Source organism: Eriocheir sinensis, chromosome 57 (assembly GCF_024679095.1).
Source record: "Eriocheir sinensis breed Jianghai 21 chromosome 57, ASM2467909v1, whole genome shotgun sequence".
Classification (NCBI taxonomy): Eukaryota; Metazoa; Arthropoda; class Malacostraca; order Decapoda; family Varunidae; genus Eriocheir; species Eriocheir sinensis.
Window position 1 is genome coordinate 10,935,661 of NC_066565.1, and position 72,089 is coordinate 11,007,749.

At 43.0% G+C, this 72,089-nt stretch overlaps 2 protein-coding genes and 1 long non-coding RNA gene across 4 annotated transcripts; all 3 read right to left on the reverse strand.

The window, feature by feature from the left end:
* Positions 1 to 10,119: 10,119 nt before the first annotated feature.
* Positions 10,120 to 27,594, reverse strand: LOC126984887 (uncharacterized). 2 transcript variants are annotated; one of them, XR_007738176.1, is made up of 6 exons: positions 27,179 to 27,594; positions 20,300 to 20,401; positions 13,359 to 13,457; positions 12,893 to 13,091; positions 12,598 to 12,774; positions 10,120 to 11,921 (listed from the first exon to the last, which is right to left on the reverse strand). It is a non-coding gene; the product is annotated as an uncharacterized LOC126984887 (long non-coding RNA). The 2 variants fall into 2 exon arrangements; XR_007738175.1 differs by having other exon boundaries at positions 12,598 to 13,091.
* An 878-nt stretch (positions 27,595 to 28,472) lies between these two features.
* On the reverse strand, positions 28,473 to 33,682 carry LOC126984888 (uncharacterized). Its single transcript, XM_050839188.1, has 3 exons — positions 33,578 to 33,682; positions 32,460 to 32,597; positions 28,473 to 29,269 (listed from the first exon to the last, which is right to left on the reverse strand). Exons 1-3 carry the CDS (start codon positions 33,638 to 33,640, stop codon positions 29,156 to 29,158), a joined length of 315 nt encoding a protein of 104 aa, XP_050695145.1. The 5' UTR covers positions 33,641 to 33,682; the 3' UTR covers positions 28,473 to 29,155.
* A 1,104-nt stretch (positions 33,683 to 34,786) lies between these two features.
* On the reverse strand, positions 34,787 to 42,682 carry LOC126984889 (uncharacterized). Its single transcript, XM_050839189.1, has 5 exons — positions 42,665 to 42,682; positions 39,642 to 39,762; positions 39,097 to 39,280; positions 38,651 to 38,753; positions 34,787 to 35,664 (listed from the first exon to the last, which is right to left on the reverse strand). Exons 3-5 carry the CDS (start codon positions 39,112 to 39,114, stop codon positions 35,390 to 35,392), a joined length of 396 nt encoding a protein of 131 aa, XP_050695146.1. The 5' UTR covers positions 39,115 to 39,280; positions 39,642 to 39,762; positions 42,665 to 42,682; the 3' UTR covers positions 34,787 to 35,389.
* Positions 42,683 to 72,089: the final 29,407 nt, after the last annotated feature.

Here is a 72,089-nt window from a genome sequence, read left to right on the forward strand (position 1 = left end):
AGCAAATTTTGATGCAAGTCATCCAGGTGAATGGTGAGGTTCCGCTGGGGATGACCAGGGAGTGGGGAAGGAGTGGTCGCTAAGAACATTAAAATATTACACTTTGACCTTATTTCCACACCACCCAAGGGGTAAAGAGTCTTGGTGCATTTTTTAAAAGAGGTTTATTATTATTATTATTATGCATTGTCGTGCACCATACTCCCCGAATGAGAGTACACCCCCACTTTTCTCGCACACACACACACACACACACACACACACACACACACACACACACACACACACACACACAGAGAGAGAGAGAGAGAGAGAGAGAGAGAGAGAGAGAGAGAGAGAGAGAGAGAGAGAGAGAGAGAGAGAGAGAGAGAGAGAGAGAGAGAGAGAGAGAGAGAGAGAGAGAGAGAGAGAGAGAGAGAGAGAGAGAGAGAGAGAGAGAGAGAGAGAGAGAGAGAGAGAGAGAGAGAGAGAGAGAGAGAGAGAGAGAGAGAAGGGTGTGAGAGGCATGGTGTGCGAGGTCAGTTGGAGACGTGGCAACAGGGTCTAGCGGGCTGTCTACGTCAGAGCCGCCACTTAAGATGTGCCGGACTACTGTAGTGCGGCGACTATGCCTGTTGAACGAGGCTCCCAAAACCCACTTAGCCAGCGGGGTACCTCTTTGGCCGACTCGGTAAGGAGTGGCTCTCCCGTCACGCTGGTCGCGGGTTCAATCCCAGGCAGCCGGCGAATACCCTCTCCTTGTTGTGATTAATTTCTAGTGTGTTTCCATACACGCAGAGGACGTGTGGGACTGAGAGAGTAATAGAAAAAAGAGAATAGAAAATCTCGTCATTAAAGTAGTAGTAGTAGTATTTGTAATAGTAGTAGTATTTGTAGCAGTAGTATTTGTAGCAGTAGTAGTAGTAGTAGTGGTGTGCATGATTCCAAACTCCACCTTTCTGCTCTTCCTCCTAATTTATAGTTTGTTCTGTCCATGTTTTTCCTCCTCTTATATCTCCTCTTTGTTATATTTTCCCTCTCCCTTTTATACCATTTTTCCTTATTTTTCTTCTTCGTAATATTTATCTTATTCTCTCCTCCTCTTCCTCCCATAACCCTCTCTTTACCTTCTTACTGTTCATTTCCCATTTCCTTCTGGTCCTCCTCCTCTTTCTCCTGTTTCTCTCTCTTTACTCTCCTTTTTGTTCATTTTGTTTTTCTACTTGCTGTTCTAATTTTCCTCTTCCTGTGTTCCCTGTCCTGCCAAATATTCTTCCATCATTCCCCTGCGTCTGGCTTCCCTGCACCTCCTGTTCTGCTCTGCTTCCTTCCTACTCTACATCTCCATTCCTCCTCCTCCTCTTCCTATTCCTTCGTTTCCATGTTTCCCATCTGTTTCCTTCCATTCTCCTCCTCCTTTATGATTTTGAAGGAGACTTCTCTCTCTCTCTCTCTCTGGGGGGGGAAGACTTACACATAGTTATTTTCTTATTTCATTTATTAACATATTTCTTGATACATTTTATTGTTCTCCTGATCAAAGCCTGGGTGGGAAGGGAGAGGGAGATGCTTTCTCTGTCTCACACAGACACACAGACCATGAATTCAAAGCAAAATTGGACAAAAACAGATATGAAGACATGACAATACAAGTTTAGCTCAAATCATGTATACTACAACCAGGTAATCACACACACACACACACACACACACACACTTCTAATAGGAATGGTGTCACTTCAGAGAGTAAGGGGGAGGAGGTCTTATCTATCTGGGGGGGCATGTGTCTGTGGGTTTGTAAACATTATGTGGGGGACATCCTGTGCGTCCTGTGAACTGGAGAGAGAGAGAGAGAGAGAGAGAGAGAGAGAGAGAGAGAGAGAGAGAGAGAGAGAGAGAGAGAGAGAGAGAGAGAGAGAGAGAGAGAGAGAGAGAGAGAGAGAGAGAGAGAGAGAGAGAGAGAGAGAGAGAGAGAGAGAGAGAGAGAGAGAGAGAGAGAGAGAGAGAGAGAGAGAGAGAGAGAGAGAGAGAGAGAGAGAGAGATATACAGATTTCATAGAAAATCAGACCACATTAGACCCATTGTCCAGACTTGGTGGTCTGTCCTTAAACCTAAGTGATTTTACATTAATCAGAAGACTCCAAAACGTTGCATTTCTACTCTAGTTGATATTAAGTTGAAGGAAGTGACGGTCGAGCTTATTTTTGAAGGAGTCAATCGTGTTACACTGGACCACTGACGGTGGGAGCTTATTCCATTCTCGCACTACAACGTTGGTGAAGAAAAATTTGGTGCAGTCTGAATTTACTTGTCTACATCTGAGTTTTACGCCATTGTTCCTCGTGCGCAAAGTGTCATCGATCATAAACAATGTTGATCTGTCTACATTCGTGAAACCATTAAGTATTTTAAAACATTCGATCAGTTTTCCTCGGAGGCGACGTTTCTCAAGAGAACATGGTAAGGGTAGAAAGCCTTTCTTCGTAGGATTTGTTGCGCAAGGAAGGGATAATTTTCGTTGCCCGACGCTGAACACCTTCTAATTTAGCAATATCCTTTGCATGGTGGGGAGACCAAAACTGTACCGCATATTCCAAGTGGGGTCTGACTAAACTGTTGTAGAGCGAGTATTACATCTTTATTCTTAAATAAAAGTTTCTTTTAATGAAGCCCAACATTCTGTTCGCTTTATTTGCTGCATCGATGCATTGCTGTGAGAATTTGAGGTTTGACGCGATTTTGACCCCAAGTCCTTGACGCATTGAACGCTTTTGAGTTTAACGCCGCGCATTTCGTAATCAAACTTTTATTCCTCGTTCCAACTTGAAGGACCTGGCACTTGTCTACGTTAAAGGGCATCTCCCATCTATCCGACCTAGATGTAATTTTGTGCAAATCCTCTTGGAGGCTTTGCCTGTCTTCGTCAGTGAGAACCGAGTTGCCAATCTTTGTGTCGTCTGCAAATTTACTAATGCGGTTATTGAGTCCAACATCCACGTCGTTGATGTAAATAATGAAGAGCACTGGGCCAAGAACCGAGCCCTGAGGGACGCCACTAGTGACAGGCGCCCACTCTGAGTTAAATCCGTCAATCACTACTCTTTGTTGTCTGTTGCTCAACCAATTCGCGATCCATTGGTTTACCTGACCGTCAATACCTATTTGTTTTAATTTGTAAAGTAATTTATGATGCGGGACTTTATCAAACGCTTTCTGAAATCAAGATAGACTACGTCCAGTGATTTGGTTACGTCATAAACAGTGAAGACGTCCTTATAAAAGGTTAAAATATTTGATAGGCAGGATCTTATGTTTCGGAAGCCAAGTTGTGAGTCCCCAATTAATGAGTGGCTTTCAAGGTAACTCACAATTTTGTCTCTAATTATGCCCTCAAGTAGCTTACCTACAAACTAAGTTAGACTAATGGGCCTTTAATTACCTGGTACTTTTATGTCTCCTTTCTTAAAAATCGGTGTCACGTTAGCCTTTTTCCAATCTGAAGGGACAATGCCTTGTCGCAAGGACATATTGAATACGGTTGTGAGGGAGGAGAGTATTTCGCTCTTTGTTTCTTTCAGCAGAGTTGGATATACTTTATCAGGTCCAGGACTTTTATTTGTTTTAAGTGATTTGAGGGCTTTAAGGACTTCATCGGGTTTTATTTCAAAGTTAGACAATGCATGCTCGGGATTTACATTAGTACTGGTGTTGGTGGTGGTGGTGGGAGGACTGTTATTATTAAACACCGAGGAAAAGTATTTATTTAATAGGTTTGCAACGTGTTGGCTGTCAGTCACTAGTGCACCGTCGCTGTTTATTAAAGGTCCAATTCCACTTCTGATCGCTTCAATTCCACTTCTGATCGCCAGAGAGAGAGAGAGAGAGAGAGAGAGAGAGAGAGAGAGAGAGAGAGAGAGAGAGAGAGAGAGAGAGAGAAGAGAAAAGAGAAAGAGAAAAGAGAAAAGAGAAAAGAGAAAAGAAAAAAGAAAAAAGAAAGAAGAAAGAAGAAAGAAGAAAGAAGAGAAGAAGAGAAAAGAGAAAAGAGAAAAGAGAAGAAGAGAAAAGAGAAAAGAGAAGAAGAGAAGAGAAAAGAGAAGAAGAGAAGAAGAGAAGAGAAAAGAGAAGAAGAAGAGAAGAGAAAAGAGAAAAGAGAAGAAGAGAAGAAGAGAAGAGAAAAGAGAAGAAGAAGAGAAGAGAAAAGAGAAAAGAGAAGAAGAGAAGAAGAGAAGAGAAAAGAGAAAAGAGAAAAGAGAAAAGAGAAGAAGAGAAGAAGAGAAGAGAAGAGAAAAGAGACGAAGAGAAGAGAAAAGAGAAGAAGAGAAGAAGAGAAGAGAAAAGAGAAGAAGAGAAGAAGAGAAGAGAAAAGAGAAGAAGAGAAGAGAAAAGAGAAGAAGAGAAGAAGAGAAGAGAAAAGAGAAGAAGAGAAGAAGAGAAGAGAAAAGAGAAGAAGAGAAGAAGAGAAGAGAAAAGAGAAAAGAGAAGAAGAGAAGAAGAGAAAAGAGAAAAGAGAAAAGAGAAGAAGAGAAGAGAAAAGAGAAGAAGAGAAGAGAAAAGAGAAGAAGAGAAGAGAAAAGAGAAAAGAGAAGAGAAAAGAGAAAAGAGAAAAGAGAAAAGAGAAAAGAGAAGAAGAGAAAAGAGAAAAGAGAAAAGAGAAAAGAGAAGAAGAGAAGAGAAAAGAGAAGAAGAGAAGAAGAGAAGAGAAAAGAGAAGAAGAAGAGAAGAGAAAAGAGAAAAGAGAAGAAGAGAAGAAGAGAAGAGAAAAGAGAAGAAGAGAAGAGAAAAGAGAAAAGAGAAAAGAGAAGAAGAGAAGAAGAGAGGAGAAGAGAAAAGAGACGAAGAGAAGAGAAAAGAGAAGAAGAGAAGAAGAGAAGAGAAAAGAGAAGAAGAGAAGAAGAGAAGAGAAAAGAGAAGAAGAGAAGAGAAAAGAGAAGAAGAGAAGAAGAGAAGAGAAAAGAGAAGAAGAGAAGAAGAGAAGAGAAAAGAGAAGAAGAGAAGAAGAGAAGAGAAAAGAGAAAAGAGAAGAAGAGAAGAAGAGAAGAGAAAAGAGAAGAAGAGAAGAGAAAAGAGAAAAGAGAAGAAGAGAAGAGAAAAGAGAAAAGAGAAGAAGAGAAGAGAAAAGAGAAGAAGAGAAGAAGATAAGAGAAAAGAGAAGAAGAGAAGAAGAGAAGAGAAAAGAGAAGAAGAGAAGAAGAGAAGAGAAAAGAGAAGAAGAGAAGAAGAGAAGAGAAAAGAGAAAAGAGAAAAGAGAAGAAGAGAAGAGAAAAGAGAAGAGAAGAAGAGAAGAAGAGAAAAGAGAAAAGAGAAAAGAGAAAAGAGAAAAGAGAAAAGAGAAAAGAGAAAAGAGAAAAGAGAAGAAGAGAAGAGAAAAGAGAAGAAGAGAAGAGAAGAAGAGAAAAGAGAAAAGAGAAAAGAGAAAAGAGAAAAGAGAAAAGAGAAAAGAGAAGAAGAGAAGAGAAAAGAGAAAAGAGAAGAAGAGAAGAGGAGAAGAGAAAAGAGAAGAAGAGAAGAAGAGAAGAGAAAAGAGAAGAAGAGAAGAAGAGAAGAGAAAAGAGAAAAGAGAAAAGAGAAGAAGAGAAGAAGAGAAGAGAAAAGAGAAGAAGAGAAGAAGAGAAGAGAAAAGAGAAGAAGAGAAGAGAAAAGAGAAAAGAGAAGAAGAGAAGAGAAAAGAGAAGAAGAGAAGAAGAGAAGAGAAAAGAGAAAAGAGAAAAGAGAAGAAGAGAAGAAGAGAAGAGAAAAGAGACGAAGAGAAGAAGAGAAGAGAAAAGAGAAGAATAGAAGAAGAGAAGAGAAAAGAGAATAAGTGAAGAAGAGAAGATAAAAGAGAAGAAGAGAAGAAGAGAAGAGAAAAGAGAAGAAGAGAAGAAGAGAAGAGAAAAGAGAAGAAGAGAAGAAGAGAAGAGAAAAGAGAAGAAGAGAAGAAGAGAAGAGAAAAGAGAAGAAGAGAAGAGAAAAGAGAAGAAGAGAAGAAGAGAAGAGAAGAAGAGAAGAAGAGAAGAGAAAAGAGAAGAAGAGAAGAAGAGAAGAGAAAAGAGAAGAAGAGAAGAAGAGAAGAGAAAAGAGAAGAAGAGAAGAAGAGAAGAGAAAAGAGAAGAAGAGAAAAGAGAAGAAGAGAAGAGAAAAGAGAAAAGAGAAAAGAGAAAAGAGAAGAAGAGAAGAGAAGAAGAGAAGAGAAGAAGAGAAGAAGAGAAGAGAAGAAGAGAAGAGAAAAGAGAAGAAGAGAAGAGAAAAGAGAAGAAGAGAAAAGAGAAAAGAGAAAAGAGAGAAGAGAAAAGAGAGAAGAGAAGAAGAGAAGAGAGAAGAGAAGAAGAAAAGAGAAGAAGAGAAGAGAAGAGAAGAAGAGAAGAGAGAAGAGAAGAAGAGAAGAAGAGAATTTAATAAGAGAAGAATATAAGAGATAATAGAAGAGAGAATAGAAGAAGAGAAGAGAGAAGAGAAGAGAGAAGAGAAGAAGAGAAGAGAAGAAGAGAAGAGAAGAAGAGAAGAGAAGAGAAGAAGAGAAGAGAGAAGAGAAGAGAGAAGAGAAGAAGAGAAGAGAGAAGAGAAGAGAGAAGAGAAGAAGAGAAGAGAGAAGAGAAGAGAAGAGAAGAAGAGAAGAGAAGAGAGAAGAGAAGAGAGAAGAGAAGAGAGAAGAGAAGAGAGAAGAGAGAAGAGAAGAGAGAAGAGAAGAGAGAAGAGAAGAGAGAAGAGAAGAAGAGAAGAGAAGAAGAGAAGAGAGAAGAGAAGAAGAGAAGAGAAGAAGAGAAGAGAAGAGAGAAGAGAAGAAGAGAAGAGAAGAGAAGAAGAGAAGAAGAGAAGAGAAGAGAGAAGAGAAGAGAGAAGAGAAGAGAGAAGAGAAGAAGAGAAGAGAGAAGAGAAGAGAAGAGAGAAGAGAGAAGAGAAGAAGAGAAGAAGAGAAGAGAGAAGAGAAGAAGAGAAGAAGAGAAGAGAAGAGAAGAAGAGAGAAGAGAAGAAGAGAAGAGAGAAGAGAAGAAGAGAAGAAGAGAAGAGAAGAAGAGAAGAAGAGAAGAGAAGAAGAGAAGAAGAGAAGAGAAGAAGAGAAGAGAAAAGAGAAGAAGAGAAGAGAAAAGAGAAGAAGAGAAGAGAGAAGAGAAGAAGAAAAGAGAAGAAGAGAAGAGAGAAGAGAAGAGAGAAGAGAAGAAAGAAGAGAAGAAGAGAAGAGAAGAAGAGAAGAGAAGAGAAGAAGAGAAGAGAAGAGAGAAGAGAAGAAGAGAAGAGAGAAGAGAAGAGAGAAGAGAAGAAGAAACGAGAAGAAGAGAAGAGAAGAAGAGAAGAGAGAAGAGAAGAAGAGAAGAGAGAAGAGAAGAGAGAAGAGAAGAAGAGAAGAGAGAAGAGAAGAGAGAAGAGAAGAGAGAAGAGAAGAGAGAATAGAAGAGAGAAGAGAACAGAAGAGGGAAGAGACGAGCGAAGAGAGAAGAAGAGAAGAAGAGAAGAGAGAAAAGAGAAATGGAGAAGAGAGAAGAGAAGAAAGAAGAGAGAAGAAAAGGGAGACGAAAAGAAAAGAGAAGAGATAAGAAAAGAGAAGAGAGAAGAGAAGAGAAGAGAAGAGAAGAGAGAAGAAAAGAGAAGAAGAGAAGAGAAGAGAGAAGAGAAGAAGAGAAGAGAAGAAGAGAAGAAGAGAAGAGAGAAGAGAAGAAGAGAAGAAGAGAAGAAGAGAAGAGAAGAGAGAAGAGAAGAAGAGAAGAGAAGAAGAGAAGAGAGAAGAGAAGAAGAGAAGAGAGAAGAGAAGAGAAGAGAAGAAGAGAAGAGAAGAAGAGAAGAAGAGAAGAGAGAAGAGAAGAAGAAAAGAAGAGAAGAAAAGAAGAGAAGAAAAGAAGAGAAGAGAAGAAGAGAAGAGAAGAAGAAAAGAGAAGAAGAAAAGAGAAGAAGAAAAGAGAAGAAGAAAAGAGAAGAAGAAAAGAGAAGAGAAGAAGAAAAGAGAAGAAGAAAAGAGAAGAAGGAGAAGAGTAGAGAAGAGAAGATACGAGAAGGGAGATAAGAGAAAGGAGAGAATAGAATAGAGAAGAGAAGAAGAGAAGAATAGAAGAGAGAAGAGAAGAGAGAAGAGAAGAAGAGAAGAGAGAAGAGAAGAGAGAAGAGAAGAAGAGAAGAGAAGAAGAGAAGAGAAGAGAAGAGATAAGAGTGATGAGAGAAGAGAGAAGAGAGAAGATAGAAGAGGAGAGAAGATAAGAGAGAAGAGAGAAGAGAGAAGAGGAGAGAAGAGAGAAGAGAGAAGAGAGAAGAGAGAAGAGAAAAGAGAGAAGAGAGAAGAGAAAAGAGAAGAGAGAAGAGAAGAGAGAAGAGAAGAGAGAAGAGAAGAGAAGAGAAGAGAAGAGAAGAGAGAAGAGAAGAGAGAAGAGAAGAAGAGAAGAAGAGAAGAGAAGAGAAGAGAGAAGAGAAGAAGAGAAGAGAAGAAGAGGAGAAGAAGAGAAGAGAGTAAAGAGGAGAAGAGAGAAGAGGAGAGAAGAACGGAGAAGAGAAGAGAAAGGAAGAGAGAAGAGAAGAAGAGAAGAGAATAAGAAGAAGAGAAGAGAAGAGAAGAAGAGAGAGAAGAGAAGAAGAGAAGAGAAGAAGAGAAGAAGAGAAGAGAAGAAGAGAAGAAGAGAAGAAGAGAAGAGAAGAAGAGAAGAAGAGAAGAGAAGAAGAGAAGAAGAGAAGAAGAGAAGAAGAGAAGAGAAGAAGAGAAGAGAGAAGAAGAGAAGAGAAGAGAAGAGAGGAGAAGAAGAGAAGAGAGAAGAAGAGAGAGAAGAGAGTAAAGAGGAGAAGAGAGAAGAACAGAGAAGAGAAGGAGAAGAGAGAAGAGAAGAGAGAAGAGAGAAGAGAAGAAGAAAAGAGAATAAGAGAAGAGAGAAGAGAAGAATAGAACAGAAGAAGAGAACAGAAGAGAGAAGAGAAGAGAGAAGAGAAGAAGAGAAGAAGAGAAGAAGATAAGAGAAGAGAGAAGAGAAGAATATAAGAGAAGAAGAGAAGAGAGAAGAGAAGAAGAGAAGAGAGAGGAGAGAGAAGAGAAGAAGAGAAGAAGAGAAGAGAGAAGAGAAGAAGAGAAGAGATTAGAGAAGAGAATAGAGAAGAGAAGAAGAGAGAGAAGAAGAGAAGAAGAGAAGAGAGAAGAGAAGAAGAAAAGAGAAGAAGAGAAGAGAAGAAGAGAAGAAGAGAAGAGAAGAAGAGAAGAGAGAAGAGAAGAAGAGAAGAAGAGAAGAGAAGAAGAGAAGAATAAAAGATAAGAAGAGAAGAGAGAAGAGAAGAAGAGAAGAGAAGAAGAGAAGAGAAGAAGAGAAGAGAAGAGAAGAAGAGAAGAGAAGAATAGAAGATAGAAGAGAAGAAGAGAAGAGAAGAGAAGAAGAGAAGAAGAGAAGAGAAGATAAGAAGAGAAGAGAATAGAAGAAGAGAAGAGAAGAGACAAGAGAATAGAGAATAGAAGAAGAGAAGAGAGAAGAAGAGAAGAGAGAAGAAGAGGAGAAGAAGAGAAGAGAGAAGAAGAGGAGAAGAAGAGAAGAGAGAAGAAGAGGAGAGAAGAGAAGAAAGAGAAGAGAAGAAGGAGAAGAGAAGAGAAGAAGGAGAAGAGAAGAGAAGAAGGAGAAGAGAAGAGAAGAGAAGATAAGAGAAGGGAGAGAAGAGAAAGGAGAGAAGAGAAGAGAGAAGAGAAGAAAGAGAAGAGAAGAAAGAGAAGAGAAGGGAGAGAAGAGAGAGAAGAAAGAAGAGAGAAAGAAGAGAAGAAAGAAGAGAGAAAGAAGAGAAGAAAGAAGAGAGAAAGAAGAGAAGAAAGAAGAGAAGAAAGATGAGAAGAAAGAAGAGAAAGAAGAGAAGAAAGAGAGAGAAGAAGAGAAGAGAAGAAGAGAAGAAGAGAAGAGAAGAAGAGAAGAAGAGAAGAAGAGAAGAGAAGAAGAGAAGAAGAGAAGAGAAGAAGAGAAGAGAAGAAGAGAAGAGGAGAAGAGAAGAAGAGAAGAGAAGAAGAGAAGAGAAGAAGAGAAGAGAAGAAGAGAAGAAGAGAAGAAGAGAAGAGAAGAAGAGAAGAGAAGAAGAGAAGAGAAGAAGAGAAGAAGAGAAGAAGAGAAGAGAAGAGAAGAGAAGAGAAAGAGAGAGAGAGAGAGAGAGAGAGAGAGAGAGAGAGAGAGAGAGAGAGAGAGAGAGAGAGAGAGAGAGAGAGAGAGAGTTTTCAGACCACATGCATGCAATATCAACTTGGCTTACTACTAAAGTGAATCCATTTTAGCGAGTCCATTGGGGCGTTGGTTCATAAAAGGTTCTTTCCTCCCCTCTGCTCTGCCACACAGTCCCAACACCTATTTTTTCCTCTCATGTGTTGCCTGTTGCTAGCACGTGAGAGGAAGGGACAGGTGTTGGGATTGTGTGGCAAGGTGGAGGGGAGGACAGGACCCAAGGAAGCTAAAATGGTTTCACTGTACCAATACTTAAATCATTACTGCTATTTCTGCTGCTACTGCTACTACTACTACTACAATTATTACTACTACTATATTACTGCTATTTCTGCTGTTGTTGCTACTACTACTACTACTACTACTACTACTACTACTACTACTACTACTACTACCACTTCAACTGCTATGGCCACATATAAATAAATTGCCTTTCTTTCCGTCTTCTATCGATATTTTCACGCTGACTGCTCTTCTGAACTTGCTAACTGCATGCCTCCCCCCCTCCCGGGGCCTTGCCTCACACGACTTTCTAATCAAGCTCATCCCTATACTGTCCCTTATACAAGAGTTAACCAGCATCTTCACTCTTTCATCCCTCACGCTGGTAAACTCTGGAACAATCTTCCTTCATCTGTATTTCCTCCTGCCTACGACTTGAACTCTTTCAAGAGGAGGGTATCAGGACACCTCTCCTCCCGAAATTGACCTCTCTTTATGGTCACTCCTCTGTACTCCATTCAGGAGCAGCAAGTAGCGGGCTTTTTTTTCATTATTATTTTTTATGCCCTTGAACTGTCTCCTTTGTTGTAAAAAATATATTAATAATTCATCTCAGGTACATAAAGACATCTGGCTCTGTAAGTAAAAATAAAAGTTATTTCTAATAATATACTGTGATTTTTAGTAACTTTGCTTCTTGTGAAGACTTTCTTTTGGGAAACGTTGAAGGCCAAGAGGAGGAAAGAGAAGAATCAGGCAGAATGTGCAAGTGTGATGGAAGGGAGATCATGTGTCCTTCCCTGAAAGATGTAAAGCATTGTACTCGGTCACCAGCCAGACACACACACACACACACACACACACACACACACACACACACACACACACACATACACACACACACACACACACACACAAGACACTTGGTCTGCTGCTTGATCCAGAGTACCCATTGCAAAGAGGCTTGGAGGACAACAGTGAAGTCTTCTCCCCTGTACAAGCAGCATGACTGGTGAAGCTTTCCTCACCAGACAAACTACTAATGGTGTCTCTTCTCCAAGGAGTCGTGGTAACTACATTTTCACCTTTCAGCTCACCACTGCAGGAAGGTTTGCATAGAAATTACACTTTCTCTTGAGCGTTCCCCTTGGCTGCTGCAGTGTTTTTAAAATCACACAAAGAAGTAAAGAGAGGACCTTGCTGGGATCCTGCTTAAGCCTGACCTCCATTCTGGCCAGCAGCAGTATTCTGTTGCCAGTTTTATGCAAAATGTCTCCTGGTGACTAGTGCTGCTTCCTGCCTGTGTGCATGACTCACTGTTAAACATACCTTTTGGGAGCTGGTCCAGGCTGCTCTCCTCACCCACACTGTGAGGCACGAGTGAACGCTCTTGTGGTCTCCAGCGAGCAAAACTTGCATCATCGATCGAGGTCTTTTCTGGTGACTCTCCCGAGTTTGTCCGCCAAGAAACACCTCCTTCGTCCAGGGGTGAAGAGCTGAGGCTTAAGGGTTCTGCCTCACCTGCTGTCTTGGTCCCGGCAGCCACTTCCCTCCTGGCTTGTGGTGGCTTGACATCCTCACACCTGCAACAATCATCATCATCACCCCAAGCTTCACCCCCTCCCCAAGTGTTGCCTCTCACCAGCTGTCACTAACAAGGACTGGAACTTACAACAGAGTGTGTTGGAGAAAATCTTGAGCTGACTTTGCTTTTTTGAGAATGCAAGAGGATTTTCAATAACATTTTTGATTAAAAATATACATCTTTAACCCCTTGACTGCAGATTTCGTATCAGAAGACCTCATCAAGCTACAGGAGTGGAACAAAACAATTCAATGAAGAAAAATGTAAAATCCTGCACACCAATACCACATGGGAAACACTTCACTATCCACCACAGGGGCAGAGAAAGACCTGGGAGTACATGTTTTCATGGTACCAGTGAGGCCAAATCCGTGCCCATCATAGTGGACAGGTTAAATATGCTTTATATCCCCCTTTCCCAACGCTGAGGGTCGCCAAGTGCTTTTCCTGGGGTCGCCAAGACCTCAAAATATTAAACATGGTGTTATTATGTTATGATAACACAATAACATATTATGTTATGATAACACAAACACAAACAACTAAACTGGTAGGGTCGCAGTCATGTTTTAGAGGTGCATGATTGGGGTCGCCTGAAAAAAAGGTTGGGAACCACAGCTTTAGATCATAAGATTTCCCAAGGATAATTTCCCAAAAAGCTCAAGGCTTCTCACCTGGACATTGAAGTGTTCCTCGGGATACTCTCGGTGCTCCCAATGACAAGGGCGACGGTGGCCTGCTGCTGTGCCTTGAGGGACAGCCTTCATGGAGAGACTCCTCATCAATGCTGAGGGCGCTGTCCTGCTGCCCTGCGCTGGCCTCTATGAGTCTGCTCCCAGGCAGGTGGCAACCTTGGAAACATTAAAAATAAGAGGAGGCAACACTGTCCACTCTTATATCTTTCATGTCTGTTTTGTTTATATTCCCTGCCTGTTCCCTTATTAGTAATCTGTCAGCAGCAACACTCACCAGTATCAGAGCCTTGGTCCACTTGGGCGCTCTGAACCTGTGTCCGCACCACTGCACAGCCTTCAGCCACCAGTACCAGCACAAGATCTTGTGTCAGCCAGTCTTTTGGTGTCTCAGGGTGGCCGCTTGCCTTCAGCCGGGGCACCAGGCCGCCCAGCACTCCTTGGAAGGCTCACGGCCAGCCTGCCGCTCACACAGCCTGAGAGTGAGGAAATAATCAGAATAAAAAATGATAACATGGAAACCAATACCTCACATACACAGTTTCTTATTAACTAAGTGGATTTTCATATTCTTGTCAAAACATTCAATCAGTACACTTCAAGAACACTTTGGGAATATCCAGATCATGCACAGTGATGAAAAATGACAACTAAATATTTACTGCAATATCACAGTGAGACATCAACCAACATGAATCAATCAAGAGGTTATCAACGGAACATGACAATGACTCCATACGCACCCTCATGGTTGAGGCTGACCGCCTCAAACTCCACCTTGGCGACTTCCCACACACTGACCCAACAAGGCTTGCAGCGGCCGGGCCCAGCGCTGGAAGTCTCTGCAGAAGAAAGTTGAAAACAGTGTTTGTGGAAACAAGAAAAAGACGCTGCAACAACCACAAGCTTCACCTCTTTATGTGTCCATGAATACACTGGAGACAAGAATGGAAACTAATTCAGTCCTGCTAAATACCTGTTGAGCAAGCCCTTCAGTTCAGCAAAGACTTGTAAAAAAAGAAAAAGATACACTCCAGCACCCCAGTGCTTCGTCTGCTGGAGGATCCTGATCACTGTACTGCTGAACAACAACCAAACATGAGAACTTTTCATTCCTCTCACACATGACAAATTTCACATCAGGGTTATACAGTACTAATGCACATCCCATGCAAAAAAATGGCATTATATTACAATGTTTAACCCTTGACTGTGAATTTCCTACCAGAAGACCTCACCAAGATACAGGAGTGGAACAGTGTCTGCTATAATTCAATGAAGAAAAATGTAAAGTGCTGCACCTTGGGGGGGGGATATCAAGCACACCAATACCACATGGGAAACACTCCACTATCCACCACAGAGCCAGAGAAAGACATGGGAGTATATGTTACTAGGCTACCAGTGAAGGGATATCCAGCACACCAATACCACATGGGAAACACTCCACTATCCACCACAGAGCCAGAGAAAGACATGGGAGTATATGTTACCAGGCTACCAGTGAAGCGATATCCAGCACACCAATACCACATGGGAAACACTCCACTATCCACCACAGAGCCAGAGAAAGACATGGGAGTATATGTTACCAGGTTACCAGTGAAGGGATATCCAGCACACCAATACCACATGGGAAACACTCCACTATCCACCACAGAGCCAGAGAAAGACCTGGGAGTATATGTTACCAGGCTACCAGTGAAGGGATATCCAGCACACCAATACCACATGAGAAACACTCCACTATCCACCACAGAGCCAGAGGAAGACCTGGGAGTATATGTTACCAGGCTACCAGTGAAGGGATATCCAGCACACCAATACCACATGGGAAACACTCCACTATCCACCACAGAGCCAGAGAAAGACCTGGGAGTATATGTTACCAGGCTACCAGTGAAGGGATATCCAGCACACCAATACCACATGGGAAACACTCCACTATCCAACACAGAGCCAGAGAAAGACCTGGGAGTATATGTTACCAGGCTACCAGTGAAGGGATATCCAGCACACCAATACCACATGGGAAACACTCCACTATCCACCACAGAGCCAGAGAAAGACCTGGGAGTATATGTTACCAGGCTACCAGTGAAGGGATATCCAGCACACCAATACCACATGGGAAACACTCCACTATCCAACACAGAGCCAGAGAAAGACCTTGGAGTGTATGTTACCAGGCTACCAGTGAAGGGATATCCAGCACACCAATACCACATGGGAAACACTCCACATTCCAACACAGAGCCAGAGAAAGACCTGGGAGTATATGTTACCAGGCTACCAGTGAAGGGATATCCAGCACACCAATACCACATGGGAAACACTCCACTATCCAACACAGAGCCAGAGAAAGACCTTGGAGTGTATGTTACCAGGCTACCAGTGAAGGGATATCCAGCACACCAATACCACATGGGAAACACTCCACTATCCAACACAGAGCCAGAGAAAGACCTGGGAGTATATGTTACCAGGCTACCAGTGAAGGGATATCCAGCACACCAATACCACATGGGAAACACTCCACTATCCACCACAGAGGCAGAGAAAGACCTGGGAGTATATGTTACCAGGCTACCAGTGAAGGGATATCCAGCACACCAATACCACATGGGAAACACTCCACTATCCACCACAGAGCCAGAGAAAGACCTGGGAGTATATGTTACCAGGCTACCAGAGAAGGACGAATCCTGGTCAATCGAAGCGGACAGGTTAACCATCAAGAGCCCACTACAGTATTATGGCCTTTCCTAGGATGCTCTAACTCTCCTGTAATGTTAGTATACTCCTCCCTGTTCAGGCTAATGCTCTAATTCCACCTCTCCACCTGGTTCTCTGTCTGGTGTTAGTGTGCTCCATCCTGCCCCAACAAAGGTTCTAATGTCACCACTCCACCTGGTTCTCTGTCTGGTGTTAGTGTGCTCCATCCGGCCCTGGTAAAGGCTAAAATTCCACCTCTCCAACTGGTTAGCGGTCTCGTGTAGTGTGCTCCATCCTGCCCCAGCAGAAGTTATAATTCCACCTCTCCACCTGGTTTTCTGTCAGGTGTTAGTGTGCTCCATCCTGCCCCAGCAAAGGCTCTAATTCCACCTCTCCACCTGCTGGTGAAGAGGTGGATTAAATCCTTTGACGGGGCAGGATGGAGCACACTAACACCAGACAGAGAACCAGGTGGAGAAGTGGAATTAGAACCTTTGTTGGGGCAGGATGGAGCACACTAACACCAGACAGAGAACCAGGTGGAGAAGTGGAATTAGAACCTTTGTTGGGGCAGGATGGAGCACACTAACACCAGACAGAACCAGGTGGAGAGGTGGAATTATAACCTATGTTGGCGCAGGATGGAGCACACTAGCACCAGACAGAGATCCAGGTGGAGAGGTGGAATTACAACCTTTGCTGGGGCAGAATGGAGCACACTAACGCCAGACAGTGAACCAGGTGGAGAGGTGGAATTAGAACCTTTCTTGGGGCAGGATGGAGCACACTAACACCAGACAGTGAACCAGGTGGAGAGGTGGAATTATAACCTTTGTTGGGGCAAGATGGAGCACACTAACACCAGACAGAGAACCAGGTGGAGAGGTGGAATTATAACCTTTGCCGGGGCAGGATGGGGCACACTAACACCAGACAGAGAACCAGGTGGAGAGGTGGAATTATAACCTTTTCTGGGGCAGGATGGAGCACACTAACTCTAGGCAGAGAACCAGGTGGAGAGATGGAATTATAACCTTTGTTGGGGCAGGATGGAGCACACTAACACCAGACAGAGAACCAGGTGGAGAGGTGGAATTATAACCTTTGTTGGGGCAGGATGGAGCACACTAACACCAGACAGAGAACCAGGTGGAGAGATGGAATTATAACCTTTGTTGGGGCAGGATGGAGCACACTAACACCAGACAGAGAACCAGGTGGAGAGGTGGAATTATAACCTTTGCCGGGGCAGGATGGAGCACACTAACACCAGACAGAGAACCAGGTGGAGAGATGGAATTATAACCTTTGTTGGGGCAGGATGGAGCACACTAACACCAGCCAGAGAACCAGGTGGAGAGGTGGAATTATAACCTTTGCCGGGGCAGGATGGAGCACACTAACACCAGACAGAGAACCAGGTGGAGAGGTGGAATTATAACCTTTGTTGGGGCAGGATGGAGCACACTAACTCTAGGCAGAGAACCAGGTGGAGAGATGGAATTATAACCTTTGCTGGGGCAGGAAGGAGGACACTAACACCAGACAGAGAACCAGGTGGAGAGGTGGAATTTAAACCTTTACCGGGGCAGGATGGAGCACACTAACACTTGACAGAGAACCAGGTGGAGAGGTGGAATTATAACCTTTGTTGGGGCAAGATGGAGCACACTAACACCAGACAGAGAACCAGGTGGAGAGGTGGAATTGGAACCTTTGTAGGGGCAGGATGGAGCACACTAACACCTGACAGAGAACCAGGTGGAGAGGTGGAATTATAACCTTTGTTGGGGCAAGATGGAGCACACTAACACCAGACAGAGAACCAGGTGGAGAGGTGGAATTATAACATTTGCTGGGGCAGGATGGAGCACACTAACACCAGACAGAGAACCAGGTGGATAGGTGGAATTAGAACCTTTGCCGGGGCAGGATGGAACACACTAACACCAGACGGAGAACCAGGTGGAGAGGTGGAATTAGAACCTTTGCCGGGGCAGGATGGAACACACTAACACCAGACGGAGAACCAGGTGGAGAGGTGGAATTAGAACCTTTGCCGGGGCAGGATGGAGCACACTAACACCAGACAGAGAACCAGGTGGAGAGGTGGAGTGCGGTCGAGATTGAGGAGGCGGGGTATAAGGACACCACTGCCTACATTAACTTTCGGTAATGTACAATCAATTTGAAATAAAATAGATGAATTAACAGCAAATTGTAAATATATAAGGAACTACCGAGAGAGTAGCTTCATAGCATTAACCGAAACCTGGCTTCAAGACAAGGATATAGCCGGAACAGTAAATATTGATGGTTTCTCGATAGACAAGGGAGATAGGAAGGATGTGGTGAAACAGAGAGGAGGAGGGGTGGCGGTGTACATTAATAAGAGATGGAGTACTCAGGTTAACATAAAGGATTGTTTTTGTTGTGGCGACCTGGAATATTTAGTAATATCATGTAGACCTTTTTACCTACCACGTGAGTTTAATAATGTGACTAATCATAACTGTATACATCCCGACTGATGCCACTGAGCCAATAGCAAGTGAGTTATCACTAAATTGTGTTAAAATGAAAATGCAAATCCTGAAGGAATCATGGTAGCGTTGGGTGATTTTAACCACTGTAATTTCTTACCAAATGTACCTTTGTATCAGCAAACTGTAACTTGGCTCACTAGAGATAATGATATCTTAGATAAAATGTTTTGTAATGTAAGGAACGGTTATCGTTCTTATCAAAAGCTTAAACTAGGTAAATCTGACAACAAAATGGTGTTTTTGGCTCCCACATATAAGCAAGCTCTGAAATGTAAACCATGTGAGAAAATTAAGGTGCAGGATTGGAAGAATGAGCACATGGCGAGTCTTGAAGGCTGTTTGATTGTACGGACTGGGATGTGTTGTATAATGAGTCCGACGATGCTGAAGTAAATGTAGATGTTTAAAATTCATATACTAACTTTTGTACCAACATGATTGTTTCAACTAAGGAAATGAGTATTTATCCAAATAACAAACCCTGGATAAATTCTGATATCAAATCATTATTGATTGAAAAAAAAGAGAACTTTTGTAAATGGTGACTGCATGCAAAGGAAAGTGATACAAAGCCAATTAAATAGGAAAATACTAGATGCTAAACAGTCATATAAAGTTAAAATTGAAAACTTATTTAAGTCAAATAAATCAAAAGATGCTTGGACAGGGGCAAAACTACTGAGTGGCTCTAAAAAGAAAATGCCATTAATAGACCCACCAAACACTCAACAGTATGGAAATGATTTGAACTCCTTTCATGCTAGGTTTGATGTACACGATTTTAATGCTGAATGTGAAAATATTTTGTCAATGGTTAGGGGCATCAATGTAGAACGAATAATTATAACTCGCGATAATACGATGAGCTCTATGAAACGTATACGATGTGGCAAAGCAAGTGGACCCAATAAAATTGGTTATAAACTACTAAAATCCTGTGCCGAGCAGCAGCTTGCTGATCCACTGTGTAAACTTTTCCAGGCTCCACTTGATCAGAGTAAAGTACTGGATGTGTGGAAAATGTCAGAGATTATTCCAGTACCCAAAAACAACCACCCGAGGGAATTTAATGATCTTTGACCCTTAGCCTTAACATCAATTATAGTGAAATGTTTGGAGCACATTGTGAAGAGGTACATTTGTTCAAGCATAGATCCCTTGAAAGATATTTTTACAATTTGCTTATTGTCAAGGTATGAGTGTTCAGGATGCTGGGTTATCCTTAATTCACCAAACTTACGAACATTTAGAAACCCGAAATTCATAGGTTAGAATTCTATTTATAGATTTTATCAGCGCTTTCAATACAATTCAGCCACATACTTTACTTAACAAATTACTAGAGATGAATGTCAACAGTAATCTAGTACTGTGGATCTATAGTTATCTTTCGCAAAGACCTCAATACACCAAAATAAAACATATTAAATCTGACACTGTACACACAAATACGGGGCTCCACAAGGGTGCGTCCTTTCTCCGCTACTTTTTACCCTTTATACAAACAACTGTAAAAGCAACTTCCTCTGCAGCTGTTCGATTGTAAAGTATGCGGACGATACTGCAATTATAGGTAAAATCAGAAATCATAATTCAGGGGAATTTTTGAGTCAAATAGATAACTTTTTGATTGGTGTAACAATAATTTATTAACCCTTAACGTAAAGAAAGCAGAAGAAATGATAATAGATTTTAGAGTAAATAATTATGTACCTAACCCAATTGTTATAGCTAATGAACATGTTGAAAGAGTTCATGAATATAAGTACTTGGGCATAATGATTGATGACAAACTAGCAGGGTCCTCAAATACACAGCAAGTCTACAAGAAATGTTACCAGCGTATTCATTTCTTACGAGTACTGGAAAACATTCACATTGACCAAACAATATTATCACTATTCAACAAATCCACAGTAGAATCGATCCTGTGCTTCACGATTACATTATGGTATGGAAAAATAATATGTAAATATAAGAACAAACTGAGGAAGATTGTAAAGACCACCAGTAGACTCCCAACAAAAACTGTATCACTAGATGAACTGTACAATAATAATGTAATGAAACAGGTAGATAAGGTTATGAACAAAATAAATCACCCACTGAACTGTCACTATACCTTTCTTAGATCAGGCAGCAGATTAGCACTTGCTATGCAACACACAAGTAGGTTTAAAAATTCTTTTGTTCCAAAGAGTATAAAAATGTACACCCATCTTAGGACTTAACTGTGTAAATAAATACAACCTAGTAAAGTGTATAAAGGTAGTAACTGGTATGATATTGTGAATAATGTTCTGTTTTCAGTGTCTTTAATGCAAAATATGTATTTTTAGCGAATGGATGAGTTCAATGCCAAAAAAAATTCATGTTGTATTTCATATTCAATGTGACAATAAAGTTATCTTAACTTATCTTACCTTTCCTGGGGCAGGATGGAGCACACTGACACCTGACAGAGAACCAGGTGGAGAGGTGGAATTAGAACCTTTGCTGGGACACAGGATGGAGCACACTGACACCTGACAGAGAACCAGATGGAGAGGTGGAATTAGAACCTTTGCTGGGACACAGGATGGAACACACTGACACCTGACAGAGAACCAGGTGGAGAGGTGGAATTAGAACCTTTGTTGGGGCAGGATGGAGCACACTAACACCAGACAGAGAACCAGGTGGAGAGGTGGAATTATAACCTTTGCTGAGGCAGGATGGAGCACACTAACACCGGACAGAGAACCAGGTGGAGAGGTGGAATTATAACCTTTGCTGAGGCAGGATGGAGCACACTAACATCGGACAGAGAACCAGGTGGAGAGGTGGAATTATAACCTTTGCTGAGGCAGGATGGAGCACACTAACACCGGACAGAGAACCAGGTGGAGAGGTGGAATTATAACCTTTGTTGAGGCAGGATGGAGCACACTAACACCGGACAGAGAACCAGGTGGAAGATGCTAGGAAAGACCTTTATTTTGCAGTGGACTATTCATATCAGAAGACAATTTTTCTTTATACTCCTATCATCACAGGCATGGGTGGTGCGGTGCCAGGATGGTGTGGATGACAGGGAAGATAGGGGCAGTAAGGTGTGCATGTGTGTGTGTGTGTGTGTGTGTGTGTGTGTGTGTGTGCCAGTGAAGGGTAAGGGAAGGAAAGGCAGGAGTGTGTGGAGGACTTAGGACAGTGTTTAAAAACTTTGGAAGTGAAAGAAGAATTCTTGTGTTAGGAGATATGAATGCAAAAGTTGGAAACAGGGAGATTGGTGGTGTGGCTGGGAAGTGGGGTGTGGAGGGAGTGAACGGAAGACAACGCCTTGTGGATGTTTGTGCTGAGAGGGATCTGTTCCTGGCAAAAACCTTCTTCCAGCACAAACTAATTCACAGGTATACATGGGCAAGTTGTGACATGAGGAGTGTAATAGATTATGTAGCTGTGGATACGAGGCTGAGGCGGGATGTAGTGGATGCAAAGGTTGTGGTGGTAGCCAAAATTAGGATGAAGGAGAAATGGGGACTCAGAGGAAATGGGAAGAGGGAAAAGGGTAGGAAGGAACTCGCAAGTGACAGTGGCCACAGGGAAATGTATATGAGAAGAGTGGAGGAAATACTTGGAAGAGCAAGAGTACAGAAAGAACACAGTGAAGGAGTGAAGGAGGCTTATGAGGTGTTTAAGAGTTCAGTGGTCAGGGCAGCTGAGGAAGTACTAGTCGGGTATGGGTCATGTGGAAGAGGAAAGAAAGGGAGTGTGTGGTGGACAGATGAGGTAAAGGAAGCAGGTGAGGAGAAAAGGAGGAACCACTGATGGTACACCAATCTTTTTGCTCCTTATGTATTGGTGTAATAGTTTGGGTGATTCCTTCAATAGTTTGGGTGATTCCTTTATCTTGTAAATGAGGGATCTTTCATAAGCTATTTGTTGGGCAACATAATAATTACGGAAGCTCTGGTTTATCCCATTAAATTGCTCCAGGGCAAGAACAGCCTGATGGGAGTGTCTGCCATAGGTTGATCTATTAAGCTTATAAGCCAACCAGGCATTTTTCCTGGTAGTCTTTAGGGAGTTGGGAGGGTGTTGACTGGCGGGGGCGATCTTGAGAGACAGGAACATAATTAGCAATAAGGTTTGAAAGAATAAACTTTAGTCTTGAAAGCATATCATCTACAGATATATCATAAAATTCAAAATCCCAATCAGTATCTTGTAGAGACTCATTTATCTTGTTATATTTACCTCTATGCCAGGAGTACTTAACATGATGGACAAGATTGACCTCAACACTATTTTCAAAGTAATACTGTAGAATTAAGGGACAATGGCCACAGCTGGGAAAGTTAGGCAAAGCCTCCACATCACCCACCCTATCATTCTCGCTGGTTAAGACCAAGTCTAGGGTGTTGCCGGAGACCACAAATGTCGGGCCCTTTACCCACTGGTGAAGACCCAGAGTGATAAAGCACTCCATAAAGAGTTTGTCTAGGGGAGGATAATTCATGCAGAGGATACTGCTTGAGTTTGACAGGGTGTTTACCGTTTACCGTTGATTAGGTTTCAGGCCCCGGTCCGCCGCCGTGGCAGCGCTCCACAGGGCCGCTAACATTGTAACAGTAATATTAGCACCTAAAGTTGTCCTCAATCCTCATTTTTGTCAAGTCGTAGGATGTAGTGAATAAGTGAGTCTTGGGCGCTTTCTTGAAGATTGCCAGACTATCACTGTTCTTAACGTTCCGGGTAACTCATTATAGAGCCGCGGGGCACTCTTCTCAAATGCTCTGAAACCCAGTTCCAGGTTGACCCTGGGCTCATAGAGTCTGTACTGTTCTGTACTGTGTCTCACTGACATGGTGTCCAAATGAAAATCCTGTAGAATATTTCTCAAATATCCAGGTTGTAGTCTCTTTGTGCCTTAATGGGTAGCCAATGCAAGTCTATAAGTGCAGGTGTTATTCTCTCACGGGGGGGCAGACCCTTTATTAGCCTTGCAGCTCTGTTCATAACAAGTTGTAGTTTCTTCAGCAGATATTTAGGAAGGCCATAATAAAGTGAGTTACAATAATCCAGCTTACTAGTTACATGATTATATATAAGCATCTTCATGGTCTTATCATCCAGGTATTTCTTGACAAATGCAATATTTCTCAGATGGTATCCTGCCGTTCTCACCAACTGATTGATCTGTTCTTTGAATGATAGAGTGCAGTCAAGTATCACACCTAAATCTTTGACTGACTGACCTCCTGAGATCCTTGTTCTTCCCCACAATCGTGCCAAATCTATTCTCCGACTAACCAAAAATTCTTTCATTAATAGAAAATGTCAAAACCTTGCTTTCTCTAACTCTTCCCGTGACTTCTGGCATCTAGCCAAAAACATCTCCTCCAACTTCACTTCTTCATCTTTCCCTCCACTCCTCAGTCCTGACGGCAACACTGCCGTCTCATCTATCTCTAAGGCTGAACTCTTCTCTCAAACTTTTTCTAAAAACTCCACTCTGGACGATTCTGGGCATATTCCTCCTACTCATCCCCCCTCTGACTCCTTTATGCCTGTTATAAAGATTCTTCAAAATGATGTTTTCTATGCCCTCTCTGGCCTCAATCCTCAGAAGGCTTATGGACCTGATGGAGTGCCTCCTATTGTCCTTAAAAACTGTGCCTCCGTGCTGTCACCCTGCCTGGTCAAACTCTTTCGCCTCTGCCTGTCAACATCTACCTTTCCTTCTTGCTGGAAGTATGCCTTCACACAGCCTGTACCTAAGAAGGTGACCGCTCCAATCCCTCAAACTACCGTCCTATTGCTTTACTTTCTTGTTCATCTAAAGCTTTTGAATCAATCCTTAACCGTAAGATTCAAAAGCACCTTTCCACTTCTGACCTTCTATCTGATCGCCAATATGGGTTCCGCAAGGGGCGTTCTACTGGTGATCTCCTAGCCTTCTTAACTGACTCTTGGTCATCCTCTCTTAGCCGTTTCGGTGAAACTTTTGCTATTGCGCTGGACATATCAAAAGCTTTTGATAGGTCTGGCACAAATCTTGCTTTCTAAACTACCTCCTACGGTTTCTATCCTTCTCTCTGTACCTTTATCTCCAGTTTCCTTTCTGACCGTTCTATTTCTGCCGTGGTAGACGGTCACTGTTCTTCCCTAAATCTATTAACAGTGGTGTCCCACAGGGTTCAGTCCTATCTCCCACTCGTTTTCTGTTGTTCATTGATGATCTTCTTTCCAAAACGAACTGTCCTATCCATTCCTACGCCGATGATTCCACTCTGCATTATTCAACTTCTTTTAATAGAAGACCCACCTTCAGGAACTTAACGACTCAAGGCTGGAGGCTGCAGAAAGCTTAGCCTCAGACCTTACTATTATTTCCGATTGGGGCAAGAAGAACCTGGTGTCCTTCAACGCCTCAAAAACACAGTTTCTCCACCTATCCACTCGACACAATCTTCCAAACAACTATCCCTATTCTTTGACAACACCCAGCTATCACCTTCCTCAACACTAAACATCCTCGGTCTATCCTTAACTCAAAATCTCAACTGGAAACTTCATATCTCATCTCTTACTAAATCAGCTTCCTCGAGGCTGGGCGTTCTGTACCGTCTCCGCCAGTTCTTCTCCCTGCACAGTTGCTGTCCATATACAGGGCCTTGTCCGCCCTCGTATGGAGTATGCATCTCATGTGTGGGGGCTCCACCACACAGCTCTTCTGGACAGAGTGGAGGCAAAGGCTCTTCGTCTCATCAGCTCTCCTCCTCATACTGATAGTCTTCACCTCTTAAATTCCGCCGCAATGTTGCCTCTCTTTCTATCTTCTATCGATATTTCCACGCTGACTGCTCTTCTGAACTTGCTAACTGCATGCCTCCCCCTCCCATGGCCCCGCTGCACTCGACTTTCTACTCATGCTCATCCCTATACTGTCCAAACCCCTTATGCAAGAGTTAACCAGCATCTTCACTCTTTCATCCCTCACGCTGGTAAACTCTGGAACAATCTTCCTTCATCTGTATTTCCTCCTGCCTACGACTTGAACTCTTTCAAGAGGAGGGTATCAGGACACCTCTCCTCCCGAAACTGACTTATCTTTCGGCCACCTCTTTGGATTCTTTTTAGGAGCAGCGAGTAGCGGGCTTTTTTTTTTATTAATGTTTACTTTTTTGTGCCCTTGAGCTGTCTCCTTTGCTGTAAAAAAAAAAAAAAAAAAAATCAAGCATTCAGTTTTATCCTCATTCAGCTTCAGTTGCTTAGAATTCATCCATTTCCCGACATCATCCATAATTCTGCTCAGCTTATCTTCAGTGTTTTCCACATCGCTCAGCGACAAATAGAACTGTGTATCATCAGCATACAGTTTAAAGTCAACTTCATGCCTTCTTAGCAAATGTAAAAGACCGATAGTATAAACACAGTATAAAATTGGACCCCGTACACTTCCCTGGGGGACTCCTCTGTGCAAAAGTTTATGAGTAGAGAACGATTTACCTATTTTCACACAGTAAGTTCTGTTCTCAAGGTAACTCCTCAGATAATCCAGCGCGCCACCCTCAATTCCAATATTCTTACAATCCCGAAGCAATAGACTGTGCTCCACCGTGTCAAACGCAGCACTCAAGCCTAACAAAATCAGAACACCACACTTCCCTTCATCCATAAGCACAAGCAAGTTGTTTACCACCGAACAGAGAGTAGTTTCAGTTGAGTAAAGCCTCTTGTAGGCAGATTGATTATCAGGTAAAGCCTGCACCTTTAGCAAAAGCTCCATTAGCTGATTTAAGATCACATTTTCAAGTATCTTAGCTAGAAACGTCAAGTTGGATACTGGTCTAAAGGAACTTAAACACTGTGGGTCCAGTCTACCTTTAACGATAGGTTTCACGATCGACGCTTCCTTACTCTCAGGGAAAGTCTTGTTTTCGATACTAGTGTTAAAATGCCATGTAAGGCTTCAGAAACTTCACTTTTCAACTCTGTAGCCTTTTTATCTTGTTCAGAGGCCTTGACAACAAGTAAATTCTTCTTAACTTTCCTCCTACGTTTGGTGACCTCAGCCCAAGTTGCATCTGTTGACTCCACATGTTCAGCCCGCTGCAAAACGTCCGCCACATACTGCGCCGCCTCACCCAGCTCCTCCTTCACGCTGACCGCTCGTAACTCAACTTCTTGTTTCACTTCTGATATTTCCTTAGATAATTCCAGCTTGAATTCTTCCATTTTTTCCACAATTTTGGTAGCCAGAGATGCTTTATGAAGGCATGGGTTGCATATCCAATTTACTTTAGATATATTCTCCGGCTTAATTCCAGACAGATGAGCATACTTCACATGACATCACTTAGGGCACAGACAGCACCCTATCCACTTATCGCCTGTGGGATCCGCATAAACGTAACAGAACTCCACCGAGTTCTTGGCTCGGCCGGCCATGTCGAGTTTTGTCGACTCAGCGCTTTCGCGAGCACGGCGCAACACATCCAACCCGCGCGGCGACTCACTACTGTGTAAGAGGAAGAAGCTGAGAGTGAATGCTGGAAAGAGTAAGGTTATGGTATTTGAGAGGCCGAGGGAACAGGTCATTGATTTGGTAAAGCCGTACACAGTTAGAGCAGAGGGTACAACACAATGTAGGATAGGGTCAGGGGAGGAGAGAATGGAGGAGGTTACCGAGTTTAAATATTCAGGGACTGTTTAATGTAAGCATGGCATTATGAAAGGTGAGGTGAGGGAAAGAACAGTGAAGGGCAGACAGGTGGTGGGTGCATTGGGGAGAGTTATGAAAGGAAAAAGTGTGAGCATGGAGGTAAAGAGGGGAATAAGGAACAGTATTGTCCTGCCAACTCTGTCATGTGCATCAGAGGCGTACACATGGAATGCAGTACAGCAATGGAGAATACGTGATTAGGAACTGCCATACAAAAACTGACATGCTATTAAGGAATGAAGGATAAGAGAGAGAGGAAGAGGGAGGGAGGGAGGGAGGGAAAACTGGGCTGGAATGATGGGATAGAGAGGGAAGGAGGGAAGTAACCAATTTTGCCTTTTAGATGACATACTGAACAAAAAATGGAGAGTCGGACAAGCAGATGGTAAAAAAGGAAGAAGAGAAGGAGGGAGGGCAGGAGGCAGGAAGAAATTGATTAATGGGGAGTGATCGAGACAATGGATGGAGAGTAAGAAGAAAAGAATAAGGACATCGAGGTTAGGAGTGAGGAAGGAGGAAAAAAGGAGAACTGAAGCCTGCAACATCCCTGACCCACACTTACTACACCACCAGAACAAGGGGAGTAAAGCCAAACCTTAAGGTATGCCTGGAGCACACTGATGGCCTTGTTAACCTTGGTGTGGAGTGTCTGGTGGGCCAACTCGTGGCAGAAGTGGATGGCCAAGGTGGAGTGGGCCAACGATCTTGACCGCCACCACCCGTCACACTTTCCACTCTTCAGCAGCACGTTCACCAAGTGATCCTGTGAATGCAGGTGAAAAGGTGAGTATGAAATGCCAGACTTTTTACTCTTTTACTATACTCCAACATGATCTCTGCGTGTAACGAAACACACGATAAATTAATCCAGACAAGGAAAGGTTTGCCGGCGCCGGGGATCGAACCCGCGACCAGCGTAACGGGAGAACCACTCCTTTACCAGTCGGCCAAAGAGGTACCCCACTGACTAAGTGGGTTATGGGAGGCTCGCCCATCAGGCAAGTCGGCACTACAAGTAGAGTCATGCTGTCCAGCTTTATAGCGCAAGAGTTAGCCTGCATCTTCACTCCCTGGCAGCATGTTGACCAAGTAATCATATGTGAGGGTAAAAAAGGGGAGTAGAGTCAAGCTGTCCAACTACGTAATGCAATAGTTAGCCAGCATCTTCACTCCCTGGCATCACATCGAAGAAGTTATCATGTGAGAGTAGAATCATGCTGTCCAGCTTAATAAACACATGTAGGTGCCTCCCTCTGTTTACTGTGTAGGGGAGGTCCAGGCAATCAGGAGTACACAGCAGGAGGGGCTGCAAACACACACAATGCCTCTGTCCTTTCCCACCATGACATTACAGTAGTTTGAGACACACAGAGGAGGCTGAATCAAAACTATACCAGACTTATCATTATTATTATTATCATTATTATTAATCATTATTATTATTATAATTATTATTATTATAGATCAATAAAAGGGGCATCAAGGGGAAGAAAAAACTGATATACACACAAACAAAGTCCCCATAATGAGCAGCCACGAATATGAAAAATAAGAGATAGTTCAGAGAGAGGAAGCAGGACGTTTCGCCGGTGTGCCAGTTCGCCGATACCGTTTAGAAACTCATTTTTATACCAATAAAATTATTTTATTTTTCGTGCTTTGTTACCCAGTAGGGGGAAGAGGGTAGGGAAGGCAGGGTCAAAATCTAAATATAGATCAAAGTATACTAAAAAGAAAACGTGGACCGGAGGGGTAGCTATGGAACACTTGCCATACCCGCATATTCGCGCGCATACACAAACACACACACACACACTCTCTCTCTCTCTCTCTCTCTCTCTCAGTTATGGGATCTCGTCAGCGTCGTTGGTAAACGTACAGTGCTTTACTTTCTGCCCCCGGTCAGACCTACATCCATACACCGAACAATAAACCACCGGAACGCGGAGTGACTCGGACTTCCTTGCTCTTAACGCTGGGAAGATCATGGTCGGACTGACCTGGCTTTTGCCTTCTGACCCCGGCCGCTGGATAACAAAAGAAGTCATGCGCGGGGCGGGCTGCTTTTCACTCGGAAGCGGACTAACCCTGCCCAGTGTCTCTTTTAACACTGCTTCGTTCCTGCTCCCTCACGCTCGCAGACGTCACCAACAAGCTTTCTTACCTCCATTATCATTTCCATTTATTTTATATCCTTACGCACGATTAATTCCTGGGTGATGGAAAAAACTTATTTTTACCCATCCACGAATATATTAACTTCTGGTCAGGTACAGTAGGAATAGTGATACTTAACTCAAACCAAAATTTTACGTAGGAAAAAATGACAAATACTTGCATATAGGCCATTGGTATGAGGCATCAGTTACGGATTTTGAACAATCGAGCACACTTTTTTTTCCTAGTTCTCAGGCTGTAGGAATGGCCCATATAATCTTTGACCGTGGGACGGTTCGGCGAACCGTCCCGAGCCCGTCGGCGAAGTGGCACGCCGGCAACCGTCTCGTATTCCAGAGACACTCAAGTGAAGAGGCTAAAAAGAAAGGGACGGAAACAAGCACGTCGGAGCAGTTCATGAGGGTGAGGTCACAGGCTGAGAGCTGCAGCACGGGCAGGGGCGGGGAGAGTGACCACAGCGGCAGCAGGGACCCAGGCAGAAACCCAGGGCTTCCATCTTAGGTGATTGCTGAGAAGGGGAGGAAGGAAGGTGATGGGAGGTGTTATGAGGGGGAGTGCTGCTGGCATCAACAGCACTAATGAGTGTGGCTGCTGAGAAGGGGAGGAGGGAAGGTGATGGGAGGTGTTATGAGGGGGAGTGCTGCTGGCATCAACAGCACTAATGAGTGTGGCTGCTGAGAAGGGGAGGAGGGAAGGTGCTGGGAGGTGTTATGAGGGGGAGTGCTGCTGGCATAAACCAAGTTAACTTGGTCCAGGGCCAGATGAACTTTTCCCCAGGGTAATAAAGGAATGTAAAACTGAAATCAGTGGGCAGTTAGCTGAAGTATTTAGGAAGTCACTAGACACAGGGGTGGTGCCTGTTTCATGGAGGGAGGCACACGTTATTCCAATATTTAAGAAGGGAGACAAATCTTCTATGGAGAACTATAGGCCGATTAGTTTGACGTCAGTTATAGGTAAAATGCTTGCGTCAATAATAGCTGATAGTATTAGGGACCATATTGACAGACATAATTTAATTCACGACTCACAGCATGGGTTTATTAAAGGAAAGTCGTGCCTCACTAGTCTTTTATCCTTTTACAATAGAGTATATGAGGCAGCTGTCAATGATGAGAGGTACGATGTAGTTTATCTTGATTTTAGTAAGGCCTTCGATAGGGTACCTCACCAGACACTGTTAAATAGTCAGGGCTCATGGAATAAGAGGGAAGGTATTTGATTGGATTAAGGCGTGGATTAGCGACAGGAAACAAGGGGTTACCATTAACGGTAAAAAAATCCGAATGGGGTAATGTTACCAGTGGGGTTCCTTAAGGTTCAGTTTTAGGTCTGCTTTTATTCATTATCTACATCAATGACATAGACCAATGCTGTCCAAACTTTTTCGCCTATTGTACCCTTTATTACCTTCCCCTACTGTTACGTACCCCCCATGGCTGATGAAACTCAATTATATTATGTTATATTTATATTATATTATATTATATTATATTATATTATATTTAGGTACACGTACATTACGCGTCCTTCATAAAGGTGCCCGTCCCTCCCTCTCTCTTTTCCTTCATAGAACATGGGAAGTTTCTTTAGTGTGTGTGTGTGTGTGTGTGTGTGTGTGTGTGTGTGTGTGTGTGTTCATCGTCTTTCCACGTACCCCTTTGATCAATACTGCGTACCCCCAGGGGTACGCGGAGCCCAGTTTGGACAACACTGACATAGACAATGGGATAACTAGTGACATAGGTAAATTTGCAGATGACACCAAAATAGGACGCACTATTAGGACAGGGGAGGATGCTAGAGCACTGCAGGAGGATCTCAACAAACTGTCAGCTTGCATGGTCAGAGAAATGGCAGATGAATTTTAACATCACCAAGTGTAGCGTACTTAGTGTAGGAACACGCAACCCATTACACGGGTATAGCTTAGACTCCACAGCGATAGGCAGATCAGAGTGTAAAAGGGCTTTGGGAGTGTTAGTGAACTCTGACCTAAAACTAAGGAAGCAATGTATTAGTGCAAGGAATAGGGCTAACAGGGTATTAGGCTTTATTAACAGGAGAGTAACCAACAGGAGTGCAGAGGTCAGACTCTATTTATCGCTAGTTAGGCCACACTTAGATTATGCTGTCCAGTTTTGGTGCCCACACTACAGAATGGACATCAACTTGCTAGAATCAGTTCAGAGGACGATGACCAAGATGATTCAGGGGCTGAGGAACCTCCCATATCAAGATAAGCTGAAACATCTCAACTTACATTCACTAGAAAGACGAAGAGTGCGGGGAGATCTGATAGAAGTATTCAAATGGGTCAAGGGTTACAACAAAGGCGATATAAGTAAAACACTGAGAATTAGCCAGCAGGATAGAACACGCAGTAATGGATTTAAATGAGAAAAGTATAAATTCAGGAAAGAAATAGGCAAGTATTGGTTTAGTAATAGGGTGGTGGGGGAATGGAATAGACTCAGCAATCACATAGTTAGTGCAGGGACGATAGCTTGTTTTAAGAGTAGACTGGATAGCTACATGGACGAGGATGACAGGTGGCAGTGCAGTGTGGGTGCAGTAAGGAGACAGGGTACTGGAGCGTACGCCCGTACCGAAGGTAAACGAAGATCAAGCCTCTACCTGTAACCCCTGAAACTACACCTCACCCATCGTGAGTAGTGGGGGGGATTCTTGAGCTGCCCTGTGTAGGCCACTCGGCCTCTTGCAGTTTCCCCATGTTCTTATGTTCTTATGAGGAGTGCTGCTAGCCTCAACAGCACTAAAGGGTGTGGCTGCTGAGAAGGGAAGGAAGGAAGATGGTGGGAGGTGTTATGAGGGAGAGTGCTGCTAGCCTCAACAGCAGGGTAGGCGGTGGCCGAAGTGGTAGCGTACTGGACCCACATTCGCCGCGTGATGGACGACGCGGGTTCGAATCCTCACGCTACCACTCGGATTTTTCGGTCACCGCCGAGTGGCTTAAAACTACCCACATGCTGTCCTGAAGACCACCCATCAACCCGGACTCTAGAGGAAGCCGTCCAAGCGAATCAAGTACGAGTTCCGGGGGGCAGCATGAGCCAATGCAAGATGGCGCCACTATAAGCACTCGCCTGCGCCAGAACGGGCTGGGCCGACCATCAGGCCCCACCTGGAAGAAGCCTTGGGCCGACCATCAGGCCCCACCGGGAAGATGCCTACCGGCGCAACAGGCAACGTAATAAAAAAAAAAAAATAAAAAAAAAAACTAAAGGGTGTGGCTGCTGAGAAGGGGAGGAAGGAAGGTAGGTGAAGGAGGGTACAAGGATGAGTGAGTGCCTTTAGTCTCTGGCACAGGTGGGTATGGCAGCAAATACTGAGGGACTGCTCTGCTGACGGCAGGAAGGGAGATAAAAGTTAAGAGGCTGTGGAGGTAAGCAGTAAGTAAAGTGGGTCAATAATAACCATTATAAGAGTTAAGAGGTGGAGTACTTTTAGTTTCTTTCTGGCACAAGTGAATAGAGAATAAGATTTCTTCTTGAGTACATCAAGGAAGGGAGGCAGCTGAAGGAAAAAAAAAACGTGTCAAAAAGAGGGGTAAGAATGGGGTGCCACTGATAACTTTGGTGTTGGTGGAGTTGTGAAGGAAGGTGCGTGATGAAAGTGAAAAGGCAGAGTGAAAGCTTGAGTCTGTCCCGCACAAGTGGGTGAAGTTGAAGACTCACAACTTTGGCATCGGTGGAGGTGGTGGCGGTGCTGGTGGCCAAGATGGAGTCCAGGGTGGGTACTGAAGACCCCGGCAGACCCAGCGAGAAGAAGTCAGTTGCAGGCCCACACTCGGCCACCAGCGCGTTGATCACCTCCTGCGGGAAAAATCATTGTCATCATCAACGACAACAATTCCAACCCTCCCCTCAGCCCATGTGGCACAGTAAAGGTGGTGAAGGGGACAGCTGCAAAACCTATCACCACCGCTAACATTCTCCTCACCCTTCTCACTTCAAATAGTCCTTAAGACCATATGTAGCCAAAGTAATTGATGTGCCCCTGAGAAAACTAACACTCCAGCAATGACATACAATTGGAGAATAAGAATTTGTAACATTTTTCAACATGTCACTAAAAACAGGCACCAAACAGTTACAACTACACCTTCAATCATTAGGCACAACACGAGTCCGCTCTGCAGGAAGGTGCTTCAGCCCCTCACCTGGTGCTGCCTGACACGGCCCTGGTGCAGGACTCGGTAGCAGGGTTGCCAGATGTCCCGGTCATTACGAGGCCAGAGTTTTGTTCGAAACGGCCAGAAATTGGCCAACCTTACTACACCATATAAGCAATATATTTGATCACATAAATACTTATCATGGACTTTTTCAGTGTACAATTATAAAGTGTACAGTAACAAGAGCCACCTCTGTTACTCAGTGTAACGGTGTACCGGGGGGCGTTTAAAGGGCGTTGATTAAGGCTTCACCTTCCTTAAGGCGAATATATTTTTAGCCTATATGTACAAGGAGCGTCGGAGCGAGAGCGACTGCCGTTGTGTGTCAGTCGGACTCTCGTGAAGGAGTGACGAGTTACAGGTTGGAAAATAATTGTTACAATTGGTCACGTATGTCAAGGTGACCTCTACACACGATGAAATGCTTTGTATATAAAACTGAGATGGTAAACACTGACGGATGACATTCCTATAAGGCGGTGTGATCTATCTGTCGTGTTTTTTTTTTCCATTGACAATTGTATGCCTAATTCGTGGTGATACTAAATAATAATTATAATAATAATAATAATAATAATAATACATTGATATCCTACTTAACACTGCTCGGTCACCTACCAGTGATAGCGACCTCGCGATCACTGCCACTGCCAAACTACCTTGCCAGTGGCCTCCCTGCATCCAGTCGCCGTGTCTGCACAACCAAATAATCGTGCAGGACAGAGTTCCTCCTAATAAGGTAGCACATGACGACGAGACTGACGAACATCAGAAACATTGGTACAAAAAATCCAGGGTACAGGCAGGGGAGATGCAAGTATTCAAGCAGCGTTTCCTCCAGGGTTTCCGCAAATTCTGTTTTGTTTGCGAAAGACAATGAATTAAGGGAATTAGTCACATAAGAGATGCTGGAGAAGTGAATGTTATCGAGAGACCGTAGAGGAAACACTCGATGGGAAATATTGGCCGTGAAAACCAGACGGATCCGGGACGGGTACGTTGTTAGGTTAGAGGAGCGGATATAGCATGCTTCCGCTATGGCATAGTGACCAGTAACCCGTTGATAAGTGGTACCCTCCGGGCAGATGACTGATACATAGAAGGATTGAGGGAAATAGAAATAATGCAGCCCTGAAAGTTCTTATGGAAAACAGGCGTTGGTGGAAGCTGCTTGTAAGGGCACAGGGAAAGAACGTCAGACGCGTTCACGCGGGTGAGAGCGATCTCGCATACCCCTCCCCGAACTGGCAAGAAGGCAAAGAGACGCAGAGCAATAGAATCGCCCGAAGACCGTCTCCTTGCAATACTGCAAGAGTGAGTAGCTACCCGTTGAATACAGAGCGAAATCCTTCACGATTAGAACAAGGGACGGGGACGTGTCCAGGGCTAACACACTGTTCTTAGCGGAAAAAGGGAACGGGACAATTTCGTGTGCCTCAAACACGTCCGCCGTCTGAAATGGAACATGAATGATTATGGCATCGGGCGTGAGGCTGGACTCAATCAAGGGGTAAAAATATTGACTCATGTCTGGGTTGAATAAAGGTGTGAGGCTATAATTTTGATACCCGATCTGGACAGTCGTTCTCAAATCGTGTAGAGGGAACAAGGCAGGTGTGACTCAACCGTGCCCTGCATCAACCGTATTGCTAATAACCTGCTGATTTGCCGTTGCGACAGAGTTAATGACGTTTTCCAATACATGCAAGGCCTGATCTAGGAGGAGAAATTGATGCACCTGGTCGATCTGCTTGACAACTATTGTTGAAATTATCAACACCGTGGCTAAGATCTGGAGGTGAACGGAGGGTAGAGAAAGGGCTGGTGGCGGCTTGGTCTCGCTCTTCTTGCTGAATCGTGTTTATTTTCAACGACAGGAACTTGTACAGGCAAACTCGAGAAAGGCAAATATATACCTATCTCAGTTCAACTAAGAATACAAAACTTGATTTACAGAAACTAAATGAAATTAATTATAATAAAGGAAAATAATGGATTCAGTAATTTCAGCTTAAACTTCTGGATTTATAAAAATATGTGGAGGAGTAATTAAAGAAACTGTACTTTCATGGGAAACTTAAATAACTTCTTCACTAACTTCAACAACTATGTTGATAACTTCTACCATCTTATTTGTTTGCTCTAGCAGTTCCTCAATGTGAGTATGCAACCGCGCAAGTTTTCTACAATTGGCGTTGATGACCCTGCGATTTCGGGCAGCAAAGGAAAGTACATGAGCGTAGTGGTCCCGCAAATCGCCCACGTCCTCGTTGGTTGCCGTACCGAAGAGGAACTTTGAGGCGGACCCAACGATGTTGAGCAACCCCCTCTTTACCCGAGAGTGAACGGAGTGAAAACTATAATCCATGTCTACCTCATCAACTTTTCCCCGTAAGAACAGAATCCTATCCTCCAGTAGTTGAAAAAGATTCAGAGAGTTGGGACTAGAAGGTGCCTTTGATTCCCTAGTCTTGGTAGCCCGTATGGCGTCTGCCATGCCGAGTAGTTTTTTTTTCTGAGACTATCCTGATTGTGTCTGTGGTGTTGGTCAAGGAAGTATATGGATATTTTACGAGGAGCATATCTTCTATGAGGAAGACCTTTCCTATGTGTGCCGTGAGGGCGCCAGGCTTCAGGTGGATGGGTGTCGTTGCAAGCAGGGAGCCGAGGGACAACAAGATGGTCAGAAAACGCAACATCATGATCTGAAAGTGGTGAGAATGAAGTATTTAAACCCGTGGTCTCAAGTTATAGCTATGGGTGCTGGGATTATCTTGTTGAACATTTGACTCTGAGGGGGAAGTACCAATATCAAGGTACAAAGGTGAGGGAATTATTTTCAGACGATCACTGTTAACTTCTAGACTGACTCCACTATTCGACTCGAGAACCTCGAACCGATTTCCCTCGACATTCCGAACAACTCGGTAAGGACCCACAAATTTAGCCCCCAGTTTCGAACTCCTTTCCGCTTGCTTAATCATGACTGTGTCACCCTCTTTTAATTCCAACGGGACGGCCTGTTTATGTTGTTTTGACATCATTTCAACCTTCGTAGCTTTTAACGTACTCCTAACCTCTGAGTGTATCTTGGAAAACATGCATCTGCTGTTGTGCGTACCTATCAATGTTGTAGAAAGGTTGTTGTGGTTTTGATAGGACGTCGTACGGAAGACTTTTCTCCACCCCATATAAGATGTAGTAGGGAGACTTCCCCGTAGAGTCGTTTACCGACGTATTTATGGAAGCGGCTATTTATGCGATAGCCAATCCTCCCAGTTATCGTGGAGATCGTTCACGATAGGCCTGAGGACCTGTAAGATTTTCCTATTAGCCCTCTCCGCCAACCCATTACCAGCTGGGTGGTAAGCTGTGATGAAGGATTGCGTGATGTTAAACCGAGCGCATATTTCGCTCAATACTGAGTTCCTGAACTCGGTGCCATTGTCACTCAAAAGAATTCGAGGAGACGAATGTGGACACAACACGTGAGTCACGAGGGCATGGGCCACGCGTGTGGCTGTCTTGTCCTTGATTGGCGCTAGAACTAGAAACCTAGAGAACTGGTCGACGCACACCAATAAGTAGCGCGAACCATGTTGGCTCTGGGGGAGCTGTAATAAGTCTATATTTACAACATCCCATGGCGCCTCTGGTACTGGGTATTGCAATATAGGTGCTGGCCCTTTTACGGACCCCTTGTGCTTAGCACAAACGACGCATTGTGCGACATGTTTTTTTACATCAACCCGTAATGTGGCCCAGTAGAATTCTCGTCTGGTGACAGATAGCATCTTGTCTCTTCCTGGGTGACCCGCAATGGGTATGTCATGGATCAGCTTAAGTGTCACGGGGACGTATTTGTCTGGGATGACCAGTTGTTCTATAGGTACAGGTTTGGTTGGCCATGACCTACAAAGGAGGTTGTCCTCTGATAGGAAGAATTGTGAAAAAGGAACTAGCAATTCAGGAAGGTTTGTTTCGTCTCCCGACTCTAGGGCGTAAATTAACCTCTTCCACACAGGGTGGTCTCGCTGAGCAGTGTGTAGCTCAGGTGAAGTGAAGTTGTGGATGACCTCTGGGGTGGTAATCGCGCCTATCGGAATATTCCGAATAAGGCATCTGCGACCACATTTGTTTTCCCGGTGATATATTTTATCTCCGCATTGTATGCTTGGATCGTTAAGAACCATCTTACCAGACGACCGTGAAGGTTTTTTCCCTTGAAAAGATCAGTTATGGCCGCGTGATCCGTATACACCACAATTTTGTACCCCATCACTATGTCTCGAAAATGCTTCAGAGCCCACACAATGGCAAGAGCCTCTAGGTGGGTAACAGAATAGTTCTTTTCCGGAGCTGTTAGAACTCGACTGGCGAACGCTATTACATGCTTTTTGCCGGACTTATCTTTTTGCATCAGAGCGGCTCCTAGTCCACTAGCCGAACCGAGAGCGACTGCCGTTGTGTGTCAGTCGGACTCTCGTGAAGGAGTGACGAGTTACAGGTTGGAAAATAATTGTTACAATTGGTCACGTATGTCAAGGTGACCTCTACGCACGATGAAATGCTTTGTATATAAAACTGAGATGGTAAACACTGACGGATGACATTCCTATAAGGTGGCGTGATCTATCTGTCGTTTTTTTTCCATTGACAATTGTATGCCTAATTCGTGGTGATATTAAATAATAATAATAATACATTGATATCCTACTATAACATCAGCCACCCATGGTCTTAATTTCTCCCATTCCTCTCGGTAAGCTCTCCCATCACTATACGAAGTTTTCCAATTACCCATGTCAGTTTAGATGAATGACAAATTAGCTGCTCATGTAATTTTCAGTGCCTTTAGAAACCAAGCTCAACTTTCCCAATACGTAGGACGCGTGTCAGCCGCGACGGACTTTTAACTTTACAACCTGAGGGGAGCAGGGAGAGGGAAGGGACGGAGGAGTGCGTGACAAAGGGTGCGCAAAGACCGGTACCAAACACGTAACGAATGATGTCCATATTATTAAGTGCATTAGATGCTCTTAATCACATGTCCTTTTGCGCTAACATCATATTATCTTTATTTCTTTGGGAGCCATTAATAATATTTTAAATAACAGCAGGATATATGCTGAACATTAGAAAAAAGGCCAAAAAAAGTCTAAAATACGGTTGGCCTCTGGACCTAAATTTTTGAAGGTCATTGTATCTCTAAAAAAGCCAAATTGGCCTTTTAAGGCCAACTCTGCCAACCCTGCTCGGTAGAGGTGGGTGGGCATGTCTCGGGGCAGCGGGGTGTCTTGGTCTTGTCCCGGCGGCAGGCAGGGGGCACCGTCAGGGCCAGGAGCAGACGTGTTAATGCTTGTGTGTGATAGCATTGCGGGGGATGAATAGAATTATGTGCACAACAAGGGGAACTGTTAAGGCTCGAAACAGAGAGACGGTTGATTTGCGGGGGATACATTATGTAAGGAATGCCTGTTTTGTGCACAGTAGAGCTAGCAAATGTTGCAGCATAAAGAAGGGAGATAAACTTGTGTGGTGGACTGTTGCAAAAAATTAAATGTTCATCTTGTGTAAGGATCTATAGGAAGGAGAGAGACTTGAAGGTACGACAAGACATAAAGAAGGGAGACAGGCGTGTGTGTAAAAGTCCAGATAGATGAGAGACTTAAAGCTACAACACCCACCCACCCTGAAGCAGCAAGGAGCCACCATGTGTGTGGGGCAGGATGAGCTCTGGCGGCTCCGGGCTGCTTTGAGTGTCCAGGGAGATGCTCTGGTAATTGTTGCGCAGCTGTTGGGGAGGAACTGGAGGTCAACAACACAGAAAAAGAAAACTATACTACTTGATGAATCCTAGTTAGTCAGTGAGTTAGTTAGCTTGACTAAAAAAATATATGCCAGTATTTTCAGACGTTTCCGCCTCTCATGTCAACGATTTCTAAAGGCCAGTAAAAGAGATTGGTCGGAATCTAATGAGTGTTATTGAGGTGCATTTTATAGAAAGCCTAAACAACACCAGGGTCATAAAACTGCCCTCGAAAATGCCTACGTACAAGTCCTATGAAAGCCTTGTTAAATCTGAAAGGTTTAAGAACATGACCCCAAGACACACTATTGCCACCACTCTGTCCCACCTTCACCGGTGTCTCCATGAGCTCTGAAAAATGCTTCAAGATTTGGGTGAGGTTCTGGGGGGAGGCCACGTCGCTGGGGTCCCTGAGGAGGCCCAGCACTAGCCACCACAGCACCACCGCCGCACCGTGCCACCACCACACATCACCGAACCCTGCTCCGATGACAGGCCTCCCTCCAGAGCGGCTGATGGAGTGAAAGACAGAAAGAGTAAGGAAAAGAATACTTGTAGGAGGAGTGGAAGGTGCTGCAGTGTGCTAATATTTCTGAGACAAGATATAAAAGGACAAGAAGTGCTCAGTAAAATATTCAACAGGAGACTCAAAGATAAGTTCACAGAAGGATTAAAGAAACTAGGACTTGACAGAGGTGTTGACATTTCCAGGCAGAAGGAGAAGAAGGATAAAAGTAAAGACAAGAAGTGCTCGGTAAAATAACACTTGGTGGAGGAGAGGAAAATACTGAATAGTTTTAATATTTATAATGAGACAATAAAGAAGGATAAGAAAGGTAAGAATTAGTGCTGCGCAAAATTCTCCACACTCACCGATGCCGGCTGTGTTTCCGCCCAGCTCTGTCCCCATCAGGGAGTCGTTCACGGAGGGCGACTCGGAGCCTGATGATGGCAATTAAAGGGGAGGGAGTGCGCAAGTCCTCGTTTCCGTAACCTGGAAGTACAAAGTGAACGGTCAAATACGAAACAGAACTTCAACCAAGAAATAGCTAGAAAAAAATAAGAAAAAAGCAGGGACAAAACAGGAAGAGGAATGAATTGGCAAAGTTCTGTGAGTCATCCCCAAAGGCACTCTTCCATCCATGTGATAGGGCCTCCAGGGGCGTGAAGGCAGAAGAGGTGGGCAAGTGCGGTACTTAGTGTGGTAGTACCACATCACAAAAAAAGTACATAATATACACAAACACATAATGAATCACCTTGACGCAAACAACATCCTTACTGACTCACAACACGGCTTTCGACCTAAACGCTCATGTGAATCGCAACTCATTACTACATATCACGACATCACGAGACTACTTGACCGACGTGACATTAAACAAGTTGAAAATATTGTTTTAGATTTTGCCAAAGCCTTCGACAAAGTCCCGAACAAAAGACTGACATTAAAATTGAAATACTACGGTATTTCAGGACCTATTCTTCACTGGATCACTGCATTTCTTACTAACAGGACTCAACGTGTTCTTCTTGACGGATCTTCATCCGACACTGTCCCTGTTTCTTCAGGTGTCCCACAAGGCACCGTTCTAGGCCCCCTTCTTTTCCTCCTGTACATTAACGATCTTCCACTGTCAACGCCTAACTCTTCCACTAGACTATTTGCCGACGATAGTTTACTGTTTAGAGCAGTAAAGACTACTGACGACTGCAGACTACTACAAAACGACTTGGACGCCCTCGAGCGGTGGGAGCGCACCTGGCAGTTGCACTTCCGACCAGACAAATGCAAACTTTTAAGATTCACCAGAGCGCACAACTCCATCCATCACACTTACACTCTCCACAATTCAAATTTAGAATCAGTTCACACACACAAGTACCTTGGCATCCATCTCTCAACTAACTTGAAATTCAACACTCACATAGACCATATCAGTGCCACAGCCAACAGAACACTGGGGTTCCTGAGGAGGAATTAACATAACTGCACACCTGACATTAAACACATAGCTTATGACACACTTGTGAGACCAACACTGGAATACTGCTCCACGGTGTGGGATCCTTACACACACTGAAACATTGATAGGTTAGAACAAATCAACACCAAGGCGGCTAGGTTCATTACAAACAATTACACTCGAACGCCTGGCATCACAACACGGATCAAACAACTGATAAACATGGACCCTCTTCACATACGCAGACAAGCACACAGACTTACACTTATGTACAAGATCACAAACACTCACATTGACATTGACCCACAAACATACCTACACAAGGCAAACAGTCAACGTACTCGTAACACACACATCCATAAATACCAAACGTATCATACTAACACTGACCCATACAAGCACTCATACTTTCCACGCACCATACGTGACTGGAACAGCCTCCCTCAACAGATTTTAGACTGCGGTACAATAGACTCATTCAGAAAACAATTACACACTCACTTGTCACCACAACACACCAACACTAACAATTACACTTAATTCACTTCCCTCCCCTGCACACTCGGCTCCCCCGTCCCCCCAACAGCCAACAAATATGCGTGTTATGCACCATACAGGTGCCCTGCGCATTATTATCCAGATTGAGCTGCCTCCTTTGTTGTAAAAAAAAAAAAAAAAAAAAAAAAAATATACCGCACTACCGCAAAATTTCTGAAAATACCGCACTACCGCGGACCGCACTAAAAAATCCTGCGATACTTTTTTGCGGTACTTTGAAAACTATCGAAGACGACATTTGCAGAGCGGCATGTTCAGATTTTTTTTTTTTTACGGTGAGTCGGACTCAATCAGTCAATCGGTATCAGTCATCAGAATCAGTGATTTAATCATTCTGATTTTTCAGTTATTGTTCAAAATCAAATACTAAATAGACAGACTAAACTACTACACTGCGAGTCTCATTTAAGAGTATGGAGGTGGAATTTTAAGGTGAGGGCTTGGTGGATTATACAGAGCAGGAAAGGAATAGCATTGCACAAGTGGGGGCACTAGTGGAGGGACATCAGGGGATGCTAGTGGGTGGATGTGGTAATAAACCTCTTAAAAATAGGTGGAATGATTTGGACTGGTGAGAAAAAAAACAATACGCAGGTAATCAACGACATGGCAGCTGATTGGGTAGATGAACATTGGGCGGATTATTATTATTATTATAATGGAGGTACAGAAGAGGAAGCTGTTGGGTGGACGTGGACCCCAGAAATGGCTGGAGTGAGTTTGGCTGGTTAGGTACAAGTAAACAATGCACACATACTAGCATTAAAACATATCCTGACCCTGAAAACATCGCTCCCGAGCCTCAACACAGACTCACAGCCTTAACTTAACCACAGTACACGACACTCACCGTCACCTGAACGACAAGTGTCTCCGCTGCCTCCACACCGTCCCCACAGCCTTCACACGCCGGGTTCCCTCCTTGACTGACAACTGTTCTCCTCCTCTCCTCCCTCTTGCGCTCCCCCTCCCCTCCCCCTTCCTTTAGGATCGGTTATTCCCCCTTACTCCTTCTCCTTTCTTTTTTTCTCTTCAACTTCATAACTATCACTACTTCCTCCTCCCGCTCCCTCTCTATAATATCCTAATAACCCCTTTTCCCTCTCCTTCTCCAACTACGTAGCTATCACTTCACCTCTTCCTCCTCCTTCGACCTTGTTTCCTAATTACCTCCTCCCCCTCCTCCTCCTCCTCCTCCTTGTTCCTTAGTTCCCTCTCACTCTCCTCCTTAACACTTGCTGCTCCTCCAACTACATAACTATCCATACCTAACCATCATTTCACTACTCCTTCCTCTTCCTCCTAGTTTCATTACCTTCCCCTCCTCCTCCTCCTGTTCCTCCTTCCTAATAATTTAATAACTCTCCTCACCATTCTCAGACGTCAAATTCTCTTTGCAAATTAGCGTTGACAAGCGCTAAGTCGCTCCTCTGGCCAGGGAAGTGAAGGGGAAATCAAAACTGTAGTGGTAATAGGGATTAAGACGCCAGGCTGGGAACGGACCAATTGTTTTTCCGCGCTGTGCTTGTATGGGCTATAAACGACCCCCGCAGAGGTGGACATGGTGTGTCAGGGCTCTCGGGGTGCAGGCAACAGTCCGGCTACAGCTGCATCTTCTGGTGGATAAGAGGAGGTGGGAGTTACAGCATTGTGAAAGAGGAACAGGAGGAGGTAATGAAATTAGGTGGAGGAGGAGGAGGAGGTGGAGGTAGTGAAGTGATTGTTCTGTATATTGAGAATGAGGAGAAGCGAGAGTGGAGAGTTAAAAGGCATCATGAGAGGAACAGGAGGAGGAGGAGGGGATAAAGAAACGAGGACGAAGAAGAAATGCTAGCACGCTGGTTTTGTTTTCCCGCCTAGCTAATCAGTGACAGCCTCGCGGTGATGGGAGGTCAGGCAAACGAACACCAATTTATATGTAAGCAAGCCACGTCGCCTGTAACTGGAATGTGTCTGAGGTCATTATTGATTTCACGCAGTTGTTTTGGAGTGAAATTGCATAAAAAATCAAACTCGTTCTGTAATCATGTTTCTATTATCGGTACTGAACTGTTTGTCCTGCCTAACGTCGCGATGTATTATGTAGTGCTGTAAACGTTGATTTTGAACGGCAAACGCACGCACGCACGCACGCACGCTCTCTCTCTCTCTCTCTCTCTCTCTCTCTCTCTCTCTCTCTCTCTCTCTCTCTCTCTCTCTCTCTTTTATTTATTTAAACTGACGAATCTATTGTACACAACATATTTGTATTTTGCCGACGACACTTTATGCGATCGTTCGAGTAGCATATGTATCACTGTGCACTTTTCAGGGCTTAAAATGTCACTTTTTCTTGTGCATTATTTCAAAAGCTCTTTACACTTGCTCACTGTGCATTTAGCATCACTAGTGGTGTGGGGCATGTTCTTCGCCACCTGTGAGCAGCCACTTTTACCTGCTGGGTGGACATATCCCTCACTGTTGACCCTGCTGCAGTGAATGTGTTCCACAGGCGGGACACCCTGGAGGTGAAGGTCCGCTGGTGCTGTTTGGCGCGTGACCTCGGCACCCCGACCTGCTCGCGGCTGGAGAGTACCGTTCTCGTATCTCTCACAGCCTCTCGCGGGGGGAGCCTCAGTCTCGCCAGGTGTGGTACTCCTTGTACCTGGGCCTTGTGGAACACCACCAGCGCAGCGACGTCCCGGCGGTGCTCCAGAGTGTCTAGATGTATAATATCCTGAGGGGGCGGCTGGGGGTTGTTCTCCTGTAACAGTCGCTGCACCCGTCGCTCCACCTTGTCCAGTCTCTGCAGGTGTGTGGCAGCGCTGGACATCCAGGTCAGAGCCCCGTACTCCAGGTAGGATCTTACCTGGGCCTTGTAGAGGAGCATAATTCCTCGCTTGTCGAGGAAATTAGCCACTCTACGAAGGGCAGAGACACGTAGGGAGGCTTGGTGGGCGACGTGTTTCAGGTGGCGGTCGAAGCGCAGCTCTCGGTCCAAGTCCACTCCGAGGATCCTGACGTAATCCAGGAGCGGGAGGGTGACGGAGCAAAACATCACCCTTCCTTCGACAGCTTGTGTGGCTGCCGGGGACCGAGAGATCACCATCGCCTGAGTCTTCTCAGGAGCAAAGTTCACCTGCCAGCGCTCCCCCCACTCCCGTATCAAGCTTAGTTGCTGGTTGACCTCAGCAACCGCTTGTTGGCTTTCTTGGCGAGGGTAGGAGAGGGAGAGCGTGCAGTCGTCAGCGTATGCAGAGACTGCTGGCAGACTCCTGAGAAGGTCGTCGATGTACAGATTCCAGAGGAGAGGTCCCAGCACAGATCCCTGAGGGACTGAGGCACCCACTGGGAGGTCCTTGGCCTGCTGGCCGCCGACGACGACGTGCTCTCTCTCTCTCTCTCTCTCTCTCTCTCTCTCTCTCTCTCTCTCTCTCTCTCTCTCTCTCTCTCTCTCTCTCTCTCTCTCTCTCTCTCTCTCTCTCTCTCTCTCTCTCTCTCTCTCTCTCTCTCAACTCAAAATAAAGTTCTAACGAATAGCAAAGAAATTGCAAATGAATTTAACAGTTATTTTACAAGCATCGCTGATAATCTTGCACAAAATATACAAGAATCTCACTCATCGTTTGACAGATACTTACCACCACCTGTACCATACTCATTTTATCAAACACCAACTACCTGTCATGAAATTAACTCTATAATCACTAATCTTAAGAAAAAAGCACCTGGACATGATAATATAGATATCAGAGTTATTAAAGAATGTAAAGAAATAATCTCCCCATTTCTTGAAGTTATCATCAACAATTCATTTATAACAGGCTGCTTTCCAACTCAGTTACAGATAGCTAAAGTAGTTCCAATCTTCAAGAAAGGTGATAACCACCAGTGTTCAAACTATCGCCCTATCTCGATACTGTCATGTTTATGTAAAATATTCGAGAAGCTAGTTGCTACCAGACTAATTAATTATCTAACAGTAAACTCAATTCTCTCTGAACATCAGTTTGGATTCCGACTTAATTGTTCAACCAGTTCATCACCTAACGCAAAGTATTTATAGTGCTTTAGACAACAAAATGTACCACTTAACAGTATTTTGTGACATAACTAAGGCATTTGATACTATTAATCATTCCGTCTTATTAAAGAGGTTAAATACATATGGGATTAGGGGACCAGCATTCAAATGGTCCAATAGTTATCTTTCGTGTAGAAAACAATTCACGGTTATCAATGATAGAGCATCCATTTATATCAGTATTAGTTGCGGAGTACCCCAAGGCTCAATATTGGGTCCACTATTGTTTCTAATCTATATTAATGATATAACTCTTTTTACTAAAAAGCTAAATTTCATACTTTTCGCGGACGATACCAATATATTTCTTCAGGGACGAGACTTAATTAGCCTTCAAAATACTTTCAATACCGAACTACAGCATGTTATAAGTTGGCTAAAAAGTAATAAACTGACACTCAATGTAAATAAAACCTCCTATATGCTATCTCATACCCACATGACCGCGAGTCAACCATTTGACATAAAAATAGTTGATATATCACTAACTGAAGTACAGCAAATACATTTTTTAGGAGTGATGTTAGATAACAGATTAAGATGGAGACCACACATTGAAGACACACAAAATAAAATTTATAAAATAATAGGAGTATTGTATAAAATCAGGAATCTATGTAATGCAGCTTGCCTTAAACAATTGTATTTATCATTAGCATACCCATACTGTTCAGCAATCTGGGGAGGGGCATGTAAAACCTATATCAACTCCTTGTTCATTGCTCAAAAGAAATTACTAAGAGTCATAACACATAGCAGCAGATTTGCACATACACAACCAATTTTTAGGGACCTTAATGTATTAAAAATGGATGATATTATTGCTTACCAAACCTTATCATTTGTTTATAAATCTCTAAAGTTGAATAAAGTAGACAATGGATTTAAACTAAATACGCATGCCATTCCAACAAGAAGAACAAATGACCTCATGATACCCATGTGTAAAACCTCTCATGTTCGACAAGGTATTCTTTAAAGAGGAAGTAAAATATGGAATGATGTTTCACAGGAAATAAAAGCACTACCCTTAAACTCTTTTAAAGTAAAAATAAAGGATAAACTATAAAATCACTGCTGTCAGTGATGGATACTGCTTGAATGTAATTACTAGTCACCATTTCCCTAATTTTACCAATAAATACTATTAGCTAATAATGTATTAGGTATTATAAACTGTAGTCATATTAATACATAATGAGTGTGTAGAGCTAGGAATGAATGTGTGTATCTGTGTTTAATGAGCATGAATGAACATGTGCAGGTTTTCGATTATATATTGTATAAGCTTGTGCTATGTAAATATTATGTGTGTGTTCATATGTTTGTGTATGTTTGTGTGTATGCATAATGCATCCAAGCAAAGGTTACTTCTCTCTTTGTTACTTCTGGTGTCGCTACTACTAGTACTTTTACTTCTTCTATTACTGCCACTTCTACTACTACTTCTACGACTACTACTTCAATTACTTCTACAACTACTACTTTTACTACTTCTACGACTACTACTATGACTACTTCTACTACTACTTCTTCTACTACTAATATTTCAACTACTACTACTACTACTACTACTACTACTATTATTTCAACTACTACTATTTCAACTACTATTATTTCAACTACTACTACTACTACTACTACTACTACTACTACTACTACTACTACTATTTCAACTCCTACTACTACTACTACTACTACTACTACTACTACTACTACTACTACTACTACCTTTTTTTTTCTACTTTTTTTAAACGGGCCTCCATCTATTAGAGTTGCGTTGTGAGCGGTATATTTTCTCATATCCTTTCACAAAGCAATTCATTGGCCCCACCCCGCCAATGACTGTGGCCGACAACCATCTTTATTTAATATTACAAACATTACTAAACTACTACTACTACTACTACTACTACTATTTCAACTACTACTACTATTTCAGCTACTACTACTACTACTACAACTACTACTACTATTTCAACTACTACTACAACTACTACTACTATTTCAACTACTACTAATATTTCAGCTACTACTACTATTTCAGCTACTACTACTATTTCAACTACTACTACTACTACTACTACTACTACTACTACTATTTCAACTACTACTACTACTACTACTACTATTTCAACTACTACTACTACTACTACTACTACTACTACTACTACTACTATTTCAACTACTACTACTACTACTACTACTACTACTACTACTACTACTACTACTACTACAACAACTACTAATATTTCAGCTACTACTACTATTTCAACTACTACTACTACTACTACTACTACTACTACTATTTCAACTACTACTACTATTTCAACTACTACTACTACTACTATTTCAACTACTACTACTACTACTACTACTACTACTACTACTATTTCAACTACTACTACTACTACTACTACTATTTCAACTACTACTACTACTACTACTACTACTACTACTACTTTTTCAACTACTACTATTTCCTACTGTACTATTACTACTACTACTACCACTACTACAGTTACAACTACTACTACTACTACTACTACTACTACTACTACTACTACTATTTCAACTACTACTACTATTTCAGCTACTACTACTACTACAACTACTACTACTATTTCAACTACTACTACTACTACTACTACTACTACTACAACTATTTCAACTACTACTACTATTTCAGCTACTACTACTACTACAACTACTACTACTATTTCAACTACTACTACTACTACTACAACTACTACTACTATTTCAACTACTACTACTATGACTACTATTACTATTTACTATAATTATGATTGTAATGATTGTGATGGTTGTTAGTAAGCGATATAATTGTTGTTCTGGTAGTAATGATAATACTGATATTACTATTATCATTTTTTTGTTATGATTATTATTACGAGTACTACTAGTATACTATATAGTTATTGCTGGTATTATTATTATTATTATTATTATTATTATTATTATTATTATTATTATTATTATTATTATTATTATTATTATTATTATTATTATTATTATTATTATTATTATTATTATTATTATTAGTTATTATTATTATTATTATTAGTTATTATTATTATTATTATTATTATTATTATTATTATTAGTTATTATTATTATTATTATTATTATTATTATTATTATTATTATTATTATTATTATTATTATTATTATTAGTGTTATTATTATTATTATTAGTGTTATTGTTATTGTAGCTTATTATAATCACTATTATTGTAATCATTGTTATTGCTAACATTAGCAATTAAATATTGAGTAATGTGTGTTAAGATGACTGTTAGTCTTTACATTCATAAACTTAATGTCCATAGAGAGCATCAGCTCAATGGACTAGGGTCTAATTTATTGTTGTAAATTATAAAAAAAATTATAAATTTATATAAGACCAATAAACATCAATCAATCAATCAATCAATCAATCAATCAATCTCTCTCTCTCTCTCTCTCTCTCTCTCTCTCTCTCTCTCTCTCTCTCTCTCTCTCTCTCTCTCTCTCTCTCTCCATTCTTATCTCCCTCTTATTCTTTCATTCGTTCCCATATTTGTTAGTTTATTTGAGTGTATCTTCATATAATCTTTTCCACCCTACGCAGAACTCCTCCCTCCCTCCCTCCCTCCCTCTTTCACCTCCACCACCTCTCTGGTTCCCTTGTTCTACTCTCCCTCACTATTTTCCTTCCTTTTTTCCATCTTTCCAGTCTCCACCTTCATTTCCCTTTCCTTCTCCTTCTCCCTCTTTCCTCTTCTTCCCCATCTCCCTGACACCTTTTCTTTCCTTCCTAATTTTATATCGTTTCATCCTTCTTTCCTCTTACTCCCTCGGTCTCTCATCTCCCTCTTCCTCCCTCCCTCCCACTCTCCCTCGTCCATGGTGGGTTGAGATGGATGCCTGAATGTCAAATGACAGAAAAAAAGAAATTGTGTTCGGAGAGAGAGAGAGAGAGAGAGAGAGAGAGAGAGAGAGAGAGAGAGAGAGAGAGAGAGAGAGAGAGAGAGAGAGAGAGAGATGTACCGATTACTTTTTCATGTTTATTTTTTCAGTATAGGCTATAACTGTAATTCTTATTTTAGTTCATACCTTTTCCGTTCATAAATTATATTCAAAACACACACACACACACACACACACACACACACACACACACACACACACACACACACACACACACGTTCGGACTGTGGAGTTATTTTAAAGAAAAAAAAACGGGAAAAAATTCTTTGAGGCAAAAAAGGGCAGGAAAAAGGAAAATTATAAAAATGAATATAACAGAGGTGAAAAGGAAATAAGAGAAAACAGAAAAGGGAAAAGAAGTGAGAAATTAATCTAAAACCAAGAAACTGGAAAACAATAAGGGAAAATGATATAAAAAAGGATATTGGTAAAATTAATATAAAACAAACGCAATGAGCGGCAAGAAGGTAAATGAGAGCAGTACAAGACAGTAAACCGCTAAGAGAACAAACTACTCTTAATGACACAAATCTAAGGCTATTAAAAGAGATTCGGATACTGTATTTCTGCTATTGCGGTGGGTTTGTTATGATTTTTGAGGCTTTTAAAATACAAAGATCCAAGCGGCTGGGGAGGAGGAAGAGGAGGAGGAAGAATGGAAATAAGGGGATGAGGAAGAAAGAGAAGAAGGAGATTGAAACAGATGAAAAGAGAAGGAGGAGGAGGGAGATGGAAACGGAGATGGGAAGAGAAGAAGAAGATGCAAACGGAGATGGAATTTGGATGGCCCGACAGGAATAGGCAGTAAGTAAAAACGAAAGAAAGACGAGCATTGTGAGAGATGGAGGAGACGGCAGCGATGAAGGGAGGAGCGAGGAGAGAATGGGAGAGGAAGAACACGAGGGACAGACAAGCCAGAGGGAGTCACGGGAGCAAGGAGAGGATGGGAGAGGAAGGCCACGAGGGACACACAAGCCAGAGGGAGTCACGGGAGCAAGGAGAGGATGGGAGAGGAAGGCCACGAGGGACACACACACCAGAGGGAGTCACAGGAGCGAGGAGAGGAGGAAGAAGGAAGGCGAACGAGGACAAGGAGGATGGGGGAGAGAAAGCGGCGCAGGGATGAAGACGAAACACAGAGAAAGGAAAAATAATAATAAACTCAATATCTATAAACGAAAAACAACAAGATAGTAACACTGAAGAAATAAAAGATGAATGAGAACAAAGTGGTAAAGGGAAATGTGTGTATGGATATAAAAAGATGATAAACAGGAGAAAAAGACAAACACATGAAAAAACGTATTGGGCAGATAAAACAATTGCAGTAAATGAAAAAAATAGGTGGAATGAAGACAAAGAGAATCAATAATAATGAAAAGCGCATGAATGAAGATGACAGAGAGAGGAAAAATAAAGTAACGCAATATATATAAATGACAAAAGCAAGACTATAACAATGCAGAGTAAGCAAGAGGCAGGAGAACAAGGAGGAACACAGGAGAAAGGACGTTAACAACAGAATAACAGTAAATGGAAAAAGAACGGTGACGAAAGAGAAAGAAGATAGGCGAGGATAAAGAAGACAATATAAAAGACGCAATAAACGCAAACTTCAAATAAATGTAAAAAACAAACACTGAAACCATGAAGGAGAGACAATGAGGAGAGACATGAAAGAAAGGCGTGAACGGAGAAAATTCTTCCTCCCCATGAGACCGAACACACTGCAATAAAGGAATGTTTTTTTACCTTAACGTTTCCAAACACCAAAGCAATAACTGTTTCGCAAACGCCAATTTTTTTTACAGCACAGAGCATCTCAGGGGTGACAAAAGAAGATGTAAAAAAAAAAAGCCCGCTAACTGTTGCTCTCATAGACTGATAAGTATAGAGTGGCCAAAAGAGAGGTCAATTTCGGATGGAGAGGTGTCTTGATGCACTCTTCTTGAAAGGGGTCAAGTCATAGGCAGGAGGAAATACAGACGAAGGAAAACTGTTCCAGAGTTTACCAGAGAAGGGGACATGCTGGATAACTCTTGCATAAGGGGTTTGGACAGTATAGTGATGAGCATGAGTAGAAAGTCGTGTGCAGCGGGGCCGCGGGAGGGGGGGAGGCATGCAGTTGGGAAGTTCAAAAGAGCAGTCAGCATGAAAATATCGACAGAAGATAGAAAGAGATGCAACATGGCGGCGAAATTTAAGAGGTAGAAGGCTATCAGTTAGAGGAGGAGAGCTGATGAGACGAAGAGCCTTAGACTCCACTCTGTCCAGGAGAGCTGTGTGAGTGGAGCCCCCCCACACGTGAGATCCATACTCCATACGAGGGCGGAGAAGGCCCCTATAAATGGAAAGCATTTGTGCGGGGGAGAAGAACTGGCAGAGACGATACAGAACGCCCAACCTCGAGGAAGATGATTTAGTAAAAGAGATGTGAAGTTTCCAGTTGAGATTTTGAGCTAAGGATAGACTGAGGATAGCTAATGTTGTAGAAGGTGACAGCTGGGTGTTATCGAAGAATAGGGGATAGGTGTTTGGAAGATTTTGTCGAGTTGATAGATGGAGAAATTGGGTTTTTGAGGCATTGAAGAACACAAGGTTCCTTTTATCCTAATCGAAAATTATAGCAAGGTTAAGCGTTCTTTAGCCTCCAGTCTGGAGTCTTGTAATTCCTGTTGAGAGGGTCCTCTATTGAAAGAAGTTGAATAATGCAGAGTGGAGTCGTCAGCGTATGAGTGGATAGGACAGTTTGTTATAGAAAGATCATTGATGAATAACAGGAAGAGAGTGGGTGATAGAACAGATCCCTGTGGAACACCACTGCTAATAGGTTTGGGGGTAGAGCAGTGACCGTCTTCCACAGCAGAGACAGAAAAGCCGGAAAGGAAACTGGAGATAAAGGAACAGAGAGAGGGATAGAATCCGAAAGAGGGCAGTTTAGAAAGCAAAGACTTGTGCCAGATTCCATCGAAAGCTTTCGGTATGTCTAACGCAACTGAGAAAGTTTCACCGAAACTTCTAAGAGAGGATGACCAAGAGTCAGTTAAGAGAGCAAGAAGATCGCCAGTAGAACGCCCCTTGCGGAACCCATACTGGCGACCAGATAGATCAGAAGTAGAAAGGTGCTTCTGAATCTTCCGATTAAGGATTGATTCAAAAGCTTTAGATAGACAGGAAAGTAAAGCTATAGGGCGGTAGTTTGAGGGATTGGAACGGTCACCCTTCTTAGGCACAGGCTGTATGAAGGCGTACTTCCAACTGGAAGGAAAGGTAGATATTGATAGGCAAAGACGAAAGAGTTTGACAAGGCAGGGTGTCAGCACTCCTTAGTAGGATTAGGTAGGAGACACCTACCGAACGGGCGTAAGCTACTCCCGGTGAGGATATATGGGAAGCGAGGAGGGTGCTGAAGCCCTTCAGAGACCCTTCCCACGTCCTCACTTTCCGTTTCCCTATTGTCTCATCAACACCAGCGAGTAGTTCAGCATGCTCTCTAAAGACAGATCTTCTCTTTCTACACCACACTACATTCACACTACATTTACACCTTTTCCCAAAATTTAAAATTCAAAATGGCTCAAATAGGCACTGCCTCGGAGTTACCGCCTGGGGGGGGCAGAAATTCCCCCAGAGAGGACTCCCCTTCTGGCTGCCGACCTGAGAGGTGTCTTGATAACTCCTCGAGTTTTTTCTTCTCAATTTCTGCAACATTCGCGGTCTTCGTTCTAATTTCCATTCTGTGGAACACCATCTCTCCTCCTCTAAACCTCACCTTCTCTTTCTCACCGAAACACAGGTATCTGAGGCTACTGACAGCAATCACTACTATATTCCCTCCTACTATCTCTATCCTAAATTTCTATCCAAAGCTGGATGTTGCGCCTACGTGCGCAACATCACTTGCTCTCGTGCTCACGACTTTGCCTCTTCAGAATTTCCCACGATCTGGCTAAGACTTCATTGTCATTCTATTACTGAATACATTTGTGCTGTTTATCTCCCACCTAACTCTACTAACTATGTAAAATTCTTTGACTATTTGAACTCTACAGTTTAGCACATCTTGATTCACTCTCTCTTCGCTGAAATCTCCATCCTAGAGGATTTCAATGTTCACCACCAGCTTTGGCTTTCATCCTCTTTCACTGACCAGCCTGGTGAACAAGCCTACAACTTTGCTGTCCTCAACGATCTAGAGCAGTTGGTTCAGCACCCTACACGTATTCCCGACCGTCTTGGAGACCGGCCCAGCATGCTAGACCTCTTCCTTACCTCTAACCCTTCTGCTTACTCTGTCAAACTGTTCTCTCCGTTGGGCTCCTCCGATCACAACCTTATTTCTGTATCCTGTCCTATCGCTCCTGTACACCCTCTGGACCCACCGAAGAGGCGATGCTTCTGGCATTTTGCTTCAGCTCGGTGGGACGACCTGAGGATGTACTTTTCCGATTTCCCGTGGAATGATTACTGATTCCATGAGAGAAACCCATCTGTGTATGCCCAGCGCATGACAGAGGTGATTGTTTCTAGAATGGAGGCATACATTCCACGTACTTTCTCTACTCCTCATGCTAAAAAGCCATGGTTTAATCACGCTTGTTCTCGTGCTATCAAAGATAGAGAGGCAGCTCACATAAGGTACCAGAGCCTTCGCACTCCTGCTAACCATGATCTTTATATTTCTGCCCGGAATCGATGTATTTAGTAATAGAATGACAATGAAGTCTTAGCCAGATGGTGGAAAATTCAGAAGAGTCAAGATCGTGGGCACAAGAGCAAGTGATGTCGTTGCGCACGTAGGCGCAATATCCAGCTTTGGATTGCAGTTTAGGATAGAGATAGTAGGAGGGAACAGAGTAGAGGTTGCTGTCAGTAGCCGCAGAAACCTGTGTTTTGGTGAGGAAGAGAAGGTGAGGTTTAGAGAAGGAGAGATGGTGTTCCACAGAATGGAAATTAGAGCGAAGACGGCGAATGTTGCAGAAATTGATAAGAAAGAAGTTCGGGGAGTTATCAAGACACCTCTCAGGTGGGCAGCCAGAAGGGGAGTCCTCCCTGGGGGAATTGGTGGTCCCCCTCCCAGGCGGGGACCAATGGTGAAAAAACGCAAAACCTGTATATATAAAAAAAGTGATACGTCTATAAATCTCAGGCATGAATAACAACAAAAAGCAAAATCCTAATAAAAAGAGATGGAACAGAAGGAAAGGCGAGGCAAGATTCGGGAAGGTGTAGAAGGGATGAATGGGAGGGAAGGAGGGAGGAGGGATTTGAAGAGGAGGAGGAAAGGGAGGAAGAAGCACTTACGCCTATTGGAACTACAGTGATTGAGTGATATATATATATATATATATATATATATATATATATATATATATATCTATATATAGATATATATATATATATATATATAGTGTGTGTGTGTGTGTGTGTGTGTGTGTGTGTGTGTGTGTGTGTGTGTGTGTGTGTGTGTGTGTGTGTGTGTGTGTGTGTGTGTGTGTTTGCCTCAGCCCCAACGATCCTCCCCCCAGCATCCCCATCCTTGCACTTCGTTCTGTTCACACTGGCTTGTCGTATAAGCCCCGCCCACCAGCACAGTGACCGCCGATCAGGGACCCGTACAGCTGTGACGTGATGCAAACTGGCTTCTCCCCCCTCTCCCCCATCAACACCTCACGATTCACCGCCTTACACTCAACAGCCAACAGGGGCAAGTCAGCCAGTCACAACCCCTTTGTCTTCCGTAATGTCCGTTAGAATAAAGCATAAACAGTTAACAGTGAACCAACCAACCAGTCAGTCAGTCATTCTTCTCGTCCTCCACAATGACAGTAAGAACAAGGTACAAACAGTTAACAGGAAACCAACCAGTCAGTCACTCTTCTCGTCCTCCACAATGACAGTAAGAACAAGGTACAAACAGATAACAGGGAACCAGTCAGTCATTCTTTTCCTTTAACTTCCATGCCGGTTAGATCAAGGCACAAGTTGTGTTGCACAATGTATTGCACATTTTTTTTGTAGAATATAAAATTTTGGATTAGCAATAATATGAATTAGCTCAAAATAATTGACAATAAGAATTGGGTGGAGTGGAAGACCAATGGTAGAGTGGTGGATGGAGGTGGAAGAGAGAGAGCCAGAGGTGGAGTCGTACTGCACTAGGAAATACCCGACACCTGAAAGCAGAGGGACGAGTGTCGGGAGAACAATTGGAAGGCCGTGGGTGGACAGGTAACTGTCTTACAATAGGCTGGAAAGAACTGAAATGGCACCAAATGGCTGGGTGGAAGAATGGACTGGGTGGAGGTGGAAGTTGAGGTGGACATTGTGGAATATACGGAGCAAAAGACCACAGAGCAAAATATAAAAGTACACATTTCATGAATGCTAAAATGATAAGAACTGATTCACCTAACAGTGTATTCACAATTCACATGCTATTTTTTGACCAGCATTACAATAGCTTTTTTTTTACTATTGAAATTTATGATTTTCAAATAAATACTCATAGATATCCATTTACTGATTTTTAGCCAACACTTCTATAGCTTATTTTTTACCCAACTTATTAATCTCACAATCTTAAGGGGTTCCCAAGCTCGGAACGAAAATATTAATAAAACAAAGTGGTTCACAACCTTTTTTTCAGGCGACCCCGATCATGCACCTCTAGACACGACCGCGACACCACTAGTTTAGTTGTATATGTGTTATTATAACATCATAGCACCATGCTTGATATTTTGAGGTCTTGGCGACCCCAGGAAAAGCGCTTGGTGACCCCACTTAAGGTCGCGACCCCAAAGTTGGGAAAGGGGACTCTAATGGCTTGAAATTTTGGGATATGTTTGTATAATGCTGTCCTTCCTTCGTTGTGTATGAATGTAAATGTTTTTCGTTCATGACATTGTCATGCATGCTTTTTTATTTAAAATGCTCTACCAGTCTTATTATTTGTTATTAAGAAACGAAGATGCCTGCGATATTCCTCATATGTCATGATCTGCCATGGTCGCATGGGGTAGGCGGTGGCTGAGTGGTTAGCGTGAAGGGCTTACATTTACCACGCCATGGACAACGTCGGTTCGAATCAGCACGCCACCACCTGGGGTTTTTCAGTCACCGCCGAGTGGCCTAAGACTACCCACATGTTGTCCAGAAGACCACCCATCAACCCGGGCTCTAGAAGAAACCGTCCAGTGAATCATGAATGAGTTCCGGGGGGCAGCATGAGCTAAGCATAACTGGCGCCACTATAAAAAAAAAATTGCCCGCGCCACGACGGGCTTGGGCTGTGAGGCAGGAGACTGGTAGAAGTGGGCTGCAGGGGCTCTAGGAGGTGGTAGAGACTGTGTGTAGACGCGGCTGGGCTGGACGTGGAGGCCGTGTTGTGCTGGCCTCCTTCTGATTGAACCTTCTGCCAGTCAGGGCATTCAGGAGGGTTTTCATCAGTATGTACACTAGTGTGTCTGTAGAGGTTTTTCTTCGCAGTGAACCTTTTGCCACAGTCAAGGCATTCATAAGATTTTTCACCAGTGTGTGAAAGAGTGTGTCTGTTGAGGTGACCCTTCCTACTGAACCTTTTGCCACACTCATGGCATTCATGAGGTCTTTCACCAGTGTGTGAAAGGGTGTGTTCGTTGAGGTTACTCTTTGTACGGAACCTTTTGCCACACTGATAGCATTCATGAGGTCTTTCACATTTTTTGTCTTAGTTTACTTTTTCAGTCTTGATTATGGGTGATGGGGCACTCTGCCAAGTGCCTAACAATCAGCCACTTTTTAGAGGCTGCAACCGAGGGTTCTTTTTAGGATGGTAGTGGTTCCCTTAAGGGCAATTGTTTGGATTTCTGTTGCCCTCGGGTTTCCTGGGATTTTTCACCAGTGTGTGAAATAATGTGTTCGTTGAGGTTACTCTTTGTACGGAACCTTTTGCCACACTCATGGCATTCGTGAGGTCTTTCACCAGTGTGTGAATGGGTGTGTCTGTTGAGTAGACACTTGTAACGGAAACTTTTACCACAGTGATGGCATTCACATTTGGAGATAAATTTAAGGTGGAATGGGTGGACATGAGGTGTGGAGGTGGAATTTTATGGTTAGGGTTAGGGTAGAACAAATCAACTCCAAGGCGGCTAGGTTCATTACAAACAATTACACTCGAACGCCTGGAATCACAACACGGATCAAAAACAGATAAACATGGAACCTCTTCACATACGCAGACAAGCACACATACACATATGTACAAGATCACTAACACTCACATTGACCCACAAACATGCCTACACAACGCAAACAGTCAACGTACTCGTAACACACACATCCATTAATACCAAACATATCACACAAACACTGACGCATACAAGCACTCTTACTTTCCACGCACCATACATGACTGGAGCAGCCTCCCTCAACAGATTTTAGACTGCAGTACAATAGACGCATTCAGAAAACAAATACACACTAACTTGTCACCACAACACATCAACACCAACAATTACACTTGATTCACTTCCCTCCCCTGCACACTCGGCTCCCCCGTCCCCCCAACAGCCAACACGCATTATTTATCCAGATCCAGATCCAAAAGAGCATTAGACGGAAATATACTATCATAATGCAGGTACAGAAGAGGAAACTGTTGGGTGGATGTAGACCTCATGAACGGCTAGAGTGAGTTTGGCTGGTTAGGATATAAGTAAACAATGCACACAGATACTAGCATTAAAACATATCCTGACCCTGAAAACATCGCTCCCGAGCCTCAACACAGATTCACAGCCTTAACTTTAACCACAATTCACGACACTCACCGTCACCTGAACGACAAGTGTCTCCGCTGCCTCCACACCGTCCCCACAGCCTTCACACGCCGGGTTCCCTCCTTGACTGACAACTGTTCTCCTCCTCTCCTCCCTTTCGCGCTCCCCCTCCCCTCCCCTTCCTCTAGGATTGGTTATTACCCCAACTCTCCTCCTCCTTTATTTTTTCTTCTTCAACTACCTAACTATCACTACTTCCTCCTCCCACTCCCTTTGCATAATATCCTAATAACCTTTTCCCCTCTCCAACTACGTAACTATCACTTCACCTCTTCCTCCTCCTTGTTTTCTTAATTACCTCCTTCAGCCTTCATCTATCCTGTCCTACCACACGTAGATTACTATTAGAAGTACGTAGTAGCAAACAGACACCCTTGCCATAGACCGCCAGGTCTTCTGGTGCCTGTTCTTCCTAAGTATTCATCTTTCTGCTGCTGCTCCTCCTCCTTTTCCAACTATTTAGCTATCACTCACCTCTTCCTCATTCTGGTTCCTCATTTAGCTCCTCTCTTTTCTCCTTCATACCTGCTGCTCTTCAAACTACATAACTATCACTTAACTACTTCTTTCTCCTCCTTTTCTTCCTCCAAGTTTCTTCATTAACTCCTCTTCCTCCTGTTCCTCCTTCATTACAACTTACCACTGCTCGCCATTCTCGCACTACGCAACCATCACAACCATTGGTGTGCCGAAGTTATTTCAATAACAGAGTCGTCGATCACTGGAAGACTCCCACCGTCAGTAGTTAACGCACAGAGTATCAATAGCTTTAAGTCTTCTTTGGATAAGTACTTCAGGGATATAAGATTATACTGACCCTTTTTCGCATGTTTTCAGACAGATTGCAGCAAGACGTCAACCTATATCCATATAATTATCCCCCACAACCTAGATTGGAAGTAGCGTAAGTTAACAATAGAGTATAGTAACAGTTAATGTCCGCATGACAGGTGGAGTGAGGTGTGGGTGCAGTAAGGTGACAGGGTACTGGTGCGTGCATAGTACCGCCGGTTAAATGAGGATCAAGCCTCCACCTGTGCCCCTGAAACTACACCTCACCCATCGTGAGTATTAGGGGGGTTTCTGGGGCCGCCCTGTGTAGGCCACTCGACCTCTTCAAGTCTCCCTGTATTTCTGTTTTCTTATGTTCTTATGTAATGAAGTAATTTTCCCCCACAGCTTAGGTTACCAGTAGTGTAAGTTAAGGGTAGTAATTTCCTCTTATTTCTCTCTTTACTGTAAAATTTCCTTGTCCCTTTCTTCCTTAAAGGTACATGGTGTTCTCTTCTAACTATTTCCTGCCGGCACGTTGCCGGTAGGGTGAGGTGGGTGGGGGGGAGCCTTCATCTTTTCTGTCCTGTCCTACCACACGTAGATTGCTAGTAGTAGCGGTAGTAAGCAGACACCCTCGCCATAGACCGATAGGTCATCTGGTGTCTGTCCTTCCTATGTATTCCTCCTCCTGTTCAGCGCCAACCCTCGGAGCCGCAGAGAAGGCCCAAAAGTGGTCAGTAAGGGAGGAGAGAGACCGGCACTGTGCTTCTATGGCTGTGGACGAGCCCTGCAGAGGTGGACATGGCCAAGGGGAGTGTGTCAGGGTGTAGGCAGCAGGCCGGCTACAGCTGCGCCTGCTACTGGACAAGAGGGAGTGACGTGATGGTTGTGTAGCTTAGAATGAAGAGTAAGGCATTATACTGCACCATACAACTCTACGCCCCTGCTGTCTCTCCTTCTTCCCCGCCTGTACCTCCCCCACTAACCCACTTCCTCTTCTTGCTGTACCCTTGATTAAGAAAAGGCTGTATGGGGGCGGCGATGATGAAGAAACTAGGAGACGGAAGAAAATGGGGAGGAGGAGGAGGTTGGAAAGGAGAGTTCCGTTTAGTCGGCCCAACATCTGTGGTCATATGTCGGAGAGAGACAGAAAAGGAAGGAATTATAGGAGAAGGGAACAGATCCCAGGAGGCGGGACACAACCCCCGATTAATACCTGGTATCCATTCACTGCTGGGTGGACAGGGGCGTAGGGTATCGGAAAAGCCGCCCAAATTTTTCCACTCCGCCCGGGATTCGAACCTGAGCTCTCTCGGTTGTGAGCCGAGTGTGCTAACCACTGCACCAAGAAGCCCCCTTGCTATAGTACCAACCCACCCACACTTCCACTCTTGCAAATCCATTCTGTCTCCACCCAACCAGCGCCACCCACACACGAGAATTCAGTTAGTCGATCGTTGTTGGTCTCTGTCGGTCCGTCTCTGACGCAGACCCATACGCACACGCACTCACACACACGCACTCTCTCTCTCTCTCTCTCTCTCTCTCTCTCTCTCTCTCTCTCTCACACACACACACACACACACACACACACACACACACACACACACACACACACACACACACACACACACACACACACACACACCCACACACACACACACACACAGGCGACTCGGTAGTTTCGTGGTGAATAGCAGAGTAGAATAAAAATTCTACCACCCACCTTAACATGGAACTTTGTCATCGTCAAATGGTTGGCGCTTGGACCTTTTCTTTATTTTTTTCACTAAGAATGTTAATACTAGTGAGCAGCGTCTTCACGACACGTCACCGGCCCAGCGTCAGTCCCTTCGCCGTACACGCCACAGTTAACAACGCAATGAATGTGCTCTTTAACATATTTTTATGCACTACTAATCAAGTTTCCCGCTCATTTATCCCCGATTTGATCAAAATGTGTGATGTACTTCCAAATGCGATTGTTTCTCTTGTTGTCATTGATAAGTTTGAAGCAAAAGGCAACACCCAGCTGTTGTCATTGATAAGTTTTCTCATCCGTCACGGGACGTGACGGACGTGCTGGCTGTGTTCCTTCATTTCCAGCATACACTACCCACACGCTTACCATACTTCCCAGCCAGTGACATACACTGGCTCCGCAGGTATGATTCTCAAATTTTAGAGCGCTACAATAAAATTAAACACCATGGACTGCCGTAAATAGCAACACTTAACTTCTGGCGGCCTGAGGTTCCAACAATCTCTCTGCCCAACCCGACCCCGCTATACTGAACCAGCTTCCTTTTACTCTATACTGTCACATTTCTATCTCTCGCATTGTTTCTGCCGTCCAGTACTTTGTTTACAGAGTCAACTATGGTCGGCACAAGGAATACGCCTGGTTCAGTAACGAGGGGGGTTGGCGATTCCGATGCATCACTCATGTCTTCCACATCAGCCGGGGGAGTTGGCGGACCCTTACAGCAGTCACCTCGCCTCACCATGAGCAGCATCATTCAGGACGACATCAGTGCACTTTCGGAGGAGAGTAAGATAATAGTGAACACTATCATAAAAGCGGTGCAACTAATCATGGACAAGAAAGATGAACTCACTGACCAATTGAAAACAAAAAGTTACCCTTGAAAACAGAGTAGCTAGACTAGAAAACCAAATAGATGACGTGAGTCAGTATGAAAGGAGGGACACCGTAATAATCAGTGGCCCTGCCCTTCCTCAAGAAACTAACAGTGAGAATGCAGCTGATGTAGTGGTGAATACTATGAGGAAGCATGGAAAAAAAAATATCCCGCAATTACATCATTGTAGCTCATAGACTTGGCAACAAAGTAAAACAGAATCAAAAGAAACCTATGATAATCAAACTTCATAGCCGCCAAAAGAAAGATGAAATCATGAGTGCCTGTGTCACAATGAGACCTACCTTGTATGTCAATGCAAGCCTAACTCCTAAACGCCTTTCAATCTTTAAAGCTATCTGGAACATCAGAAAACTTCAAAGAGAACAGTTCCGACAATGTTACACTAGAGATGGTTTAATATATGTCAAATTGAGGTGTTCCAACTTTAAACATATCATAACAAATGATGAATCCCTCCAAACCTTCTTAGATATTTTCCCTGCACTCAGAGATGAAGCTTAGGTGAGCTTAATCAACTCCCATGCTGAATGCATTTACATTTCTCTAGAATGTTCCACTCGGTGTATATAATGCATTATTTATTTACTTCCCCTTATTGTGTCTCAACTGCATGGATATATGCACGGATTCTTTTGTATGACACTATTACTGTATCTTTTTCTTTTTTAATTGATTGATTTTTTCCTAATGATTTTCTTTACTCTTTCTGTCCATATAACTTTCAACATTCATATCTTCACAACAATTACAAACTCACCCTTATTTTAGGCACACTGCTGTGACCTTTATTTTTCCATGTTACCAGCACTTACAACACCTCTTGTCACTGTTGCTATTTTTACCACTACTGCTACTACTACTACTACTACTTCTACTACTACTATTACTACTACTACTAATTGCTACTGCTGCTGCTACTTCTACTACTAACACTACTACTACTACTACTACTACTACTACTACTTCTGCTACTAAAACAGCAACAACAATAACAACAACCTACCACTACTGCTACTACTACTACTACTACTACTAGTATTACTACTACTACTACTAATAATAATAATAATAATTCGACTCCTCCTACTACTACTACTACAACCTATAGAACTACTATTTGTTCCACCGCCACTAATGGACACTGCCACTGTTACTACCAGTACTACTAGGCCACACCTCCTGTCCCTGTGTCTGCCACTACTACCACCACCACCACCACCATCCTCTCTTCCTCTGCTACTATCTTTATACCAGTTATTTAGTTTTCTTCTGTCACTGTTCACATTCATTACAGACCCTTTACTCCACTACTACAGCTACTACACTTTACTGTTATATTTGCAACTACCACTTTTATGATATATTTTCCATGATGGTTATAAACCCTGTTTTTATTATAATCAAAACCATGGACTATGCAATATGTAGTCTATGGCAGGTTCTTTACAATTATAGTGGTTTAGTGCTGCTCTGGACATGTTTATGTAGTATACATCGTATATTTTCAACCCACCTGCATTATGCATCACATATATATTTTTTGTAGTACTTTACCTTAGCTTAATAGTACTTACTTTGCCATAGCACATTTACTTTTCGCTATAGTGTCCTGCTTGTAATGCTATGCAATCATTTATTAGTATGACAGCTTTACTAATTTTCAAGTGATGCTATTTTTTTTCTTCTCTTTACAGGTATTGCAATCTTGCTTTCCTACATGCTATACTATAATGTTTCCTTTCCGACTACCATGTTGGTAAGAGTCAATAGTGTTCACACAATCCTTCCATAATACATCTCCTGATGATCATGTTTACTCGGTGCTTGTACATGTACATATGCCTGTCGGGTCAGGGTATGTATTTATCAGAAATATTAATTAGAATATCTTATATTTGTATATAACTTTTTTCACTCTTTACTCTTTAAATTTTTCCTACTTCTACTTTTTTTTCTAATTATCAATGGAGAATCTTTATGAATCACTTTATGATGATATTATTGGTGACAATCAAATAGGTGCAGATGATATTGGCACTGAGATCATAAGAGCAGTAAATGGTCATACTAACCTTAATTCCCTTTCTAATTATTACAGGATTGAGGAATACAATTCACACACTAATAATGTGTCACATCCTTGCCTCAACATCTTACACTTCAATGTTAGATCCCTTCACAAAAATTTTGATAGTCTTTCCTCACTCTTTAGATGCTTCAATACCCCGCCACTCATTATTGCATTATCAGAAACTTGGTTAAATGATTCAACCTCACATCTTTACGTCTTAGAAGGCTATGACGTTTATCACTCCAGCAGAGTTCATAGAGAACATGGGGAGTTACTCCTTTCATTAACTCTGACCTTCGAGCCATACCTATTCAACAATATACCTCTGTTAGTGATGACATAGAGATATGCACTGTTTTGTTAAAACTTTCAACTATTTTCATATTTTATGTTATATGCAGACCGCACAGTAAGCATATTGGAGTGGAAGAATTCACACATATTGTCGTGCCCGGAAACTCGGGGCACTAAATGATGTTAAAAAGGAAATTCAACTAATGGATATCTTGGGAAAAACAAGGGGGGCTCGCCCTGGGGGTAGTTTTTATATGGGTACGGTCTCTTAAGGTGCAAGGTGACGAAATTTCATGTGGAGCAGCGGAAAAAATCTATGCAATGGTGGATGACTTTAACTGGTAGAGCATTGACAAGCAAGGGCTGGCAACAATTCCGAAGTGCGTGCGCTGGTAGGGGGAAGGGGAGGAAAGGGAGGGGCGACAGACGCTAAGTTCTGGCGGGAAAGTGACGTAAGTATTGCACCACATTGTGTAATTGGAGTCTGAGGGGGGGGGGGGATGTGTTATGTTATAGGTTGTGATCAAGGATACCTACTTACAATTTCTTACATATCTATGATGGCCTTATAGTGACTTATAATTACTCATAACTACTTATGCTCACTTATAACTACTTGTAATCACTTATAATGACTTAACCTACGTCTTTTCCTTATACTTTTAAGTTTCTTCTCCTGTCGTCACATCCCGGCATTACGCTTGACGTTATCAAGGTCCTAACTGCTGTACACAGTGACATTACCATTTCATGTTTGATTGTGTCTGTAAGGTCAGATCCAACGCCAGAGGCACGCCTGGAACTCTTATCAGTAGGGTGGTTGATCCTGCATGACAAGCAAACAAAAAGAATCCCTCTGCCCTCCTGTTTAACGATGGTCTCGATCACCTTGTCCGACATTCCCATACACATAGCCGCCGGGTGAAACCACCCATCACACCGGTCGCAGCCAATGCTATCTTCCCTAACACTGGTGTTACATGAGCCACACAGTGTTAGGGCACACGCACCACCAACCCCAGCAACTGGCTGTCTAGACACAACACTCGAACTAGGCGGGCCAACATCACCAGCAGAGTCAGCACCAACAGAAGAAACGCGCCTCCGACCTCCCGTAGATGAGGAACGAAGGGCGCCCCTTCCGCGCGCCTCGGGTTTACCTCTGACCATGTCCCCGGGTAACGGTACTGACCACTAAGTGATATACAGGTGAACAAAATGTGGAGTGGGCAGGTGAGGGCTATGTTCAAAAGAGGTCGGCAGGAGCTCAGGGAAATACGTCTGCACACCTCGCCAGTCTGGCCAAGACTCAGCAGTCAACAGTATCCATTACAAATCTTCCAATTCCCTATTTCTTGCACACCACATCTTTCTTAACCTCACTTTCCAGCAATAACAGTTCGCTCTGAGGGGGATGTGATGCGAATGTGTGTTAAGATGCGATCAGTTGAGCTGTGTCAAAGTTCTCAAGCTCTGTTCAAGTCCTCAAACTTCATTTGTAATCTTGTCTTAACCTCACTTTCCAGCAATAACAGTTCGGTCATCATAGGCAAGATCAACCGGCTTGAGGTGACAGCAAGCAACAATGGGGAACACGTGTACCTCCCCAGCCTAATGGTGAGCCTGGCGCTGCCCCTCGTGGTCTTCCAGCCTCCTCACCAGTGCATCTTCCACTCTTCCGAGCTCGTGTATAACTTGACCAACCCTCTGAAGAACAGTGCTGAGGTGAGTGAGGGAAGGGAACGGAAAGGAAGGGAGAGGAAAGGAAGGGAAGGCTGAGAAGGGGAAGGGAAGAGAAGGGATCGTCAGGGAAGGGAAGGGAAGAGAAGAGAAAGAAAGGGAAGGGAAGAGAAAGAAAGGGAGGGGAAGAGAAAGAAAGGGGAGAGAAGGAAATGGAAGAGAAGGGAAGAGAGAGGAAAGGAAAGGGAAGAGAGGAGAAGGGAACGGAAGGTCAAGGAAGGAAAGGGAAGGGAAGGGAAGGGAAGGGAAGGGATGGAAAGGGAGAGAAAGGGAAAGGAAAGGATGGGGAAGGGAAGGGAGCGGAATCAGAATCGGAAACTTTATTTCCATTTTATACAATGGTTATTCTTTACAGGCTTAAAACTATTGATCATAGTATATAGAGTGACCCCCCCCCCCCGCCCCCCCCAAAAAAAAGGCGGGGACTCCGAGGCAAGGTGAAGGTGCGCCATTTTGCATTTTGAATTTTGGGAAAAGATGTCTACATAGTTTGTCTATTTTTGATCTGTTGCTCTGTCTGGAAAGCTGGATTTTCTTATAGCCTTCATAAATTAATCCTTTCTCTACGTAATTTGTCTTTTTGATCTGTTGCTCTGTCTGGAAAGCTGGATTACCTCACGTCATTAGAATGCAATTGATACCTTTTCTTGGCCTTTGGAAAGAGTTGATGTGAAGGGAAGTGTTGAGGATGCCCGCCTACAGTCCTTGCTGAGCAGTTTCTGTGTCTTTCAGAGCGTGTGAAGCAGTTTGCCAACCTGGTCCTGGCCCTCATGATGCTGTTCGCCAGGTACAATCACTGGATGGTGGGCGACAAGTTTGAGAGACTCGCCCCCTCACTGGTAATTATGCCCCGTTGTCATTTTTCCTTCTCTCTGTTCAGGGGCAGGACCTAGTGTTTTTTATGCCTTTTTTGTTTTATTGCCCTTGAACTCTAAAAGATAAAACTACATAACCTCCCCTAACCTAATCTTACCTAACCTCCCTTAAAACCCAAACCTCCCCAAACGTAGCCTTACCTGACCTCACTTAACCTTTTATAACCTCCCTTAACCTCACCTAACCTTACCTAACCTCTCCTAACTTAACCTATCCTCCCCTACCCTAGCCTACCTTAACCTAACCCCCCCTTACATCCCCTCCCAGGTGTTCTTCTTCATGCTAACCTGCCGGCTCATCGTTGAGTATCAAATCCACCGGAAGGAGAAGATGGACAAGGCGGCGGCAGCGGCCAAGAAGTCGCCCACCGCAGCCGCCGAAGGGAAGGACGGAGGAACAGCCGCCAACTCCATCGCTGGCGGCTCCACGTCTACTCTCGTCTCCTCCTCCTCCTGCTCCTCTCAACATGGATGGTCGAAAAAGGATGTTTAGTGTGGAAGTGTTTGATTGGGGTATGTGGGTTGGTGTTTTTATTTTCATGTGTGTGTGTGTGTGTGTGTGTGTGTGTGTGTGTGTGTGTGTGTGTGCTACCCTTTCCTCCCTCCCTCGCCCCAATGTTTGTCTCTCTAGGTGTTTGTAGGCGATAAGATGACCTTTCGATACACCTTCTTTCTTTCCTTTATTATTTCCCTCTTTACAACGTTATTGTAAGTATACGTAACCTTGAACTAACGAAATACAAGTTACGTGTACCCTACCCTCGAGATATGTTATTTTGATATCTGTACGTATAGGCAAGATTACGTCTCTTAAACTAACGATATATAAGTTACGCCAACCTTACCTACGAGATGTTTGTATAAGTAACCTCAATTCACTGGTATGTCGTATGTTACTTTGATCTGTACGTATAGAGAAGATTATATCATTTAAACTACCAAAATATAAATTATGCCAACCTTACCTACGAGATGTTTGTATAAGTAACCTCATTTCATTTCACATGTTACCTTGATCTGTGTGTATAGGGAAGATTATGTCATTTAAACTGATGGAATATAATTTGTCAACCTTACCTACGAGACGTTTCTATAAGTAACCTCAATTCACACTTTGATCTCTGTATGTCGAGGCAAGGTCACGTCAGCCCAGCATTCACTGTTTGCTTATTTCTTGTCTTTACGTAGACGTAACATCACGATCCTTGTTATTCTGCAGTTGCTATGCCATCTGTAATAATATGTATACATGTCATTTCGGTTCCTAAGTCTTTTTAACATTACGTATCTATTTTATTTAAGTTATTATATGCTGTTTGTAATATTACGTATACAAGTCACTTCAGTTACTAAATCTTTTTAAACAAAACGTATCCATTTAATTTAAGTTACTATGCTATCTGTAACATTACGTATATGTCACTTCGGTTTCTGAGTCTGAGTCTTAACATTACGTATCTATTTTATTTAAGTTATGCACCATCTGTAACATTACATTACGTATACATATTGCTGCGGTTACTATGTATTTTGTCTTAGTACAATCCCTTGAACTTAAGTTACGTATATATTTGTAACATTCTGATCCCTGTCACTTAAGTTACTATGCCATTTGTAACATGATGAATCTTGACACTTAAGTAACTGTAAGTTCGACTCCAGGGTTACTCAGATAATATGTGTCATACTGTCATTACAAGTCAATAAAGGGCTAATCTACATGTAGACCCATTCTGTGAATAAGGCCAGTATTTTATTTTTTCTTACCAAAGCATAGTTAATCTACATGTTACACCCATTCTGTGATGGATGAAGATGATAGTCAGTGAAAATAAGGCCAGTATTTTATTTTTTCTTACCAAAGCATAAAGACAAATTATCAAACATTAATTTCTTACCTAGGTAATGTGTAATTACAATATGATTATATATTTCCCCACTTCTTTTTCAATTTAGACGTAATATGTAAGCTGTTGCTATATCATAGTACTGTTTTCCTTTTTCATGTGTCCAAATAGACATATTTTTTCATATATCTACAAAGTATACTGGTATATAGTTTTGCTAAAAGATATGTCACTGATATGCTGATTTGTGATGATCTAATGGAGATAGAAAATTATATTTTTAAGCAAACATTTATTTCAGTGTTCCTAGGTACTTTCATTATAAAAATATATACTGTTTTATGCATTTTATGATAAATGGCAGCAGGAATAACAAGTAAAATGAGCTGGCACACATCAAGGCAGTGTTGTACGATTCTGGGGAAATTGTGACCAATTTCGGGAACTTTTGACATCTATCTGGGGAAATCCTGGACTGGCAAAGTGGGACCCCTGGCTGTGTGCCATGTTTGGTGTCAGGTTGTGTTCTTGTGTGTATATCGATTGGAGCTGTGTTGAGTATTTGTGTTTTGTGTTGTGAGCTGGTTACTAATGTTATTGTTGTCTTTAAGTGATGTAATCGTGTTAGTGTCATGTTTGTGCGCCTTAAAGAATTTGAAAAAAGTTTTTGTTATTTCTTACGTTGTCTGCGAGGTAAGTTGCTATGTGTTTGCGTGCCGCTACTTTAAGCAAATGTCTTTTGGTGGTTATTGTAGGCGGTCCAATTATCTGCTGTGTTGTATGTCTGCGTCCGTCTGTATAGGGTCTTTGTTTCTTGCGATGTTGTCTGCGTAGATCCTGGAAAACCAGGGAAGTGTGTGTGTACCTACTAGAAAGTGTTTTTTGTGGTATGTGTCTGTTCATAGAGTCGATTATGGCGTGTTTCAGGTTGTTCCAGTTGGTGGAAGGTCTTGTGCGTGGGTCTGTCGCAAAAAAGTCAGTGCTGAAGGCAGTTAGATCATGGCTGATCATGTTTAAACCTGGTATTTCACGGGGACGATTTTGGTTGAGCGCAGGCCCCCGCGCCACGCCCCTGCCAGGCCACCCTCCCCGGGGCACGGCTGTCTCTCTCCCGCCCCGCCCACAACTGTTACCGCGCCCTGGTTCACGGGGGACGGGGGTGCTCACTGTTCACGGCCCGCACTCACTCTGGGGCCTGAGAGAAATCCTGCAGGAGGAACGTGAAGAGCTGCCAACACACGAAACATGACACCCCGAGGGACTTTCTTTACGCCAGGCTTTCCACACAGATGCACCACATAGTACACCTTGCCACACACGTACCACAGCCCTTACACCACACCTCACACTTTATGCATTCTCCTTCCACAGTACTTTAAACCACCCCAATCAGCACACACAGGGCAGCACTTCACTCTAAGCACCCTCTTATAAGGTCACTCCACACGTAACACACCACACACACCTTGCCACACACCACACCCTTCCAGCACACCTCACACTTTATAAAATCCCCTTCCACACCCCACACACACACGATCACTACATTATTTTCTGTCCTTTTTGAGTGTGGTAACACTGAGTAACTTCAATGTAGATTATCTCTTTTATTAGTGTGTGTGTGTGTGTGTGTGTGTGTGTGTGTGTGTGTGTGTGTGTGTGTGTGTGTGTAAGAAGTCTCAACTATATATATATATATATATATATATATATATATATATATATATATATATATATATATATATATATATATATATATATATATATATATATATATATATATATATATATTTAGAAAAAGCATATTACGTACATTCTCTCTATTTCATTCCTACAAACATTTTTTTAACTAGCTTTATAATTTCCATTCTATATAGTCATACTTACTTGCTCAATCTCTCTGTATATATAAATTAACCTTCAGCTATCACATTTATATAAGCACGTGTATTGAAGAACCAGCAATTGGTACTTAACCCTTTATAATTAGAGGATAATTACCACTTAATACTACTAAGCACTTAATGAATCAAATTGGTCAGTCACTTATTATTCCATCTATTTTTATATTTTTATAAAGAACAAGTGTTGAATATATTGCAGTGGTCAGTTTGTTAATGAAGCCAAGGAAAGAATTATGTCAGGAGAAGCATGTGGGAATGAGGAATAATAAGAAATCCCACGTTACTTAAGACCAAAGTGACCGTTGATCAGTTCAAATTTACCTGAAAAAAGGGAGATTAAAGCACTAAAATGAGATGGAAAGTCTTAATACCTTCTGAATAGGTGGTTTTGAGATCTTATTTAGTACGTTTCCAGCTTCGTTTTAGTGGTATATCAAAATCTATGTGGCAACTTTGCGTGTAAATGAACCCAGTGACCAAGGAATGCCGTGGTGACCGGAAACAGGCAACACCCGAGACACAATATCCTCTATATTTACCTGTATGTGTCCCTTGGTGAGGCCCACGGGAGCACGAGGGACGGAGAGATATGATCCATGCTGCTGCGTATAGAAGGGTAGCGAATAAAACGTAAAATAACGTTAAAACAAGCGAGTGCTCCTACAGGGAGCCTCCTCAGCTGTTTGAAATGGGCTACCGGCGGGCAGGTGAACAAGACTTACGGCCATTTTCTTAAACAGAGTAAACCTAGGATACCACATTGTTAGTTAGCTAGACACACACAAATGGATTTCATAAACGCATCTGGCGCCGTTCTGTGTATGGCTAGGATCCCACATTATTGGAACATTCGTGTGTTGACCTACCACACAATATGGGGCGACCATACCCACCCGAAAGAGAAACGAAATGTAAGAAATGTATTCATTATATTAAAAACACTTATGAATAATAAATAAATATGCTATTATTCTACTTCTGTTATTATTTCACTTTTCTTTTTCAATCAGTAACTCTGTAATCACAACAAGTACAAGATTTTAAAACAACATGCGTGGTCGCGCGTGTATTGAGGGTGCTACAATCAAAACAAACATCTGAGTTGGACAAGAAGTTGAGAAATTCTTCGTTATAATGGAATCTGGATCTGGACTGGACAATAATGCGCAGGGCACCAAAGAAGGTGCATAACACGCATATTTGTTGGCTGTTAGGGGGACGGGGGAGCCGAGTGTGCAGGGGAGGGAAGTGAATCAAGTGGAATTGTTAGTGTTGGTGTGTTGTGGTGATAAGTGAATATGTATTTGTTTTTTGAATGAGTCTATTGTACCGCAGTCTAAAATCTGTTGAGGGAGGCTGCTCCAGTCACGTATGGTGCGTGGAAAGTATGAGTGCTTGTATGCGTCAGTGTTAGTGTGATATGTTTGGTATTTATGGATATGTGTGTTACGAGTACGTTGACTGTTTGCCTTGTGTAGGTATGTTTGTGGGTCAATGTCAATGTGAGTGTTTGTGATCTTGTACATAAGTGTAAGTCTGTGTGCTTGTCTGCATATGTGAAGAGGGTCCATGTTTATCTGTTGTTTGATCCGTGTTGTGATGCCAGGCGTTCGAGTGTAATTGTTTGTAATGAACCTAGCCGCCTTGGTGTTGATATGTTCTAACCTATCAATGTTTCTGTGTGTGTAAGGATCTCGCACCGTGGAGCAGTATTTCAGTGTTACATATGATTCCAGTGGTACATGTA

Excerpts from the sequence above, each read along its gene's own strand:
- LOC126984889 (XM_050839189.1), bottom strand. Across the intron at positions 35,665-38,650 it reads TGGCTCCTTGCTGCTTCAGG|ATCATGATGTTGCGTTTTCT; the intron begins GTGGGTGGGTGT and ends CACCACTTTCAG.
- LOC126984888 (XM_050839188.1), bottom strand. The coding sequence starts at position 33,640 with ATGCAGGGAGGCCACTGGCAAGGTAGTTTGGCAGTGGCAGTGATCGCG. Across the intron at positions 32,598-33,577 it reads TCGCGAGGTCGCTATCACTG|GAGGTGATCAACGCGCTGGT; the intron begins GTAGGTGACCGA and ends TTTTTCCCGCAG. Across the intron at positions 29,270-32,459 it reads CCTCCACCGATGCCAAAGTT|CAATCACCTAAGATGGAAGC; the intron begins GTGAGTCTTCAA and ends TCCCCTTCTCAG.